Source organism: Podarcis cretensis (assembly GCF_951804945.1).
Source record: "Podarcis cretensis genome assembly, chromosome: 9".
NCBI lineage: Eukaryota > Metazoa > Chordata > Lepidosauria > Squamata > Lacertidae > Podarcis > Podarcis cretensis.
In genome coordinates this window covers 3,732,813-3,793,760 of record NC_137178.1, presented here as the reverse complement: position 1 = coordinate 3,793,760, position 60,948 = coordinate 3,732,813, and the positions used below count along the sequence as shown (strand labels likewise).

Here is a 60,948-nt window from a genome sequence, read left to right as displayed (position 1 = left end):
CATTTTCCTTGGCAGGTCTTTCCCTGCAAACCCTAACAAAAATGCTTGTTTTTTTTTAAACAAATGTTAATTTAAACATTTTCTTCAACTCATTATATATCATTTCCCAATTTTTAAAAATTTCTCTGCAATCCCACCGCCTGTTGTTCTGTTCTTAATGCTTTTCAACAGAGAGCAATTCTGCACATCGTGATGAGCCACCGAAATACAAGATGTCGAGTGATTGTGTGAATACGATCTGTGCGAATGTCCCCTGGAAAGACCACCATCCCACTCTGGTCTTTGGCACAAGTTAACTGTCTTTGATGGCTGGTGACTGCTAGCTATTGAGCATGCCACAGCTTCCATGAAAGGCAGGTGGATGGGAAACGTGGTCGTATTTTATAGGTGCACAGTGGAAGAACTCTTCCATCTTTTTGCAGCTGGGTGGCAAGAAGCATTCGGGGTGCGGGGACAACGCTTCAAGCTGCTGGTCTTGAGGAAACTGGCGTTGCTTTTTAAGAGACTGTACCAGTTTGTGTGGATGCCTGCCTGCTCGCTGTGTGCCTTGTAAATAAATAGATCTTACCAGAAAAATACTCAGCAGCCATGGAGTCTCTATGTTCTTCCAAGGGAAGCGGCCCAATCCAAAAAGGTAGCTCCAGGGATGTCCTGCGACTCTCAGGAAGCAGGAAAAGCCACAAACACCAAGGGCTCTGCAACTCCCTGTACTTGGTACACACACACACACAAACTGCACAATTGCAGTTGCACATGCAATCAAACCCCATCCAGCAGGTTTAAGATATAAAGGACTTCCCTTCTTCTCTTTCCATGGTTCATTTTGCATATCATAAAAGGTAATGGGACCCCTGACCATTAGGTCCAGTCGTGGCCGACTCTGGGGTTGCGGCGCTCATCTCGCTTTGTTGGCCGAGGGAGCCAGCATACAGCTTCCGGGTCATGTGGCCAGCATGACTAAGCCGCTTCTGGCGAACCAGAGCAGCGCACGGAAACGCCGTTTACCTTCCCGCAAGAGTGGTGCCTATTTATCTACTTGCACTTTGACTTGCTTTCGAACTGCTAGGTTGGCAGGAGCAGAGACCGAGCAATGGGAGCTCACCCTGTCACGGGGATTCGAACTGCCGATCTTCTGATTGGCAAGCCCTAGGCTCAGTGGTTTAACTCACAACGCCATCCTCATCCAACTTAGCATATCATAAACCCCTGTATATTTTACAAAAACTATACCATTCAGTATTCCATTATTACATCCATCAAAACTTATTTACACTGTTGAATTTATCTCAACGCTGCCAGCGTTTTCAGCTGTACACAGTTATTTCCCATATATTCAACAAACGTTTCCAGTCTTCTCTAAACGTTAAGTTCTTCTTGCTCCCTTATTCTATACGTTAAGTTTGCAAGCTGCACATATTCTGTCAACTTAAATTGCCATTCTTCTTTTGTTGGGACCTCGCTCATTTTCCATTTTTGGGCTAACAAAACAAGGGCCGCAGTAGTGGCATACATAAATAACCTCTTTTGACACCTGGGAATTTCAGTCTGAATTATCCCCAACAGAAAAGACTCTGGGGTTTTTTGGGGAAAGTACTTCTCACCTGGAGCATCATCCTGTTTTATTTTGCTCTTCCACTCCTGTCCCTCACATTCACCACTTCCCTCTCCCAGCCCTGGATCTCTCCCTCCCACATTCTCAAGATCTCTGTGTGAGTATCAAAGACTCCTTTGCTAAGCAGCTCACAGTTCCAGCCCAGCTACCATGCAGCATAGGGCAAATTTTCACAGAGAGTGCTATCGGATGCAAAATACAGCGCTGGGTTCAGCGCTGCCACTGAAAATCTCAGCTGCCACCGAAGAGTAAAACGTAAAGCAAATCTCTGTCCCCCTTTGGCTGCAAAAGTGTGGTTAACCCTTGCTGAGATCTCAAAAGCCAGAGTGAGATTTGCCCTGGGTGGTTTGTTGATTTTCCCTGTGGGTGGGACCTGAATAAATTATGCAGATGAAAGGAAATCTTGCAAACTTGCAAAAGCCACACAAATCTTAAGAGGGGGGTAACAGAGAGTCTTGCGAAGACCAACAGATTTAGGGCTGCAATCCTAGACCCACTTACCTGGGAGCAAGTACCACTGAATTCAACCGGCGTAACTTCTGATTTCTTCTGGCCGAGGTCTTCGGTTGGGCTAGAGGAACCAGCTTCACTGGACGCATGAAATGACTACCAAACTGGGGAGGCGTTTTTATACCCCAAGTGTGGAAGCGAGTAAGATAAATATTTCTGGTTTACAAAACCAAGGTTAAAAGATTGCTTGCCCTTTTGGTCTTGTGTTACAAAGCAACAGTATTTTTCTTTGTTGCTGTGTATGCAAGAGTTTTAATACAGCTACCCAGACAATAAAGATGTGTTCTCTGCTGTCCTTGGAGGGCAGAACCATCAGTTACAGGAGAGCAGATTGTGGCTAAACATTATCCAAAATGTCTTGACTGAAAGAGCAGTTCAGCAATGGAACTAGCCCAGATTCTGTTATATGTTCCTACTGTTCACCTAGGTCATCCTTTTTTAATGCAACCTCTGGACCACTGCATCAAATCTGTTAGCCTTCCAATGTGCTCTTCTTTCTTGGTCAGTCTTGTTGCAGTCAGTCACCAGGTGAGAAAAATGAGATTTTTCCCCCTGTTCTTGACCTAACCCCTTCAGATCCAAGGCTCCTGATCGTGGATGAGGAACAGCTGAAGGAGCTGGGTATGTTTATTTTATTTTTTTATTTTTTTTAATAATATTTTATTAAGTTTTCTCAAGAATAAAGACCACAAAAATAACAAAAAAGAAACAAACAACAACATCAGAGACAGAAAAAGAAAAATTACAATAATCAAAAATCAAAAATTCCACACAGAAAACAAAAAGATAAGAAAATAAAAATAAAAATCTCTCCTTTCAAATTCTCAACATTCTTTAACCCAGGAGCTGGGTATGTTTAGCCTGGAAAAGAGGAGACTGAGAAGAGATATGATAAAAGGTAAAGGTAAAGGTACCCCTGCCCGTACGGGCTAGTCTTGACAGACTCTGGGGTTGTGCGCCCATCTCACTCAAGAGGCCGGGGGCCAGCGCTGTCCGGAGACACTTCCGGGTCACGTGGCCAGCGTGACATCGCTGCTCTGGCGAGCCAGAGCCGCACACGGAAACGCCGTTTACCTTCCCGCTGGTAAGCGGTCCCTATTTATCTACTTGCACCCGGAGGTGCTTTCGAACTGCTAGGTTGGCAGGCGCTGGGACCGAGCAGCGGGAGCGCACCCCGCCGCAGGGATTCGAACCGCCGACCTTTCGATCGGCAAGTCCTAGGCGCTGAGGCTTTAACCCACAGCGCCACCTGCGTCCCTTAGAGATATGATAGCCATCTTCAAATGTCTCATGGATGATGGAGCAAGCTTGTTTTCTCCTGCTCTGGAGGGAAGGACTCAAACCCATGGCTTCAAGTTGCAAGGAGATTCCAACTTAACATCAGGAAGAACTTTCTGATGCTAAGAGCAGTTTGACAGTGGAATGGGCTCCCCTAGGAGAAGGTGGACCCCCCTTGGAGGTTTTTAAGCAGAGATTGGATGGCCATCTGTCATTGATGCTTTAGTTGAGATTCCTGCATTGCAAGGGGTTGGACTAGATGACCCTCGGGGTCCCTTTTAACTCAACAGTTCTTTGATTCTGTGATTTCAGACATCAGGAAGTCTCCCTGCCTGCAACCTGCTGGGCAGGGAGGAGAGACCAGGGGTGTGAGAGAGAGAAGGTGAGAGAGTGGGGACTTTTCCATTTGGCTCTGACCCCCACCCACTGCCAGATTCGGTCTCACCCACCACCAGTTCACAGCCGGACAGCGTATTACCCATCCCCACGAGAGGAATGTGGGTCACACAGAAAAAAGTCCGCCCCCCACCGCTATGAAACAGAGGCGCTAATTCCCTGTTCATGCACCCAAAGATGGAGGAGCGATTATGTTAAGGGGTGGCCGGGAAGAGTGAGGTCATTGCTGTGATGAGCCAAGCCAAGATGGGAGATAATGGAAACCCCTTTTACTGGGAATGGACTCATTTGGGCATTTTAGCCTAGCGGAAATAACAGCACCTGCATCCCACAAGGCCATTAGCGGATGGGAGAGAAGTCCTTTTGAGTGGACTTAAATGGGGGTGGGCAGGTGCCGCGGGAAACAGCTTCTTCCCCCATGGGATGGGAGCCTCCGGCTTTCGATCTCAGGACCCGTGGAGCACCAAAGCAGTGCCCACTAGGGATCCATCTGCAGAGCACCATTCGTAAGAAGGGCCCTGCAGCCGGTCACGCAAAAAGAGCCTAAGAAGAGGCCGCTGGATCAGGCCAATGGCTCATCAAGTCCAACATCTTGCCACCCAGATTATTATTATTATTATTATTATTATTATTATTATTATTATTAACAGGATTCGAGCACCAGAGCCCCCTCCTCTCCTGCAGTTTCTAGCAACTGGTAGAATAATAGAATCACAGAATTGTAGAGTTGGAAGGGTCCCGAGGGTCATCTAGTCCAACCTGCTGCGATCTCAGGAATCTCAGCTTAAGCATCCCTGACAGATGGCCATTCCACCTCTCCTTAGAAACCTCCAAGGAAGGAGAGTCCATAAGCTCCAGAGGGAGACCTTTTCACTGTCGAACAGCTCTTAACATCAGGAAAAACTTTCTAATGCTGAGTCAGAATCATCTCCTTCCTTGTAACTTGAAGCCACAGGTTCGAGTCCTACCCTCCAGAGCAGGAGAAAACAAAGTTGTTCCCTCTTCCTCGTGACAGCCTTTGAGATCCTCTTTTAAAGCCATCCGAGTTGTAGTCCAACAACATCTGGAGACCCAAAATTGAGAAAGCTTGTTCCAGACTGTTGGGGAGTCCAGCAATTCCAGGAGGACGACGGGTCAAGGGGCTGGTTTTTATTTCCTTTATGGTTTTGGCATTCCATTTTCTTCATTTTGTGCTTAAACTCGGAACACGTTTTTCTACACAAACCACGCAGTACTAGAGTCAGACGTGGAAGAACATAAGCTGGTTGCCCCACCTAGTGGCAAGAAGCTGCAAAGGCATTTAGCGACCCAAATCTCATGCAATATTGCCCTTCTTCCCTAAAATAAAGAAAACAGCGTGCAAAATGGGGCCACCCCCAGATAAGGTTTGGGTCTGCACTGGGAAAAACCTTCAGCTATGCAGAAAAATACAATGCAGGCCTGAGTACTTTTTAGAGAGGAAACCGCCCCCCCCCAACATATGAAATCTACAGTAGCACAGCATCTTATTCTGGGCTCATAGCTGTTCCCAGAATAAGATGTTGTGCTACTGTAGAAGCCAAAGGACAGGACAACAGCCTTCTCCTTAACTAACCAAACCGGAAGAGATGAGTGCAAATTCAGAAGAATGAATCACGTTTTCTTGACATTGCAGAATTCAGGTGTGTTCCTGGCTCTTAGCAGAACACAGATTTTAATTTTAAGGGATGGGGAACGTGTGCCCTTTAAATGCTGTTGGACAAAGTCCCATCAGGCCCAGCCAGCATAGCCAAAGGTCAGGGATGATGGTAGTTGTAGTCCAACAATATTAGATGAAGCTCTCCATCCCTCATGTAAACAGAACTTGCTGAGGTTCCAGAAACCACCTTTGACAACCCCCTTCCCAGCATCTAAAACTTACAACTGTGCTATCAAACCCCTAGAGCTTTGAAAAATTAAGCATGCTTTGGGGCTTGACATTTAATTGAATTCCCTCGGGGCTCTGTGTCTTCCTTAAATAAAACCTTGTGATACAAATGCATCAAAATAATAGAGGCTTTTTTTTTTAGGGGATGAAAGAAACAGCACAAAAATGATCTTGTTGCTACCTATTTGTTTGTGGAGGGGTCGTTCTGCCCTCTTCCCAAAATCCATTTTCTACCAGCAGCTCACAGCTGTCTATGGAGTCACAGATCAATCTGGGGTTCCAGGGCGGCTGTCTACCGGCTCCATCTGGTACGCAGGATGAGACCCTCCCTGCCCGCAGACTGTCTTGCCAGAGTGGTGCATGCTCTGGTTATCTCCCACTTGGACTACTGCAATGCGCTCTACCTGGGGCTACCTTTGAAGGTGACTCAGAGACTACAACTAATCCAGAATGCAGCAGCCAGACTGGTGACTGGGAGCAGCCGCCAGGACCATTTAACACCAGTCTTAAAGGATCTACATTGGCTCCCAGGACATTTCCGAGCACAATTCAAAGTGTTGGTGCTGACCTTTAAAGCCCTAAACGGCCTTGGCCCAGTAGACCTGAAGGAGCGTCTCCACCCCCATCATTCTGCCCAGACACTGAGGTCCAGCTCTGAGGGCCTTCTGGCGGTTCCCTCCCTGCAAGATGTGAGGTTACAGGGAACCAGGCAGAGGGCCTTCTCGGTGGTGGCGCCCACCCTGTGGAACACCCTCCCATCAGATGCCAAGGAAATAAACCACTATCTGACTTTCAGGAGACAGCGCTGTATAGGGAATTTTTTAAATGGCTGATGTTTTACTGTGTTCTAATATCTTCTGGAAGCCGCCCAGAGTGGCTGCGGCAACCCAGCCAGATGGGTGGCATATAAATAATAAAATTATTATTATATTATTAAGGAAGCATCATTTTGCTTCTAAGATTGGGCAGGTATGATGCTGGTATATCAGAGACTGCAAGCACATCTCTGCCCCTGTCCTTCAGCTGCTTCATTCTAAGCCATTTTCCCAAGTCTGGAAATCCAGTTGGTGGTGCAAATAATAACATTATTATTAGCAATTACTCTGTGGCGGTGTGTGTGTGTGTGTGTGTTTCTCGCTGTCCCTCTTTCTTTTGCAGAACTGCACACAACCAGCTCACGACATTTGTTTGATTTGTTTATTTAACTTGCAAGCAAAGGTCTCCCGCTGTCCACAGCTGTTTGATTCACCTGCCCTGCGATGTAATCACCTCTACGCAAAAAATAAAAATAAAACGGTCAATGACGGGACAGGACACCAAAGCCACAAAGGTTTGCTGGTGGCCCAGATCCCCGGAAGGGGCTCCCTGGCTCATCAAATGTTCTAGGCCAACCTGGGGGGGAAACCTGCAAGGACCCGTCGCTTGGGCAGAAGTCCAAACCTTCCCGGTTTCACACACTTGCCAGAGATTATAGGCAGGCAGCGGGTGGGATGCATAGGTAGGGAGGCAGACACGGAGACCCTGCAGTCATTTTGGAACAAGGCTGCCGCCATCTTGGATAACAGCATTCGTCTCCGAATCTGCCATTCTGCCAGGTCATGTCTCCATGTTGCGGCCAGCGCTGAACCTTTAAAGTACGGCAGTGGCCAGTGTTTGGGGCAAGGCCCTTGTGCCAAGGTTAGAAGAATAAGACACATTGCATCGCCTTGCTGGTATAGAAGGTCTAGCCTGCAGCGTGGAAGTCCTTCAGCACTCCTGAGAGGAGAGGTGGGACTTGAGTTTCCCTGGCTCCAGATAAAGCGCTCTTCGCTAGACGCAGTGCAGACTGTGCTAACGCGGCTGTGGCAGCCTGCTTCCCTGAGTGTAGGAGAAGCTGTTTGAGGCATTGGCTTCCCAGGCCATGGAAAAGGGAAACGGCATGTGAAAGCAAAGAGCTAGGGAGGGGAGAAGGCGGTGGAAAGACCAGGACCGAGCTCAGCTTTGCCGTCGAAATGGACCGACGGGCCTAGGCTCTCCCCTCTGGCAACACCTTGCTTTGGGGGTTTCCTGGCTGAGATCTCCACTGTATCCTCTGCTGGCGCAACAGGGGAGGCCACCACTGGGCTTGGGGGCTCCCCCTCCAGGCGACCCTCAGCTGGGATTCCCGGAGCAGCTGAGAGCCGAGGACAGTCGTTTCCCGGTTTGCTGGCTAAGTCAGGCTCTCTTCCCAGAGAGACGCACCCAGGAACATCCTGCTCTGGGGCCATGGGCTCTCCTGAGCTGCCGCACCAGTCCCCTGGCGGCACTTTGGGAATGGGGAGATCCAGCGCTTGGCTGCCATTTCCTGCTGAGGTGGGTACGCCCAGGTCCCTCTGGGGTGCGACATATCCGGGTACGCTCTCCCCCACCTCTCCCGAGCTGTCAAACGTCTGCTGGCCTTCCCCAGCGGGGTGTCCAGAAAGCGTGATTTGTTGTTCTGTCCCACCAGCTTCGCCGGCCTCCGCAGTCCTGTCCCCACCGGGGCGCACCGTGCGGTCGAGAACAGTGGGCTCTGTGCTACCGGAAGCCTCCTCCCTCCCCGCCACGGGCTCCGCTTGTCGTGCGCGATCCTCGAGCCTGACCTGCTGGTGGCAGAGGGGGCATGTGTCCTGCACGAAAAACCACTTGCGCAGGCAGCCGTCGTGGAAGAAGTGGCCGCACGGCACGATGACGGCCAGGGTCATCTCCTGAAATGGGGCAGAATGAGTTGGTTAGTGGGGAAGTGCCTGGAGGGGCAATGGGCAGTGCGGTCCTGAGGCAGAGCACCTGCTGTGCATGCAGAACTTCCCTGGCATCACCTGTTAATATATAGCAAAGACGCCTGCTTCTTGGGAGAAAACCTAGACAGCATCTTAAAAAGCAGAGACATCACCTTGCCGACAAAGGTGGCGCAACAGGGGAGGCCACCACTGGGCTTGGGTGTTGGTTTCTGCTTCCTCACTGAACAGCGAATGGATGTCACAAGACATTGTTTTGCACTCCACAGTCCAAGTTACTGTTGGATTCCCACGGAAATGGGAGACTGGATGTGACGTACACTGGTTTCCTGTTTTTCACTGTTCTCTCGGTTTCTTTGTTAGAGAGACAGTTGCTTCTCTGCTCTCACAGAGGCAAGATGCATGTTTGTATTCTCTCAGCATAGAGTGGAAATAAAGTTAAAGAATGTAGCACATACTGCTTATCCTTCTGCTGTGTGGCCTACTCTGCTTGGGCTCAAGACAAGACAAGCCTGTATCAGCTTCAGAGGGGCCGAAGCTGGTCAAAATCTCACACGTATAGCTAAAGCTATGGTTTTCCCAGTGGTGATGTATGCAAGTGAGAGCAGGACCACAAAGAAGGCTGATTGCTGAAGAATGGATGCTTTTGAATTCTGGTGCTGGAGGAGACTCTGGAGAGCCCCATGGACTGCAAGAAGATCAAACCTATCCATTCTTAAGGAAATCAGCCCTGAGTGCTCACTGGAAGGACAGATCCTGAAGCTGAGGCTTCAAAAGACTCCCTGGAAAAGACCCTGATGTTGGGAAAGATGGAGGGCACAAGGAGAAGGGGACGACAGAGGACGAGATGGTTGGACAGTGTTCTCGAAGCTACCAGCATGAGTTTGACCAAACTGAGGGGGGGAGGAAGACAAAAGTGCCTGGTGTGCTCTGGTCCATGGGGGCACGAAGATTCGACTAAACAACAACACAACTAAACGACTAAACAACAATATGGGAAAACTTGCCTGAGACCTGCCACCAAAGTGGAACAGGTAATCCTCAGCCTAGAGCCCTTCCACCCCCTTCTAAAGCTGGAAAAACTAGGCTGTCAGGGACTGGACTAAGGAGGAATGGTGGGGACCGCCCCCCCCCTTCCTGAACCTTCCTGGGAAGAGGAGTATAGAGACAGTATAGATTTACAACAGTGGTTTGCAGAAGGTCATAGTTCAGAGACTGCAGAAGGGAGGAGCAGCACTCAGGCAGAGGCAGCTGGCTGACTCAGTGTCTCTTGAAAGCATTCCTGCCCCCCCCCCCAGGACCCGGCGTGCATTGAAGGTAGTAGAAAAGAAAGCTCCGAGGCAGAATCTCTGATCAGCCGATGCAGGGATGACGTATACAGTCATACCTCATGTTATGTCCACTTCATGTTACGTTCTTTCACATCCCGTGGCAACCCGGAAGTACTGGAAAGGGTTACTTCTGGGTTTCGCTGCTTGCGCACGTGCAGATGCACAAATGACGTCATGCGCAGAAGCGGCAGATCGCAACCTGTGCGTGCGCAGACGCAGGTTGCGTTTTCATGTTGCGAACGGGCCTCCGGAACGGATCCCGTTCGCAACCAGAGGTGCCACTGTAATAGGAGAGGCGGAGGGGGTGGAACTTTACTCAGAGCAATGCCATTACCCGAAAGAGACGCCATTTCTACGTTCTCTCTGTGTGAGTATTGAATAAAATACTTGGTAAGAACTCTTCTTGTTTATCTGCTTCTTGGCTGCCACCATGGGAGGGACTCGATTCCCTGAAGCCTAATATAGGCTTTGAGAAGGAGGAGGGAAGACTCTGCCAGAGCTTTGTCCCTCCTTCCCAAAACTCAGTGTCTCGTTTACCCAGCTTTGGGAAGGCAGCGCGAGGGTTGGTGGGCATCAAATGTTGTTGAGGGCCACCAAAAAAGGCCTCAAGGGCCACGTTGGACCACCCTGCTATGGAGGAAACCGTGTTGGCTACCCACAAGTTAGTGGGGATAGCCTAACACAAGGCTCCCTAACCTGGTCCAGTATTGACTCCAGATTGAGGAAGGCCTTAACCAAAGCCAGTCCCCCAAACTAAAAATGAACAAGGGCAGGTGGGGACAGACGGTCCAGAGGAGGGAACTGGGGGGAGGGGGGGGGTTGCGGCTCACTGACATTCACCTGGAAGCAAATGGCGCAGACGTCATTGTGGTCCAAGAGTTGCCTGCTGGTGGCCCTTGGCAGCAAGCTGATCTTCTTGGCTGCCTCTCGGCGGAGCAGGAAGCTCTTCCACCCGGAGTGGGCCCTCAGCCAGACGTTGAAGTAGCAGTGGATGATGATGACGGAGGCCCCGAGCCAGCTCCACTCGCCAAAGATGGACTCCCAGGTCCCGTAGGCCACCACGCAGACGGCCACCAGGAACTCCAGGACGCGGCTGATGGCGTTGATGTAGTAGACGATCTCGTCCATCTTCTCCATTGGGGTGTCCTGGAAGAGCTCGATCATGAACAGGGTGTAGATGAATAGGGTCCCCATCACCTGAAAGGAGGAGGAGGAGGAGTACCGTTGGTTTCTCTAGCCAAAGCTGAAGGCCCCAGAGGTCCAGATTGGATCAAGCCCAGAGCCCATTGGCCAGCAACTGATGGCTACTAGCTGCAATGCCTATGCACCATTTTATTATTTCATTTCATTTCATTTTTTTATTTTATTTTGATGAAGTAAAAATAATAAATAAATAAGAATAAAAATGTGCCACCAAGACCATTCCATTGTAACTAACCAACCTCCCAAAATTTCAACACTTCTTGCAATGGTTTGACCCCTTTCCATTTTAACAGTACAACTTCCACAAACACCATCCATATCTCCTCAAAATCATTTCTCCTGCGTATACCCCGTCTTACCTTAATGACACGTGTTAATTTATAACTAATGGCTATATGCCACATCTCTTTATACCATTCTTCCATTTTATATTCTGCTTGCCCCTTCCACTTCCTAGCTACAATAATTCGTGCAGCTGTCAATAAATTTGCAAGCAAGTCCTTCATAGCCTGCAAAACTTCCACCCCATCGTAAATTGATAATAGTGCTACCTCTGGGCTTTCGGTCAGCTTTAACCCAGCGATTTCTGTTATCTCCTTAAATGCCCTTTGACAAAAAAATTGTACATATTTACTCTCTCACCACATGTGAACATAATCCCCAGTTTCCTGGCATCCCCTCCAACATAACACCGAATATTCCTTGTTTATTTGATTTAATCTGACTGGTGCTAAATACCACCTCCAAACTAATTTATAATAATTTCCTTTTATTCTTATACCACTTGGGATGCACTAGCAAGCTCATCGTCAGGGTGCAATGGAGAAAGCCCCCCCCCCCTGATTCTTCCCAGCACCTGGAAAGCAGAGGTATACTGCCTCTATAAAGAGGGATAATGATGGTCGCCTGACACCACCATTATGTGTCTTTAGAGGCCAGGCAAAAACATTCCTCTTCGGCCATTAATTAATCTATGGCCTCAGGGGCCCTGGGTTATGGGTGCCCAATGGCACCCGTGGCATAATGTGACGCTGGCGGCATGTTGGCGCTTCCGAGGCTTCGCAGGGCCTCGGACGTTGTCTGGGAACTCGCATTGGGGTTCCGACACGACTTCCGATAGAAACCGGAAGTCCGGTCGGATCCCCGCGTTGTGGGTTCTGAGCACCCACCCCCAAAATTTGGGGGGGGCCTGGCTGCCCCCACTAAAACTGGCACCTATGTATGGCCTGTTACGTGTGGGGGGACGACGACGACTATATATGGCCTATTAAGTGTTTTTTTTGGGGGGGGGGACTGTTATCATGATTATTTTATTTTTATGCTCTCCATCAACTATCCATCACCCCATGAAAACTTAATCCACAGCAGTGACCAGAGGAGGAATAACTGCTGAAAGCAGCCCAGAGAGAAGAAGTACATTGGCTCCCAGTACGTTTCCGAGCACAATTCAAAGTGTTGGTGCTGACCTTGAAAGCCCTAAACAGCCTCAGTCCAGTATACCTGAAGGAGCATCTCCACCCCCATCGTTCTGCCTGGACACTGAGATCCAGCGCCGAGGGCCTTCTGGCGGTTCCCTCATTGCGAGAAGTGAAGCTACAGGGAACCAGGCAGAGGGCCTTCTCGGTAGTGGCACCCGCCCTGTGGAATGCCGTCCCATCAGATGTCAAGGAAATAAACAACTTTTAGAAGACATCTGAAGGCAGCCCTGTTTAGGGAAGCTTTTAATGTTTAATAGGTTATTGTGTTTTGGTGTTCTGTAGGAAGCCGCCCAGAGTGGCTTATTAATTAATTTATTATTATTATTATTATTATTATTATTATTATTATTATTATTATTATTATGGTGCATCTGCAGCAGCGAAACTGGATGCCTTTATCTGCCCTAGTTGCAATGGAACATGTCTCTCCTGCATCAGTCTCTACAGCCAGAGTAGGCGCTTTAATTCTCCAACACTTTGACTTCACCCCCAAAAGGTGCACTCCTTTGTGGTGTCCCCAGACAGACGGATGCCAGCCGTCGTCACTGTTCTACACAGTATTTGGACACGGTTTTTTTGAAAGGGAAACCGCCGTGAGCACAGGTGCCCTGGTAGGAAAGACGTCCCAGAAATAAACCAGCTCCGGCTACGGGCAAAAAGGGGGGGTCAAGTGTACCTGCAGGGAGGTCAGCATGCAGCTGGAGACGAGGATCAGGAGCCAGAAGTCCATGTGGAAGAAGTGAGCGATCTTGTACGCCATGAAGCCCGGGAAGACCAGGAGGAAGAGGCACATGCTGATTCCCCGGAAGTGCTTCCAGAAACTCCTGAAACAACAACACAGCCGGACAGCTCAGTGGGTGGAGCATGAGGCTGTTAGGGTTGTGGGTTCGAGTCCCATGCTGGGCAACAGATTCCTGTGTTGCAGGGGGTTGGACTAGATGACTCTAGTTGTCGCTTCCAACTCTACGGTTCTGCGATTCTAAGAGATGGAGGGACAGTTTGAGAGGCCCACGAAGGCTGCTGCAAAGTCCAGCCCTTTCAGCCACGGCCTCAGATACGGAGCTTGGGTGGACCAGGGCACAGCTGTCAACGTTTTCCCTTTTTTAAGGGAAATTCCTTTATTCCAAATAGGATTCCTCGCAAGGAAAGGGAAAAGTTGACAGCTATGGATCAGGGGCCTGCTTCCTACTTAAATCTCCCAGATCCAGAACACAGTCGTACCTTGGAAGTCAAACGGAATCCATTCTAGAAGTCCGTTCGACTTCCAAAACGCTCGGAAACCAAAGCGTGGCTTCTGATTGGCTGCAGGAAGTTCCTGCAGCCAATCGGAAGCCCCGTCGGACGTTCGGCTTCCAAAAGTACATTTGAAAACCGGAACACTCACTTCTGGGTTTCGGAAGCCGATTTGTTCTGGAGCCAAGGCGTTCGAGATCCAAGGTACGACTGCAATGAGGAAACAGCATTTTACTTTAGGGCAGGGTTGTAGCTGAGCATCAGAGCATCAGTTTTGGATGCAGAAGGTCCCAGGTTCAACAACAGACAGCATCTCTGAGGTAGTGCTGTAGAAAAACTCATTCCTGAAACCCTGGAGAGCTGTTGCCAGTCAGAACAGGCAGTACTGAGGTAGATGAGCCAATGGTGTGACTCTGCATCAGTTAGCTTCCTATGAAGACTGTGTGAATAGGGCTTGCTTAAGTTTTCAACTTTCAAATTCGCCAAAATGATGAGGGGTGCTAAAAAGTCGTAACATGACTTGGGAATTAGAAAGGTATTTAGGCTAAATTTATATGGTTCAGTTTCGCTTGGTACAGAAAAGGTGTGTAAAGTTGCACAGAAACAATTTTAAAATGATGCCAAGGACATGCATTATTATTCTTGTTATTCTTGTTGTTGTTGTTATTTAGCGTTACCTGACATTTTCAGAAGGCAAAATTAAAATACTTTGGTTTTCTCAAAGCTTTTTATGTGCTTTTTCATCAAACGTAGACTTACCAAGCTAAATCTGCACAGCCAAAAGCGTATTTTTAAGCCCACTCACTGAAGAAATTTGCAAAAACCAAGCTTCACTCTTAAAATGATGCATACTGCTATAGGACGATTAAAAGTACATATATATTCAGGTGTCCCCCTTTATACACACACAGGTTACATGATGTGTAGGAACTGCTATTTGAGAAAGAAAGGGGGATATCCAGCCCCATTGAGAATATGGGCCAGGCTGTACATTCTTCCAGATCTGCCTTCCCCAAATTGGTGCCCCCCAGATCTTTGGGGCTACAGCTGCTGTCAGGCCCAGCCAGCCATTGCAATGTCCTATTCTCGCTCTCTAAGTTGTGGCGGCCACTTTGTGTTAGGCCATGCCTGCCTCTGCCGTGGCCGCCATTTTGTGACTGGCGCCAATGCATCGGCCCCCAAATGTTGGCGCTGGGCTTGCGTGCGGGGAATGTCCACCCCACCCCCTCCAGGCTACGCAGATTTATAACCACGAGGGCATGGATTGTGTCCCTTGTTCCCGTGCGTCCGCACAAAGGAGTGAGCAGTGTCACCTGTTGCGCGTAGCTCCCAGGCCCAACACGATGGGGTCGGCTATTTCGATCATGGACTGCAGGGTGGACGTCACCACAATGAAGAGGATGATGCTGAGAAGGAATGTTCTTTCCAGGAGCTGCAACCCAAGTAGACCGGTCTGGAGGGCAAGCAGCAGCAAGGTCACACCCTCCGTCACACCCCTGAAACAAGGGGAAAGTATGCAGCTGTATATTGGATTTTATTTTATTTTTTGAATATTTTTATTAGTAATTTCAGCATAACATTTTATCAAAAAACATATCACCCTTAAATTCCCACCCCCTATTTTTCCCTCCCTCCTCCCCAAAGTATAGCCTCCCCCTCCTCCCCCGGACTTTTCTCAGCTCCTCTCTCTGGTTTATCAACATATGTTATTTTCTGCATGTTACAAAACTGTACAGATCCTTAATTTATCTGTCTAGATGTTATCAATAAGAAGTTTGTGAATGTTTATTCAAAACTTGCCAAGGAGACTAGTTCATTTTGTTGCTTCTTTAAATACTTTGTAAAAGGTTCCCATTCATCTTTAAAATCAGTTATCCTTGCTATGTAATTTATGTGTCAATTTTGCCAATTCTGCATAGTCCATTAGTTTCTCTTGCCACAGTTCTTTGGTCAGGATTTCCTTGTTCTTCCACCCTTGTGCTATTAAGACTCTTGCCGCCGTTGCTGCATACATAAAGATATTTTTCAGTTTCCTTGGCAGGTCTTTTCCTACAATCCCTAACAAAAATGCTTCAGGTTTTTTGACAAATGTTAGTTGGATTTTTTCCCCCTGTGGGGTGGCTCCAAAAAAAAAAAAAAAAAAGGATGGGGAGAGAAAATCGCCACTGGACAGTGCACCTCTCTAGACTTAGCGGGTGGTTGTGTGTTTTTTAAAAATGCTCTCTTGTTCTTGAAAAATTTGGGGACTTTTAGACTTTTGGTGGCTCCCCAGCGAGGTCCATTACATATTTTTAGGCACCTGGCAAAAACATTCCTCTTTTCTTGGGGATGATCCAGACAGAAATTCCCAGGTGTCAAAAAATGTTATTTATGTATGCCACAACTGCGCCCTGTGTTTCGTTAGCCCTCAAATGGAAAACGAGCAAGGTCCCAACTAAAGGAGAATGGCAGCTTAAGATGACGGAATACACGCCGCTTGCGGACTTAACATATAGAATAAGAGAACAAGAAGAACACAACTTTCATGAAGATAGTAAAATGTTGATTGATTATATGAGAGAAAATTGTGTACACTTGAAATCATGGGCAGCATTAAGATACATTCAACAGTGCAAATAAGTTTTGATGGATGTAATAATGGAATACTGAATGGTTTAGTTTATGTAAAATATGCAGGGATTTATGTTATGCAAAATGAACCATGGAAAGAGAAGAAGGGAAGTCATCGATACTTAAAGGACCCCTGACAGTTAAGTCCAGTCGTAGACGACTCTGGGGTTGCGGCGCTCATCTCGCTTTACTGGTTGAGGGAGTCGACATTCGTCCGCAGACAGTTTTTCTGGGTCATGTGGCCAGCAGGACTAAGCCACTTCTGGCGAAACCAGAGCAGTGTTCAGAAACAGAAACACTGTTTACCTTCCCACTGGAGTGGTACTTATTTATCTACTTGCACAGCGTGCTTTCAAACTGCTAGGTAGGCAGGAGCTGGGACCGAACAACGGGGGCCTCGAACCGCCGACCTTTTGATCGGCAAGTCCAAGCAGCACAGTGGTTTAAACCACAGCACCACCCACATCCTCACTGATACTTAAGGTTGTTTAAATGAATACTCTAAAATGTAAAACAGAAACTTTAATAAAAGCTACAGAAAAAACCAAAACATTCCTCTTTTCCCAGGCCATAGGTTGATTAACATCCAATACCCTTTTAAGTCAGTTGGTCAGTCAGTGAGTCAGTCAGCCCCCCCCCTCTCTCTCTGTGTGTGTGTGTGTGATGGGTTTGTTTTATTCTTGCTTTTATTGTGTATCCTGTGTTTCTATTTTTATGCTGTGAACTTCCCCGAAAGATTTTCAGATAAAGGGTGGTGTGAAAACTTAACAAATAAATCAAAGTGTGTATTGGATGATCTAGGCCAGGGGTCAGCAAACTTTTTCAGCAGGGGGCCAGTCCACTGTCCCTCGGACCTTGTGGGGGGGCCGGACTATATTTTCAGGGGGGAAAGGAACGAATGCCCCACAAATAACCCAGAGATGCATTTTAAATAAAAATACACATTCTACTCATGTAAAAACACGCTGATTCCTGGACCGTCCGCGGGCCGGATTTAGAAGGCGATTGGGCCTGATTCCCCAGGCCTTAAGTTTGCCTACCCATGACCTAGGCAGCTGCTCTTTCAAGCTCTCTCACCTGTGCATCACGTTGCCGTCTTGGAAAGCGCTGTAACCTGCCAGGTAGAACTTGCAGAGTTTGAGGAGGCCCAGGGCCAGGTAGGAGACAGTGAAGGTGAGCCCAATGAGGGAGTATGGGGTGCTGCAACATTCGGCCACACTGCAGAGAGGGAAAACATTAAGAGGTCTCCAGGATCAGACCAAGCAGAGGCCGCCGAGCCCAGTACAGTGGTGCCTCGCAAGACGAAATTAATCCGTTCTGCGAGTCTCTTCATCTAGCGGTTTTTTCGTCTTGCGAAGCAAGCCCATTGACGGCTTAGCGGATTAGTGCTATTAGCGGCTTAGCGGCTTTTAGCGACTTTTAGCGGCCTATCGGCTTATCGGATCAGCTGATAAGTGGCTTAGCGGCTTAGAAAAAGGGGGGGGGAGGAAAAGAAACCCGCAGAAACTCGCAAGACATTTTCATCTTGCGAAGCAAGCCCATAGGGAAATTCGTTTTGCGAAGCGCCTCCAAAACAGAAAACCCTTTCGTCTAGCGGGTTTTCCGTCTTGTGAGGCATTCGTCTTGCGGGGCACCACTGTACCCTGTTTCCTAGAGTGGCCAAACAGGGAGATGGAGGGAAAAGCCCTTTTCCAGACACTGAGACTCAGGAGGCCACTGTGGAAGATTTATCCTTTAAGCATCACACTTGGTTTCAAGCTAGCGGCTGTCGCTCTGCCACAAGGCAGCAAATTCTGCACTGCAGGAAGTTATTAGGATTCTAGGGGCCTATCCAGACTGCGCCAATGGCTCTGCGATCTTAGGGTGAATATAAATTTAATCAACAATGGTAATAATCAAGTTATCTGGTCCAGCATCCTGGTCTCACAGTGAAGAAAAAGAAACACACAGAGTAATAGAACTGTAAGAGCTGGAAGGGCACCCCAAGGGTCATCTAGTCCAACCCCCTGCAATGCAGGGGTCTTTTTGCCCAACGTGGGCAAAATGTTGGCATGCTCCAAGAGCCCTTTCCACTCCTCCTGGCTCAACACAGCAATGGGCATAGCCGAGGGGCCAAGTACGCCAGGGAGCATGCCATGTCAAAGGTTGGAAGCCAACATAATAATAATAATAATAATAATAATAATAATAATAATAATTTATTTATACTCCGCCCTCCCTGGCCAGAGCCGGGCTCAGGGTGGCTAAAACCAGTAAAATTACAATAAAAACATAATTGGGGGGGGGGGGAAGAAAAGAAAGAAAAAAACCCAATTTAAAATATGGGTTAAAATACAAATTTAAAATTCAGCCTCATTTTAATAGTAGCCCATAGATCAAAACCATAAGGGGAGGGAAACACAAGGGTGAGACTGAGTCCAAACCAAAGGTCAGGCGGAACAGCTCTGTCTTGCGGAAAGATGTCAAGCCCAGCAGGGCCCTGGTCTCTTGTGACAGAGCATTCCACCAAGTCGGGGCCAGTACTGAAAAGGCCCTGGCCCTATCAGAAGGGCTTTTCCCATGGGGGACGGAACAAGCTTGTTTTCTGCCGTAGAACCCAAATCAGTGGATTTGAATGACAAGGAAGGAGATTCGCAACAAAGATTAGGAAGAACTTTCTGACGACAAGAGCTGTTGGACAGTGGAATGGACTCCCCTGGAAGGTGGTGGACACTCCTTCTCTGGAGGTTCTCAAGAGGTTGGAGGACCATCTGCCGGGGCTGCCTTGGCTGTGATCCCTCCGTTGCAAGGGGTTGGGCTAGATGACCCTTGGGTATCCCTTCCAACGCTACAATTCGATGATTCTGTGGGAAGTTGCTGCTTGCTTCCCCTCCCCGACGCACCACCTTTCTACCTGCTGAGGAAGATGAAGACCAAGCCTTGCTGGGGCAAAGGGTTGCCAGAGGAAGAAGAAACCAGGGCATAGATCTGCAGAGTGAACAGCGCCAGCCAGAAGACCAGGAACAAGAGCGGGACAGCCAGCTGCCGCCAAAGGGACATCGCCAGCGCCACCAGGCGATACACCTCCAGCACCTGGGGACAAAAAAAGGGAGGCCAAAGAGAACCGCGAATTAGACTTAGAGCAGGGATGTCCAACCAGTCGACTGCAATAACTGGGAGACCCCGGGGATGTTTGAGTCGATTGTGGTCGATCGCGGGCTCTTTTCCCTTTGCGATGGAAAAAGAGGATCTGGCCCTGTCCTCCATTCGCACATGATCGCTAGATCGGAAGACAGATTTTTCGCCGTGAGGCTTGTTTTTTTCCTGATCAATGTTTTGGTGAGCAACTTTTCCCTTTTCCCCCTAAAGAAAGCTCAACATCTTAGACCTGCCCCTCCCATAAAAGGTCAACAACATTGACCAGAACCCCCCAAAAAGTATACCACTTTGATATCCCCCCTAAAAAAAGCTCTACAACTTTGACCTGAACCCCTAAAAAAGGGGTAGATCACTGCCATCTCTTGGGAGTTGGACGTCCCTGATTTAGGGGAATTCTTTGCTGGGGGCCCTTCCTGTCTATGAAGAATTCCGAATCAGGACCTCACACACATTTTTGATAACATTCGAGCCAGATGCTCATGCAGTTCTCCAGGATCCTGGAGCATTGGATTGGGACTCCAAGCAAGAGCTCCCTGGAAGAGTTGGGTAAAGGGACCCCTGACCATTAGGTCCAGTCGTGACCGACTCTGGGGTTGTGGTGCTCATCTCGCTTTATTGGCCGAGGGAGCCGGCGTACAGCTTCCGGGTCATGTGGCCAGCATGAATAAGCCGCTTCTGGCGAACCAGAGCAGCACACAGAAACACCGTTTACCTTCCCGCTGGAGTGGTACCTATTTATCTACTTGTACTTCATGCTTTTGAACTGCTAGGTTGGCAGGAGCAGGGACCGAGCAACGGGAGCTCACCCCGTCGTGGGGATTCGAACCGCCAACCTTCTGATCGGCAAGTCCTAGGCTCTGTGGTTTAACCCACAGCGCCACCCGCGTCCTGAAGAGTTGGGTGCTTGCTTGCAATTCCTTTCTGACACTAAGAGCTGTTTGGTGGTGGAGCAGTCTCCCTTGGGAAGCAGTGGACTCTCCTTCCTTGCAAGTTTTTAAGGTGGCCATCTATCAGGGATGCTTTAGCTGAGGTTCCTGTCAGTTTGCATTTCTTAGTGCAGAAAATATTGATCTGATGTGTAGAAATCTTTCCTATTCTACCGAGTTCAAGAGGGCTCTGGAAGCTTCTGGAAGCTTCTGTGCGTGAAAGAAACAAGCAAAAGGTTCATGATGTTTGAGTTATACCTTCAGAGAAGCTGAGGACAGCTGGCTTCAACTGGTTCTCTTTTTTCTTTCTGTCAAGGTCATGCTAACTATAAAAGTAAGGCTAGAAGGAGCCTGGGTTTCACTCTCTCTATCTCTTTCCTTCTGGTGTGGTGTTTTGTACATAGTGGTAAGGTTTAGACTTATTATAAGTTATTGTAAGTTTAAGTTAAGTCTGCTGCAACTGGATTTCTTATGGGCAGTGCCAATCCTGAATGTATTGGATTTGTGACCATTATGTTCATTTGCCTTCAGTAGCAGGAAAGCTCTGTAGATGAAATGTTGCCTCTGGTCTATTTTTTGGGAATCCTGCAACGTGTTTAAGTTTTTACTCTGACTATACGTTAGAGTTCTGCTCTGGATCAATATTGAGTATTACAGTATTTTTTGCTCTATAGGATGCACTTTTTCCCCCACCAAAAGTTAAGGGGAAATGTGTGTGCGTCCTATAGAGCGAATGCAGGCTCCTTGGCTTCAGCGACAGCAACGCGAAGCCTCCAAAGCGCAGAGGGAGCGCTCCCTCCACGCTCCGGAGGCTTCGCGTTGCTTTTGCTGAAGCCTGGAGAGCGAGAGGGGTCGGTGTGCACCGACCCCTCTCGCTCTCCAGGCTTCAGGGATAGCCGCCAGAAGCCTGCGGAGCGCAGCGCGAGTTCCTGCTGCACTCCGCAGGCTTCAGGTTCCTTTCGCTGAAGCCAGTAGAGCAAGATTCTCCTGGCTTTAGCAGAGAGGGAAAGCTGTGCAGCGCCCCTTCAGCCAAGCGGGAGGAGAAATGGAAGGGGCTCCGTTTCTCCTGCCGCTTTGCTGAAGGGGCGCTGAGAAGAGAGGGGGAGATATTTTTTTTCTTTCTTGTTCTCCCCCTCTAAAACAAGGTGCGTCCTATGGGCCGGTGCGTCCTATAGAGCGAAAAATACGGTATTTCGAAGACAGTTCCTTCACTGCGGGGAGCTGGACCAGATGATTCTCATTCAGCAATTCTATGAGCTAGCTGGACCCAAAGGTCTGGGGTTCTTATGAATTCTAAGCTTCCTTAAGACTGAACTATGGAGGACGGGTATGCACAAGGACAAGTTGGCAGGGAGCAGCTGCCAATCAGAAACCAATCAGAAACTGCTACGATTTGAAGGAGCGATCCCTTTGGACCTCCTTCATCACCTGAGCAACCTCCCGGCAGGCGACCGTTGCCCATTGGAGAGGAACCACCAGGCAGGAGGCCACAACGTAGAGAGCCTGCATCGCGGTGAGAGCTGTGGCGACGCTGTTCACGGCGGGCAAGGCCCGAAGCGGGAGGCAGCACAGGCGGGCGGCCAGAGGGAGGAGTGGAGCCCCGAAGAGCCACACCCGCTTGGTCTTCAGCAGGAGGGCGCAGAGGGTGGCAACGATGACTTGACCTGGGGAGGACGGGAGGAGAAAAGTAGGGGGGTCAGGCGGGTGTCCCAAATGCAGGAAGACAGGGCAAGTAGCAAAGGAGCTGGTAACTCTGATAACGTCCTTGTCTGGATGTAGGACGGAGAAGGGTTTGGAAGTGCGTGTCGAAACCAGACCACAATGATAAAATGCACATCCAATGCTCCGCCCACTTTTGCCCTGGCCCCGCCCACCTGGCCCCTGGAAGGCTGCCCAGTCAGAAACGTGGCCCTCGGGTTAAAAAAAAGTCCCCACCTTTTCTGCATATAAGCAGATCAAAGAGCAGTGGAAGAGAAGGAAAAAGCTGGCAACCTTCCCTTTTTTTGCGGGAAATTCCCTAATCGCAGCATCGTTCCCCGCTGCTATCCCAGATTGTTAGATATCCCGTAGACTGTCCCCGGGACAGGTGAGGCTGCTGATCCCTTGTTTTCAAATCTGAAAATTGACAGCGATGGTTCCTCACCTGTGAGTGCCGTGGCGAAGTGGCTAAGCGCCTCGGGGTCGTTGTACACGGCGCCATGAAAATCCCGCTCCATCTCGTGGCGGATGTAGTCTCTGGAATGGGAGCCGGGAAGACGGTTTGTAATGCCAAGCAGGACGCAAGCCCAAGGAGGAACTAGCTCTCCGTTGCTTAATAAAAGAAACCTTGCTACCTCTTCCTATGACAGTTCCCCTGCCCTCTCTCTCTCCAGCAACTAAGACCCCATTCACACATGCTGTTTCTTCAGTTTTGCAAACTTTGGGCTTGTTTCAACTCCCACCAACAGCAGAGATGGCCGGCCAAGTGTGGAGCTAGGTATCTGAGCTGGATCTGAGCTGCCAGTGGCAAAGGCTGTCATAGTCCAGGCCAGAAATTAGCAACTACGCTGCATTTTGTCGCCAATGTCAGAAGCATTACTCAATTCTTGGCAAGCTGGCAACGAGGCTCCATTTTCCAGCCAGCACCCTGGCTGCATTTTTCTGCTGCTCCCAGTGCCCAGAGCTAAGAGTACCCTGCGATTCTGCAACTGAACTACGTGATTACGGAAACGGGAACCTAGCACAGGACTCAGCTTCTTGAGTCTCCCATTTTTACTTAAAAGCAAGTTTCAAGTCTTTAGGACTGCAGAGTGTCCACTGCTTCGGGCGGGGGCTTCAGAGTCGAGCCTCTTTCTTTGCTTTCCCCGTAAACAACAGAAGCACAATGGTATGCAAAACCAGACCCAAGTGAGGGCTCTCTTTGCGTAATTTAGACAGGTTGCAGAATTCAGCTTCTCTCAATGCGGAATTTTAAACCCTTCCTTTTTGAGCCAGGGATACGTACACTCCTGCAAGGATATTACTCCCAGAGGCCCACCATGATTTTTCCTGACCCAGCCATTCTGGGAGGCTTCCAGCAAAATAAAATAAAAAACACAATAAAACACCAAACATTAAAAATGTCCCTATACAGAGCTGCCTTCAGAAGTCAGATAGTTATTTATTTCCTTGACATCTGATGGGAGAACAGCTGCCACTACCGAGAAGGCCCTCTGCCTGGTTCCCGATAATCTCACTTCCTGCAGTAAGGGAACCGCCAGAAGGCCCTCGGAGCTGGACCTCTGTGTCTGGGCAGAATGATAGGGGTGCAGACACTCCTTCAGGTCTACTGGGCCGAGGCCGTTTAGGGCTTTAATGGTCAGCACCAACACTCTGAACTGTGCTCAGAAACATACAGTGGTACCTCGGGTTAAGAACTTAATTCGTTCTGGAGGTCCGTTCTTAACCTGAAACTGTTCTTAACCTGAGGTACCACCGACCAATTTCTGTTCTCATCCTGAAGCGAAGTTCTTAACCCGAAGTACTATTTCTGGGTTAGCGGAGTCTGTAACCTGAAGGGTCTGTAACCTGAAGGGTCTGTAACCCGAGGTACCACTGTACTTCCAAGATTTGACAAAGGCCTTGGCAGGTGGAAAGCAACACTGGAAATTCTGACCTGCTCCTAGCAGCCCCTCAAAATGTAGCTGCACCTCGCAAAATATGGCAAGGACCCATCCATCAGCTCCTGCAGTTTAGAGGCAAAGGACCAGGAGACTACAGCGCTCCTAGTTCCTTTTGAGAATGCCACTGCCAGGAACTTTTTTTGAGAGCAGAGCCTGCTCCACACCAGCTGCTGCCCCCCATGACCTCAAGCCCTTCCTTTCTAGCAAGTCAACTCTATGATCTGCTGCTTCCAGTTGGCAGAAAGAGGCAACCAAGTCCTTACTGGGCCGTCTGGTGGCTCACATACAGCAGCAACGCTGTCAGGATGTAGAGATACAACTTCACAAGCGTCCGGACTGGGAGCAGCAAAACCACCACACACACCAAGTGACCTAAAAGAATGAGGAAGAGGAGAGAGAAGCCAACATTTTAAACACTCTTATGTCCGCCTGTTTAGTTTTGTGGAAAAGCCCTTAGCTGTCTTCCATCAAATGTTCAAGGGTCAGGCGGTTGTGCCAAACACTTGCCTGAACCCCTCTCCAAACCTGTGAATACTCTGCCTGGCCATGATTGCAACTGAACAACATAGAACATGGCAGCAGGCAAAGAACTCAGCATGCCAATGATGTTGGGGTTCAGAACTTACTGGGTTAATGTTTGTTCTGAGTGTGCCTCCCATTCTGACGTGGGAAAGGAGGGAGGAGTTTGTTGTTCTCTCTGTGTCTCTGAGAGAGACGGACGGAAGCCATGAATGCTAGCAGTCCAGGAGATTTTGGGAAATGCTGAGCTGTAAATATTTGCTACAATAAAGAACTGTTGAATTTGGACATACACAGTGCTTGGTGTTTGTCTGGATCTGAAGCAGACTGCAACGGTTTTGATCCGCTGTGTTTTTACTCTGCTAGACGAAACCGGAGAAGAAAAAGGTCTGCGCAGCTTGGCTGGGAGCGTGCCGGACCACTGGGGCTAATTGGGGCCATAAAGCAATTAGATGGCCAGTGCAATTAAGATCTTATCAGATTTTCACAGGTTATGGGGGACCTAATTACCGCTAATAAAACTGTTGCTAAGAGTCTGCCGGTGAGCTTTGAAGTCTTGAAGTCAGCTTGGCAATAGCTGGAAGACGCTACTGAAGCAGAGCGGAGGTCTGCGTTCTGTGTTTTGCCTGCTGCAGAGAGGCAAGAGTTGCTGAGGCAGAGAGCTGGGAAAGCAGCTGAGGAATCGGGTGCCGGAGGGCTGACTGGTGAAACGTGAGTACAGCAGCTGGGGCCCCGGGAAAGAGGAGAGAATGGCAGACAGCCAGGTCTTTGAGGACGTTCCGCTTGAAAAGCTCACTGTAAGAAGTTGGGCAACCTGGTCCAGAAGAGTAAGGGGTTGGTTCCTGGTTACTGGGCTTTGGGATGTAAGCCAGAGAGAACCACGTCCCCTAAATCCAGGTCCTGAAGGGACAGACATTACAGGCTTTGAGGCTGCGTTGCCTGAAGAAAGCCAGCAGAGAATGCAAAGAGAGCTTGCTATGCTAAAAGCATGCGTACATGCATCACTTTTGCCCAGTTTGGAGGGCGTAAAGTCAGCAAGGGCTGCCTGGGAGGTGCTGAGAAGTTTGTGTGAAACTTCAGCAGGAGGCCAGAGCCCTGGAGGAGTCACGAAGAGCCTGGAAATGGCTGAAGCCCCAGTCCCTGAGGTGCAAGTCGGGGGGGCTGAGAGTTCCAAAGGCAAGTTTCAAAAGTTTTCCACTGTGAGTGCTGAAGTGGAACGCAGTTTCAGCGAGGGCAGGGCTGGCACAGAGTGCTCTTCCGGAAGAAGGGGGGCCAGGCCAGCTGAAAGGAGCCCTGGGCAGTATTTTTCCACTGGGGATCGTCGTCATGCAAAGTCTGGAAGACGGCGGAGAGCTAGGCGTTTCAAGGTCGGCCACCTGGACAAAGTGAAGATAAGGCCTAAAGAGTCGCGTGGGAACGCAGAGGCCAGGCCGGTCTCCAAGGCAACGGAGGAGGCTACTTCTACGGAAGCTGCCAAGGTCCTGAGCAAGGGGGAGTTGGTTGCCAAGACAACCAGACAGAACTGCTGCAAAAGCCCAAAGACAGGGGGCAGCGGGACGTTTGTTGCCAGTATGGCTTTGTTTGAGGACAGCTCTGAGAGACACACTGATTTTCGTTTTGTAATCGACTCAGGAGCTAACTGCAACCTGATCCCAGAGACCCCTGCAGTCGAGATGTGGAATTGCAAGGCAATTCCGGCTGGGAAAACTGTTCAGTTTGCAAGTGGGGAAAAGAAAAATGTGAATAAAATCGCAAATGTATTGTTTTCTGTTTTGCAGGAGCAGATGGAAGTTTGCATTGTGCCAGGAGTGCAACGCTGTATTTTATCTGTGCCTTATTTGTTGAAAAAGGGGTTTAAGGTTTGCTTTGAACACGATGTTTGTACAATCTCCAAAGGAGGGAAGCAACTGGTCAGAGTTGCAAAGGGGCAGAATGATCTCTTCATTCTTAAATCGTCCCTGGAGGGTGAGGGGAAGGTTGAGAAAGCACAAGCCCTGCGTGCTACAGTTCCCACTCATGTTTCATGTTCGTGTGTGTGGCATAAGAAGACAGCCCATGCCTGTCTTGAAGAACTACAGGTGCTACCTGAGGTTTCCAAAGGCTGTAGAATTGCGGAATGTGCAAGAGTCCTAGATTGTCAGGCTTGCAGACAGGCAAAGGTAAGAGGGTGCAGTTACCCCAGGGTGGAGAGGGTAACCACAAAACCTTTTGATCTTGTGCACATAGATCTGTTGGGTCCCATGAAGGAACCAAGTTTGGGAGGGGCCAGGTTTCTGCTGACACTGCAGGATGATTTTTCGCAGAACACCTGGACACATGGTCTCAAATCCAAGGAAGATGCAGCACAGCTGATTAGGCGTTGGATTGAGGAGGTGGAACTAAGGTTCTCCACCAGAGTCAGGGAAATTGCTAGTGACAGAGGTTCACAGTTTACTGGGTCTGCTTTGCAGAAGTTCTTTCACAAGAAAAGGATAAGTCACACAGTGACTTCTCCTCAACAGAGGGGGGTGGCAGAGCTAAGAAGTGAGGCTCTGGTTAAAACTGCACAGGTGATGCTGTCAGATTCTGGGTTACCTCCAAAGTTTTGGATGGAGGCAATTAAATATGTGAGCTTCACCTGGAATAGGTCCTACAATTCAGTGGTAGGAGACACACCGTTTTTCATGCTTCACGGGAGGAAGCCTCAGGTTCACTTCCTCCGTGAGTTCGGATCAACGGCCTCGCTGCTGGTGCCTGAAGCTTTGCGAGGGCCAGGTGAACCCAAGTTCCAGAAAATGATCTTCTGTGGGTATGAGCCAGCGGCTCGTGCATGGAGGTTTGCGTACCCGTCAGGTGATCAGAGTAAGCTGCTGATCAGTAAACACGCTGAGTTCTGTAAGCAGGAGGAAAGGTCCAAGACCCCTGCCAGACGCGATATTCTTTCAGAATGTCTTTCCGATTCAGAGCAGGAAGGTTCTGATGAGGAGGAAGGAGAGCCAGGGGCTGAGTCTGCTGATGACGATCAGCTCGCTGACCAAAGTCAGGAGCAGGATGGGGCATCTCCGCAAGTTGTAAAAAGGGAGCCCAAGAGTGAGCCTAGTTCTCCTGTGAGGGTAGTTCCAAGGGTTCGAAGACGTGTTAAGTCAGAGGGGGAATCCCAGGATGCAAAGGCCACACCTGCTGACCACAGTGAGTCAGAGGAAGTGCCTGAGTTTGTGCCCAGGAGGTCCAGTCGCACAACGAAGGGAATTCCACCTGAGAGGTATCAGGCAACAGGTGCGTGGGTAAGTTTCGCACAGTGCGAATCTGAGAGTTGTGAGGATGTTCCACAGATGCCTGACAGGAACGCCAGGAGAGGGCGCAAGGCATTGGGGAAGGGATTGATCTCACAGAGGTCTGCAAAGGTACATCCACAGGTCTTGTCAGAATGCTCTGCAAGAGGGGGTGTTGGGGTTCAGAACTTACTGGGTTAATGTTTGTTCTGAGTGTGCCTCCCATTCTGACGTGGGAAAGGAGGGAGGAGTTTGTTGTTCTCTCTGTGTCTCTGAGAGAGACGGACGGAAGCCATGAATGCTAGCAGTCCAGGAGATTTTGGGAAATGCTGAGCTGTAAATATTTGCTACAATAAAGAACTGTTGAATTTGGACATACACAGTGCTTGGTGTTTGTCTGGATCTGAAGCAGACTGCAACGGTTTTGATCCGCTGTGTTTTTACTCTGCTAGACGAAACCGGAGAAGAAAAAGGTCTGCGCAGCTTGGCTGGGAGCGTGCCGGACCACTGGGGCTAATTGGGGCCATAAAGCAATTAGATGGCCAGTGCAATTAAGATCTTATCAGATTTTCACAAATGAATCTAATTATTTTCTGATTGAGAAAAAATGTTGAAAACTCAAATATATAATCTAATTGCCAAATGGCACCTTAAAACCTAGGTTACAGTCACCACAATGGAATTTCTAGGCGTCACCCCCCCTCCCAAAGTTTCTTGTTGTTGCTACTGCTGCTGCTTTATATTTATATACCAAAACGGTTTACAACACATTTTAAAAATAAAACAAATTCATGCTCCAAGGGAAATATTTCAGATCCTGTTCCAAGTGACATTCTGCTTTTGCCAGTTGCTAGCCTAGCACCCAGAGATCTCCCAGTGGTCGCAACTGGGTCCCTGCCAGTTGCAAAATGCACCCGGCGCCTGGCTAATTTCTAACTGCTTATGACAGCAGAAAACATGCGGCAACAGGCGGACGGAACTTAAAATACCGGCTGATGGGGACTTAGAAAGGCCAGGGAATTGAGATTGTCTGCAAAGGTCCCACTGGGCAGAAGAGGCAGAAAGAACTGTGTACACATAACTTTGCAATGATTATATAGCGAAAAATGTCAGTCTCAGCAGAACATTAATCCAGTCAAAATTGCAACACACCATTTTTTCCACATCTGCAAACATGTTTTCAAATCCATAGGCCAGCCCTAGATTGTTCCGTAGTATCATAAACCTATATACCATTTATTAAGACGCGTAACAGATTATCATCTTCTCATTGCTTTCTATATAAGTAATGATTTTTTATCACTGCCACATCCCCAATGTTTAATTACTCTTTTTTTTTTTTTTTAAGCTGAAGGTACATTTGTGACTTTCCAAACTTCTGGCAATAAAAACTTACAACAGCTAGCAACGTGAGCTGAATTATCTCTGATCAAATACATTCCAGCAGACAGACCGACCTCTGGAGCAGCCAGAATTCATAACCTGCTACAGGCATCAATGTCTTCAGCAGACATCATTTATTCCAGGATGTATAATTCCACTTTTTGTGTATGTGTGCATGAACATTTGAGCACATACACAGATCCTGGAGCACCCATATGCAAAAATGTCCTCAGTTTACATAATTTATTCCAGGTTTCATAATTTCAAATTGTGTGCGTGAGTGGGAAAATTTTAGTTACTTTGATGCAGAATCCGGAAGCTTGAATTTAAACACAACATGTTGACAGCTTGGGGCAGAAAGCAGCCTGGGATTTACGGGTATATCAATGGATTATTTGCAATAGTTTGGCACGTATTTCTGACATCCAGTTCCTCAGCACTGATATCGGCAAGGCAACTTTTATCCCCCTAAAACCCCTGATCTGCAGTAACTCAGTTGTGTTATTATGAATAATAATAATTGCAATTATAACCCACTCTTTTACTCAAAACAACATAAATTCCCGCAACAACCCTGTGAGGTAGGCTAGGCTGAAAGGCACCCAGGTCACCCAGTGTCAAGTGAGGATTCGAACCCTGGTCACCTAGGTCCTGGTCCGATACCCTGACCACTACACCACACTGCCTCTTAGGCTTGTAGATTCATACTGCAACATGCAGGTCAGCTCACGGTACATAATATAACAGAAAACGACCGGTTCAATAACTCCCTGCCAAAGTAATCTTTTTGGCTCAGGTTGGTGGGCTTTGTTGTGAAAACAATAGCGACTCTGGAAGCCTGAAACCTGCCCACAGCGCCGGGCACTCTGCACATGCTCAGGCAAGGCGGCGTCAAGACCACGAGCGGCGCAATGACCATTGCGGCGACTTCACCCCGTCTCCCACCTGCCTGGCCTGCATCACTCACCTGCGTAATAGGCGTTCCACAGGTGATGTCGCCACAGGTAGGTCCCCTCCGGCCTCCTCGGGTGCAACAGCAGCTCCGCGAAGGCCTGCACATCCCACCGGTAGAGCAGGTCCAGCAGGGCGATGCTGGGCACGCGGAGCGCCACGTTGGCCACCTCTTCCAGCCTGGACATGGCAGCTCCGACTTAAGGACACCTCCCCCCCCCAAAAAAATAAAACACCCCCCAACTCCAGCAGGGACCTGAGGCTCTGCTCTTCCCTTACCGGTCTAGCAGAGCCCAGTGGTGGGGGGTCTCTCTCTCCCCCCAGAAGGATCCCTCCCTCCCCCCCCCACCTCCTTCCAGGTGGGTGGTCTCAGGGGAGGGGCCGAAATCAGAGGGGGCAGCAACCCCAAAAGAGAGGCAGAGGAAGGCAGGAGGGAAGCTGGGATGGGGAGAGGGAGGGGGCCAAATCTCTTTTTTTTTGGGGGGGGGGGTGTTAAGAAGAGGGGCGTTCACAGTTGGAAGGGGGGAGCTCGAGGGGTGGGGAGAAAATGAGATGGGGGAAGGGTGGCAGTGGGTGGGGTGGGGGGGCGTCAGGCTTTGGGGGGAAAGCAGGAGTTTTGGGGGGGCAAGACTCCTCCCCCCCCCCAAGGAAAGTTAAGGGGAGTTAGGTCTGGGTCAAATAATTCTCGGGGGGGGGGAGGCAGGTTGAGAGAAAGGGGGAGGGGGAAGAAAGAGTGAGCACCTGGGGAGGGGGCTGCGAAAGAAGGCGCGAGGGGGGGGTCGGGTTTCCTTCCGGGGGGGGCAGCCCCAGTAATGGGGTGCGGGACCCCTCAAGGCTGGGGACCCTACCCCACCGAGGAGGGGGGGGACAGGAAAATCCTCCTCTCCGGATCAAGCGACGCCCCCCCCCACCTTGCCAGCGCCGTACTTTCACTTTCCCTCAAGCCCCTTGCCCCTTGACCCGCACCTCCCCTGGTGAAGCCTCGGCGGCCATCTTGGCTCCGGGCGCGCCCTTCTTCCCTGCCGCCCCGCGGGAGCCACGTGGCGCTCCAAGGACGCTAGCGCGCCTGAAGGCCGCGCCGCCATCTTTGGTGAGGGCGCCCGCTTTTTTTCCCCCCTCCCCCGTTAGGTACAAAGAAGTGCAACTTCGACCGATCCCGAAGAGGCATCACTTCCGGTTCCGATTCGTCTCTCCATCGTGCCACTCATACCCGCCATGTGCGGGGCAAGGACGGTGGGAATGTAGCACAGGGAACCCTGCGGGGGTATAAATGTGAATTGCAATGGAAGGGGAAATATCTGCACAAGTGTATTAAAGGTAAAGGGACCCCTGACCATTAGGTCCCTCTGGGGTTGCGGCGCTCATCTCACTTTATTGGCCGAGGGAGCCGGCGTACAGCTGCCAGGTCATGTGGCCAGCATGACTAAGCCGCTTCTGGCGAACCAGAGCAGTGCACGGAAACGCCATTTCCCTTCCCGCCGGAGTGGTACCTATTTATCTACTTGCACTTTGACATGCTTTCGAACTGCTAGGTTGGCAGGAGCAGGGACCGAGCAACGGGAGCTCATTCTGTCGCGGGGATTCGAACCGCCGACCTTCTGATCAGCAAGCCCAAGATGGGATTAACCACAGAGCCACCAGGCATCCCAGTGTATTAGGGCAAGGTGAAATCAAGCAGGCAGTGGGCCTGCAATACTAGCAGTGGCCTACACTGCAGGGCTGATGTGAGCCATCCTGTCTCAGCTACATCCTGCTGATCTGCCAAAAACTTAGTTAGTCTCTAAGGTGATACTCGTCTCCCTGCTTATTTAACTTATATGCAGAATTCATCATGCGAAAGGCTGGGCTGGATGAATCCCAAACCGGAATTAAGATCGCCGGAAGAAATATCAACAACCTCAGATATGCAGATGACACAACTTTGATGGCAGAAAGTGAGGAGGAATTAAAGAACCTTTTAATGAGGGTGAAAGAGGAGAGCGCCAAATATGGTCTGAAGCTCAACATCAAAAAAACAAAGATCATGGCCACTGGGCCCATCACCTCCTGGCAAATAGAAGGGGAAGAAATGGAGGCAGTGAGAGATTCGACTTTCTTGGGCTCCATGATCACTGCAGATGGTGAAAGCAGTCACAAAATTAAAAGACGTCTGTTTCTTGGGAGAAAAGCAATGACAAACCTAGACAGCATCCTAAAAAGCAGAGACATCACCTTGCCAACAAAGGTCCGTATAGTTAAAGCTATGGTTTTCCCAGTAGTGATGTATGGAAGTGAGAGCTGGACCATAAAGAAGGCTGATCGCCGAAGAATTGATGCTTTTGAATTATGGTGCTGGAGGAGACTCTTGAGAGTCCCATGGACTGCAAGAAGATCAAACCTCTCCATTCTGAAGGAAATCAGCCCTGAGTGCTCACTGGAAGGACAGATCCTGAAGCTGAGGCTCCAAGACTTTGGCCACCTCATGAGAAGAGAAGACTCCCTGGAAAAGACCCTGATGGTGGGAAAGATGGAGGGCACAAGGAGAAGGGGACGGCAGAGGACGAGATGTTTGGACAGTGTTCTTGAAGCTACAAACATGAGTCTGACCAAACTGCGGGAGGCAGTGGAAGAGAGGAGTGCCTGGCATGCTCTGGTCCAGGGGGTCACGAAGAGTCAGACACGACTAAATGACTAAATAACAACAAAGGTGCTACTGGACATATTTTTTTAATTTATTGCAACCTGCAGGTTAAGGATTGGGTTGGTATTGTGGGGCAGTTTTTCTTCTGCATTCGGTGCTGTCTGTGGGCATCTTTTCTCAAAGCCTGCCAGTTATCAAGTGTTGGTTGCCTTGGTGACCTTTTGGTAAAAATGCAAGGCCCCCCATCCCAGCCAAAGGGGAAAAAATATACCCTGACCCTGGAAGATCTTCAAATCTTAGTTCTGGATGATTTAAAATCAAGCCTCTGTTCTTCTTGCTGAGATGGAGTTATTTTTCCTCTGAGCAGTATGACTTTTAAACAGCCTTTGGGAATAGTCCCAGCAAAGTCTTGGTTCCAAAGTTCCCTTCACATGGATCAATTTAACATCGATGGCAGGAGAATTATTTCCTCCGGGGCCAAAAGTGAACTTTAAAAGCCCAGCAGACAAATGAGAGGTCCCTGCCCCGAGGAGCTTACAGTCTGAAATTTGACATAGAGGAAGGCAGAACAAGGTGGTGGCTGAATGCTAGCAAAGGTGGGATTGTTGATGGGCTTCCATTCTGAAGCCATTCTTGCTTTTAAAACGGTTGCTTCGATTTATAATTTTTTAAGACGAGGAAGAATTCGAGGAGTCAGCAGATCAAATAATCAGCATGGCTTCGTTTAGCCAGCAGGAGGCGCCAAACTGCCAGAAAATTCCCTGTGTGTCAGAAACGAGCGAAGAAGATTCACTTCTCTGTCTGTGAGATGGTGCAAAACTCCAAATCAGACTGTGGGCCAATTTCACAGCTGAACTGACTCAAGAGACTTGCATTTCTACATGCGCAACACATTTTTCTTCCTGTGTTGTCTTCCTTCTCCTCCAATTATTATTAATTTATCATTTAATAATAATAATAATAATAATAAGATATTTTACGGTTATTATTGTTATGGTTTCGCCTTTCCCCTGCAGGGGATTTGCTCCATCTCCTCGATTGTTTTGACTGCCCTTTTCAGAACCTTTTCCACCTCTACGATATCCTTTTGGAGGTGAGGCGTCCAGAACGGTGCACAGATTTCCAAATGAGGCCGCGCCACCAAACCCTCCAACATTCCTCAGGTGAAAATTGGGGCATTTCTCGCTCCTCCTCAGCTGACCCTCCTTGCCCCCCCCCTTTAACTTTGTCCCTCCCTCTACACCAATGGGACTCAGCACACACACTCTCCGCCCTGAGAAAACCCCTTAATCCTGCTTTTATTTTATTTTTTCTGTTTGGTAGATTTACAAAAAGGAAAACCCACACCGATACGTAATTCTTAGGAAGGGGGAAGATGAGATGGGGATGCACAAAGACTCCCCCCCCCCCTTTTTAAATCAAGACTCCTTGCTCTTGGCTCCTCTCCTCCTTCCTGCCTGCCCAGCACTGACAGCCCTGCCCTCTGCCGGCCCCTCAGAGCCAGCGTGTCGTGTCACACGGGGCTGGCCCTCGGTGGCAGCAGCTGCTTCTCCTTCCCCGCTCTCCAGCATCCGCTACAAAGCCAATAAAGACTTTAAACCAGGGGTCAGCAACCTTTTTCAGCTGTGGGCTGGTCCACCGTCCCTCAGGCCTTGTGGAGAACCGGACTATATTTTGGGGAAAAAAAATAATGAACGGATTTCTATGTCCCATAAATAACTCAGAGATGCATTTTAAATAAAAGCACACATTCCACTCATGTAAAAACACGCTGATTCCTGGACCATCCGCGGGCCGGATTGAGAAGGTGATTAGGCCGCATCCGGCCCATGGGCCTTAGGTTGCCTACCCCTGCTTTAAACCTATAAAGCCTTAAATGGTTCAGGGCTGCCATACCTCAAGGACTGTCTCTCTCCGTGTGAACAAACCCAGACAGAGATCTTCTTCTGAGACCCTCCTTCGTGTGCCTGCTCCTCGAGAGGTCCGGAGGCTGGCAACTCGAGAACAGGACCTTCTCTGCAATGGCTCCCTGCTTGTGGGATGCTCTCCGTAGGGATGTTTGCTTGGCGCTTTCATTACACACCTTTAGGCACCAGCCGAAAACATTCCTCTTTAACCTGGCCTCTGGTTGATTTGATTGACATCCTAGGCCTTTTAAAATGTGTTGGGGGGTGTTATTGGGTTGCTGTTGTTGTTATTTTGATTATGTACTTTGTAGTTTTATATTCTGATTTTATCCTGCAAACCGCCCTGGGACTTGTGGGTATAAAGGTAAAGGGATCCCTGACCATTAGGTCCAGTCGTGGACGACTCTGGGGTTGCTGCGCTCATCTCACTTTACTGGCCGAGGGAGCCAGCGTACAGCTTCCGGGTCATGTGGCCAGCATGACTAAGCCGCTTCTGGCGAACCAGAGCAGCGCACGGAAATGCCGTTTACCATCCTGCCGGAGTGGTACCTATTTATCTACTTGCACTTTGACGTGCTTTCGAACTGCTAGGTTCGCAGGAGCAGGGACCGAGCAACGGGAGCTCACCCTGTCGCGGGGATTCGAACTGCCGACCTTCTGATCGGCAAGTCCTAGGCTCTGTGGTTTAACCCACAGCGCCACCCGGGTATAGGGCGGTATATAAATTCTAATAATAATAATAATAATGCCCAAGGGAAGAGACGGATAGTGGCAGCCATGGGAAGGCCATGGGATGCTCTCTTGCAGCTGCCACGGGTGCTCAGGACAATCGCTGGCACATTCTCCTTCCCCTGGTGGGGAAAATAGGCACATTATAGGATCAGATCAAAAGCCAAGATGGCTTTCATAATTACAGTGAGAGCCAGTGTGGTGTAGTGGTTAAGAGCGGTAGTCTCGTAATCTGGGGAACCGGGTTCGCGTCTCCGCTCCTCCACATGCAGCTGCTGGGTGACCTTGGGCCAGTCACACTTCTCTGAAGTCTCTCAGCGCTACTAACCTCATAGAGTGTTTGTTGTGGGGGAGGAAGGGAAAGGAGAATGTTAGCCGCTTTGAGACTCCTTAAAGGGAGTGAAAGGCTGGATATCAAATCCAAACTCCTCTTCTTCTTCTTCTACAGGACTGTCCCTGGAAAACTGGGACACTTGGAGGGCATGCACGACATTATGATGCTGACTGTTTTATTTCCGATTCCTTTCCTAAGGGTCCCTAGCAAACAGTTAACTAGCTGCAACGGTTTCCAAGAGACAGACAGACAGGCGCACCACACGGTTTCTCTCTGCAGGGCTGAGGTCAGAAGTCCAGTTCACTTCCACTCACTGAAAAAGCAGGAGGCAGGAAAAGCAAAACCTAGCAGTGGCGACGTGTGCGCTGGGGTGACCCCCGAGAATTAAACCAGGTCTCCCTTGACTGAGCTTCACTGTTGCAATCCATCAGCTCTGGCATCCTGTGAAAAGAGAGCGCGAAAGCAATTAACAAGCCTGCAAAGCTGGCAGGGGCTGAGAGAAGGGGCTCAGGGCCACGCGGGAGGGTGGGCGCATTGCTTATGACCAACACACTGGCAGCCTGCGAGGGAGCTTGCGCAGCCATGCATCTCGGTCGTCTTTCTTTCTTTTCTTTAATTTAAATTATTTTTTATTATTAAAATAATTCAGCATTAATGCATACATATTGTGAACATACAAACAATCATACATTTCATACAATCCTTAAAAATATTCATAGGTACCCACACTCAATCCCACAGATACGTTCTTTCCCCCCCCATCCCTCCCCCACCCTTGTTTTAGACTTCCAGTCTACTCAACTGCAATTTCTTTCCACTTCTATTCTTTCACATACTTTTAAACCACCTTTTCTACTTCTTTTTCTGTTACACATTGTTGTCCATCTTATTTAGTATTTCAGCATTTATAACAGAACTTGTTTATTCAAATACGAGTTCTGATTTTTCAATATGATTTTGCAAGTATTCTTTAAACACCTTCCAGTCCTTGTTTATCTTCTTTTGAGAGCGTTCCAATTTCTCCCATTGTTTTGGATATATTGTAATACTCCAATAATTTGGCAAGCCACTCTATTTTTGTCGGTACAGTGGTACCTCAGTTTAAGTACTTAATTCGTTCTGGAGGTCCATTCTTAACCTGAAACTGTTCTTAACCTGAAGCACCACTTTAGCTAATGGGGCCTCCTGCTGCTGCCACTGTGCCGCCGGCGCCTGATTTCTGTTCTCATCCTGAAGCAAAGTTCTTAACCTGAAGCACTATTTCTGGGTTAGTGGAGTGTGTAACCTGAAGCGTATGTAACCTGAGGTACCACTGTATTATACAACTTTTCCAATTTTTCGCAATCAATAGCCTTGCGGCTACTGTTGTCTTCTTCCTTTAGACTTCCTGGTACTATTCCCAATAGGAAACCTGTTTTCCTAAATGAATATCTGAACTTTTTTTTCATTTCATGATATATTGTTTCCCAAAATTGTTTGATGTTTAAACAATTCCACCATATAATGCATCTCGGTCGTCTTTCAAACCACTGACTTTTGGGAACTGTTGCCTACCTCGAAGGGCCGTGGCTCAGAGGCAGAGCATCCATTTCGCGTGCAGAAGGTCCTGGGTTCGATTTCCGACAGCATCTCCAGGACCAATGCTCTCGACTCAGGATCCATCAGTTTCCTTTATAGTGATTGTTTTTAACAGTCAATTGGAAGCCGCCCAGAGTGGCTGGGAAAACTCAGCCAGATGGGCGGGGTATAAATAATAAATTATTATAATATTATTATTATAAATTGCAAAGGGGGTGCATTTCCAGGGGGTGGCAGCTGAAGGGAGGGACTCAGGCTGCGCCAAATCGAAATCTGCTCCACAGTCAAAGCTATTTCATTCAATTTTGCTTTATAATAAAAGTAATAAATTTTATTTATACTCCGCCTCCCTGGCCAGAGCCTGGGCTCAGGGCAGCTAACACCAGTAAAATTACAGTAAAAACATAATAGGGGGAAAACCAAAACCAATTTAAAATACAGATTTTAAAATGCAGCCCATAGATCAAAACCATAAGGGGAGGGAAACATAAGGGTCAGACTGAGTCCATACCAAAGGCCAGGCGGAACAGCTCAATTAAAGTTTTAATTGATGCAGGAGGCAGTGTGGTGCAGTGGTTAGAGTGTTGGACTAGCACCTGGGAGGCTGGGGTTCAAATCCCCACTTGGGGCTTTTGAGAAACAGCAGAGGGAACTGGGTATGTCTGGGGAAGAGAAGGGTGAGAGGTAGTATGAGAGGCACCAAATATCTGAAGGCCTGCCCCATGGAAGTTAGAGCAAGGAGATTGCAAATGAGAAAGGGGATTCTGACTAAGCATTCGGAAGAACTTTCTGATGGTAAGAAAAATAGAACCATAGAATTGGAAGCGACCACAAGGGTCATCTAGTCCAACCCCCTGGATTACAGGAATATTTTGCCCAACACAGGGCTTGAATCCATGACCCTGAGATTAAGAGTCTCATGCTTTACCAGCTGAGCTAAAGATAATAATAATAATAATAATAATAATAATAATAATAATAATAAATTTTTATTTATATCCCGCCCTCCCCAGCCAAAGCCGGGCTCAGAGTGGCTAACAACAATAAAAATAACACAGCATTCTAAAATCAAATCAAAATCAAATGAATGGCAACCATTGGGCTAGAGTTCTGTGAGGATTACCAAAGGAGGGCGTCAGACTGTGCCTTGGCTAAAGGCCTGGTGGAACAGCTCTGTCATTCAGGCCCTGCAGAAAGATGTCAAGTCCCGCAGGGCCCTAGTCTCTTGGGACAGAGCGTTCCACCAGATCGGGGCCACGGCCGAAAAAGCCCTGGCTCTGGTTGAGGCCAGCCTAACCTCCCTGTGGCCCGGGACCTCCAAGATGTTTTTCTTTGAAGACCGTAAGTTCCTCTGTGGGACATACCAGGAGAGGCGGTCCCGTAGGTACGAGGGTCCTAGGCCGTGAAGGGCTTTAAAGGTCAAAACCAGCACCTTGAACCTGATCCTGTACTCCACTGGAAGCCAGTGCAGCTGGAAAAGCACTGGGTGAATATGCCCCCATGGCAGAGACCCTGTGAGGAGCCTTGCTGCAGCATTCTGCACCCGCTGGAGTTTCTGGGTCACTCTCAAGGGCAGCCCCATGTAGAGTGAGTTACAATAATCAAGTCTGTTCGCCAGTGGAACACACTCCCTCAGAAGGTGGTAGGCTCCCCTTCTTCAGAGGTTTGTAAGCAGAGGTTGGCTGGCCCACCTATCATGAAGGCTTTAGTTGAGATTCCTGCACTGCTGCGGGTTTGGCTTAAACATTGTATGGTGTACCTTCCACCTCTGAAATTCTGTAATTCTATGAGTGTGGACGATACTTGGTGGGCCAATGTTTTGATTCAGTGTATGGTTTTCCCAGTAGTGATGTATGGAAGTGAGAGCTGGATCATAAAGAAGGCTGATCGCCGAATAAATGATGCTTTTGAATTATGGTGCTGGAGGAGACTCTTGAGTGTCCCATGGACTGCAAGAAGATCAAACCTCTCCATTCTGAAGGAAATCAGCCCTGAGTGCTCACTGGAAGGACAGATCCTGAAGCTGAGGCTCCAAGACTTTGGCCACCTCATGAGAAGAGAAGACTCCCTGGAAAAGACCCTGATGTTGGGAAAGATGGAGGGCACAAGGAGAAGGGGACGACAGAGGACGAGATGGTTGGACGGTGTTCTTGAAGCTACCAGCATGAGTTTGACCAAACTGTGGGAGACAGTGGAAGACAGGAGGCGGACACGACTAAACGACTAAACAACAACAACAAGCCAGCTTCCTGTGTTTCTTTTAGAAGTCGCCATGTACAGGGATGCCCTCTCTCCCCGCTTTTATTCATTATGGTATTGGAAGTGTTAGTGAACAGAATAAGATCGATACCAGAGATCCAAGGGATTAAAGTAGGAATAAAAGAATACAAACTAAAAGCCTACGCAGACGACCTGGTTTTAACCTTGGAAGAGCCGCAAGAAAGTATTAGCAAAGCGCTGGAGACACTAGAGGAATATGGCAAGCTATCCGGCTTTAAATTGAATAAATTAAAGACAAAAATGATGATAAAGAACCTGGGGAATGAAGAAAGAGAAAAATTAGAGAAACAATATGGAATCAAGGTGGCTAAAAAAATAAAATATTTAGGAATTTGGCTCACACCAAAAAATATAAACTTAATTCAAGACAATTACTCGACCACGTGGAAAGAAATTAAAAAAGACTTAGATGTGTGGAATAGAATCAAACTCTCGTGGATGGGTAGGATGGAGGCAATAAAAATGAATGTACTTCCAAAAATGCTGTTCCTGTTCCAAAATATCCCCGTAATCAGAGGGCCCAAATTATTTAAAGATTGGCAGAAAACTCTTTCAAGATTTATATGGCAGGGGAAAAGGCCGAGGATTAAATTCAAATTACTCACGGACCGAAAGGAAAGAGGGGGCTTCGCAGTCCCAAATTTAAAACTATACTATGAGGCCGCCTGCTTATGTTGGGTTAAAGATTGGATAACCCTAGAGAATACTGACCTGCTAGATTTGGAAGGGGCCGACAATAGGTTCGGCTGGCATGCCTACTTGTGGTCAAACAAAGAGAAGGTCCACAAAGGGTTCTCAAGTCACATCATTAGGGGTCCACTGTACGAAGTTTGGGAAAAAAACAGAAAACTGTTAGAATGGAGAACACCCTGGTGGCTGTCCCCAACAGATATCCTAATAACCAAAAAAATAAATATGGAAGAGCAAAGATTGACATATGAAGACCTTTTAATAAGATCTGAAGACAGTTGGAAACTAAGACCGTATGAAGAGCTGAAAGGAAAATTAACAGGCTGGCTACAATATCATCAGATAAACGCAATATGGACAGAAGACAAGGTATTATTGGAGAAGAAATTAGGAAAGAAGACAAAACCTTGTTTCAATATTCGACAGCAGCGGCCAGAATGCTAATTGCACAAAATTGGAAAGGTACAAATATACCAACGGTGAAGGATTGGCAAACAAAATTATTTGAATTTGTTGAGTTGGCAAAAATGACGCAAAGAATTAGAAATAAAAAAAATACAAAGTTAAAGGATGATTGGAATAAATTAATGGTCTATATTGAGGGTAATTATAAAAACCTACCAACTATAGCAGGTCTGTTATAAAACTTACGATGTATGAACTAACAATCCAATACCAGCTGTAAAAAATGAAGTTTTTAATATCAGAAACCCGAATTCAACAGGGAAGGAAGTCAGTCGGTGTATTTTAAACATGCACTCAAATTTGTTATATGTATTAGTTTTTTTGTTCTTTCTTTTTTCTATGTACTCTTTTCTTTTTTATTTTGTTTTTTCGTTGTTGGTGTAGGTTTTTTTTTCCTTTTTTTCTGTTTGTGTTGTAAATGAAACTTAATAAAAAAGAATTAAAATATATATATATAGAAGTCGCCATGTACACCACTGCTTTTCATATCCTTCAACAAACTGCATTTGCCTGTGTGGTAGAAGCCAAGAGACCACCTGTGCTATGGTGCAATCCTGCCACCTTGGGCCTAGTCTGGCTTGCAATCCCATCCCGGTATCTGCTGAGCCCAAGACTCTTTGCAGAGCGAAAGCAAGAGGTGCGCACGTTGCATTCTGCTGGCCGGGCGTTCGAAACGTCACTCCGCTTCCCCTCCGTGCCAATGGCCTTATTGGTTTACGGCTAATTACTCATGGCACCGAGGTGCTAAGCAGAGCAGCCGGTGGGAAAAGAGAGGAACTGACGCAATTGCTGTACCCTTTTGCGTGGGGCTCAATCAGGTATGTGCTACGACAAAACGTATTCCCAAGATCCCCCGCGAATTCAACAGAGGACTAATTGTTGAGCATTCATCTTGACTTATCATGGAATCATAGAATCACAGAACCTCAGAGTTGCAAGGGATCGTAAGGGTCATCTAGTCCAACCCCCTGCAATGCAGAAATCGCAACCAAAGATTCCCTGACTGATGGCCAACCAACCAATGGCTCAGAATTGCAACATCTCAAGGACTGCCTCTCCCCATATGAACAAACCCGGGGCCTGCGATCATCTTCTGAGGCCCTTTTTCGTGTGCCTTCTCCATGAGAGGTCTCTGGAGGGTGGCAACATGAGAACAGGGCCTTTTCTGCACTGGCTCCCCATTTGTGGGATGCTCTCCCTAGAGAGGCTTGCCTGGCGCCTTCATTATACATCTTTAGGCTCCAGGAGAAAACATTACTCTTAGGGCTTTTTTTTAAGAAAAAAAGGTGCCCATACTCTTTGCGAAGTTGTTATAGTAAGCCCCACACTTTTAATATTTGGAAAAAAAGGTGCTAATACTGCGTACCCCTGGTTCTTCTTCAACCAGGCCTTTGGCTGATTAATATTCTGTGGCCTTTTAAATGTCTTGTATGTGCAGTGCGTATTGTTTCATTTCATTTACGTTTTAACTATTCATTTGTGCTTCTACCCTGTATTTTTATTAAAAAGGTAAAAGATAAAGGACCCCATGACACTTACCCGTATTTTTCGCACCATTGGACGCACTTTTTTACTCTTAAAAAGTAAGGGGAAATGCCTGTGCGTCCTATGGAGCGAATGTGTGGTCCCTGGAGCCAAATTGCCGGAGTGCGGCACACTCTTGGACTGGTCTTTGGTAGTGGTGGTGGAGCCGCGCTCCCTTGCCGGCAGCCTCGGCTTCCCCCTGCAGCCCCGGGAAGCTTTGGAGCAAGGGGAGGGCTGTGCGCCCATGCCCCGCACTCCTGGGCTGTTGAATGGGGGCGGGGGGGAGAGCCTCGCTCGTCTGCCGGCAGCCTCGGCTTCCCCCTGCAGCCCCGGGAAGCTTTGGATCAACGGGAAGGCTGTGCGCCCATGCCCCGCGCTTCTGGGCTGTTGAATGGGGTTGGGGGAGTGCTGCTCTGCCAACAGCCTGCCCTTCCCCTCAAGGTTTGGAACAGCGGGCAGGCTGTGCGCCCATGCCCCACACTCCTGGGCTGCTGAATGGGGGTGGGGGGGTGTTGCTCTGCCAACAGCCTGCCCTTCCCCTCAAGGTTTGGAGCAGCGGGCAGGCTGTGCGCCCATGCCCCACACTCCTGGGCTGCTGAATGGGGGTGGGGGGGTGTTGCTCTGCCAACAGCCTGCCCTTCCCCTCAAGGTTTGGATCAACGGGAAGGCTGTGCGCCCATGCCCCACACTCCTGGGCTGCTGAATGGGGGTGGGGGGGTGCTGCTCTGCCAACAGCCTGCCCTTCCCCTCAAGGTTTGGAGCAGCGGGCAGGCTGTGCGCCCATGCCCCACACTCCTGGGCTGCTGAATGGGGGTGGGGGGGTGTTGCTCTGCCAACAGCCTGCCCTTCCCCTCAAGGTTTGGAGCAGCGGGCAGGCTGTGCGCCCATGCCCCACACTCCTGGGCTGCTGAATGGGGGTGGGGGGGGTGCTGCTCTGCCAACAGCCTGCCCTTCCCCTCAAGGTTTGGAGCAGCGGGCAGGCTGTGCGCCCATGCCCCACACTCCTGGGCTGCTGAATGGGGGTGGGGGGGTGCTGCTCTGCCAACAGCCTGCCCTTCCCCTCAAGGTTTGGAGCAGCGGGCAGGCTGTTCACTGAGAGAGGGGAGGAAGAGGATGGAGAGGAGGGGAACCAAGAAGCTGGGTGAAGGGAGATGAGGTACCATAGGTTGCCGTGAGTGGAGAGTCGTGGTAGAGGGCCAAGGAGAGGGAGCAGTGAAGGGGAGAAATTGTAGACGTCACCTGAGGAGTTTGGGTGAAAGGGATGGAGAGGAGGAGGCTGGAAAAGGGGACTGTTCTGCTTGGGGGGGGGGAGAAAAAAGTGGGGAAAAGGAAAGCCTCCCACGCCTGCCACTGAGAAGCTCTGCTTGGCTGTTTCTTGACTGTAATTCAAGTAAAGGGAATGTTTGCGAGCAGCTGGCAGGCTGTTCGCTGAGAGAGGGGAGGAAGAGGACTGAGAGGAAAAAATGTGGCATTAGCAATGCTTTGGATGGATACGAAGATGGTATTTTACATGAAGATAGCGAAGAAAGTGATGTCAGTGACTGTGAGCAACTGAGCTTCATAAATTCTGACTTTAGCAGTGATGAGTTCTTGGGGTTCACAAAAGACTAGAAGAGTACTCAAACCTTAAAGTCTCTCTTCATTTGTTAATGACAGTGATGATGGTTCTTAATGCTATTGTTGACTGCTGTTCACTTTACATGGCTGTAATGTGATTCTGTTATACCGGTTGTTTATTAAATACAGTAGTTTATACAACATTTTATTCAGAATATTTTTTCCTTGTTTTCCTCCTCTAAAACTAGATGTGCCCTATGGTTGGGTGCGTCCAATGGAGCGAAAAATACGGTAAGTCCAATCAAAGGCAACTATGGGGTGTGGTGTTCATCTCATTTTCAGGCCGAGGGAGCCGGCGTTTGTCCACAGACAGCTTTCCTTGTCATGTGGCCAGCATGACTAAACTGCTTCTGGTGCAACGGGACACCATGACGGAAACCAGAGCACACGGAAATGCCGTCTACCTTCTTGTCGCAGCGGTACCTATTTATCTACTTGTACTTTGATGTGCTTTCGAACTGCTAGGTTGGCAGGAGCAGGGACCGAGCAACAGGAGCTCACCCCGTCGTGGGGATTCAAACTGCCGACCTTCTGATCGACAAGCCCAAGAGGCTCAGTGGTTTAGACCACAGCGCATCCATGTCCCTAATATTTTTATTATTAGGCTGGGGGAGGAGAAAGAGTAAAGAGAAAGGATTATGGGGTGGTCTCCAACAATCCTGTTCCACCAGCAGAGATATCTGCTTGTGGACTGGAGCTCCAGCTTCCTCTCCTCTGCACCCCCAAAGCTCAAAATCCACCTTGGAGGGCTGGTGGAGCCACTGGGGCAGATCTGGTGTGTGTGTACAGGGAAGAGGATGAGCAAACCTGTTGCAGAGCATTGAATACAGTGGTACCTGTGGTTACGTACTTAATTCATTCCGGAGGTCCATTCTTAATCTGAAACTGTTCTTAACCTGAAGCACCACTTTAGCTAATGGGGCCTCCAGCTGCTGCCGCGCCGCAAGAGCACGATTTCTGTTCTCATCCTGAAGCAAAGTTCTTAACCTGAGGTACTATTTCTGGGTTAGCGGAGTCTGTAACCTGAAGCGTCTGTAACCCGAGGTACCACTGTACAACCCTTTGCATGTGGTGCTATGGACTTGGAGTTGCGTGTGAACCATCTTTCCAGGAACCCACAGCAAGACCTCAGTGACTCTGGCTGTAAAAGATCCAGGAGGGCTTTCTCGGTGGTGGCACCTGGCCTGTGGAACACCCTCCCACCAGGTGTCAAAGAGAACAACAACTACCAGACTTTTAGAAGACATCTGAAGGCAGTCCTGTTTAGGGAAGCTTTTAATGTTTAATAGACTATTGTATTTTAATATTCTGTTGGAAGCCGCCCAAAGTGGCTGGGGAAACCCAGCCAGATAGGCGGGGTATAAATAATAAATTATTATTATTATTATTATTATTATTATTATCATCATTATTATTTGCAAGAGCATTGGAAGTGGTCTGGCAAGAATTTTGGCCAGCTGCAGTTCTGTGTTAAACTGCTGCTTCTCAGTAAATGATCCACAAAGGTGGGAAGAAACTGATCCTTTCATCCTTTTCCAACCTGCAATCTGCCCCCACAGTTGCTGTGGCCCAGAGAGCCGGTAAACCCTTGCTTACCAGCTGAAGGAGACAAAGGACAGGGCTTGCCATGCCCTCTGTGCAAGATTCCCAGAAGCCTCTGCTTTGCTGCTGTTGGGAAATGGGTGTTGGACCTGACAGAGCTTAGGTCTAATCCAGCCAGGCTCTTCCTCTTAGGTTCTTAATTAGATTGATTGTTCCATGTCAACACAGCTGACACCTTCCCAGCGGGAACCAGCTGAGGCAGAGAAATGGAAAGAAGTTTTTTCGTTTTTTTTTTTTCCTGAAGTGAGAAAGTTAGCCAGGAAATGTTGGGTTGAGCAGGATCAATGGCTCTTGCACCCGCTTTCCCTATCCTTCTGACTTCATACTGACTTTTTCAGACAAGGCATAATGGATTCATTACAGCATTTCTCGTTGTTCATTTCATAGAATTGCAGAAAGATAGAGTTGGAAGGTGTGGGATGAAATCCTCTTGTTATGTACTGAGTTGAATAGGATTCAGAATGCAGCAGTCTGATTGGTCCTAGAACAATAGGATCCAGAATGCAGCAGTCTGATTGGTCCTAGAACAATAGGATTCAGAATGCAGCAGTCTCATTGGTCCTAGAACAATAGGATCCAGAATGCAGCAGTCTGATTGGTCCTAGAACAATAGGATCCAGAATGCAGCAGTCTCATTGGTCCTAGAACAATAGGATCCAGAATGCAGCAGTCTGATTGGTCCTAGAACAAAATGGTCCAGAATGCAGCAGTCTGATTGGTCCTAGAACAATAGGATCCAGAATGCAGCAGTCTCATTGGTCCTAGAACAATAGGATTCAGAATGCAGCAGTCTCATTGGTCCTAGAACAATAGGATTCAGAATGCAGCAGTCTCATTGGTCCTAGAACAATAGGATCAAGAATGCAGCAGTCTGATTGGTCCTAGAACAATAGGATCCAGAATACAGCAGTCTGATTGGTCCTAGAACAAAAGGGTCCAGAATGCAGCAGTCTGATTGGTCCTAGAATAATAGTATCCAGAATGCAGCAGTCTGATTGGTCCTAGAACAATAGGATCCAGAATGCAGCAGTCTGATTGGTCCTAGAACAATAGGATCCAGAATGCAGCAGTCTGATTGGTCCGCAGGAGCCACCCAATCCAACTCTGGGTGGAAGTGAATTCACAACCTGATTGGCCTACAGGAGAATCCCAGAATTAGCCAATCACATGGGGCCCATTGTGTAAATAATGTATATAAAGCAGACATTCTGAGGGAACTTCCATTCCTCACTACTCTGAGCTGAATGAAGAGCATGAAATCCACACTCACCTCTGAGTATATTTCACCTCTGGAGCAGTCAAATACAACATTTCCTGTTTGCCTAGAGTGAACATGCAGGGGAATGTTGGTCCAGCCAGTTGAACTTCCTGTTACACCTGGCTGGAGCATCCTCCCGCTGTGTGTGACCAGGTAGGTGGGCGTGACCCTTCCAGACCTAACAAAAGGTCCAGCCACTCAGCCATCTCCCTCTTTTCTTTTTTAACTCCTTTTGCCCTTTGCCTCCTGGACTGCACTGCTGGCTGAGAGCCAGGGATATACTCATATGGGGTAAATCCACTCCTTCTACTTATTTGTAACTTCAAGCCTAAAGCCTGCTTTCAGGGACCACATTGTGCTCTGATCATGAGTAAACTTCTTATTGTTACTTATGAGCAAGACTGTTGTGTCATTATTCTTTTAGGAGGGAATCAAGGGGTCTTACCCAGAATAATAGAATTTAAGAGATTCAAACAAAACTTCCTGCTGTGTAAAAGGGGGGTATACTCTGCTGTGTGAATAAACTCACTAGTGTGAGTCAGGAAGGATAATATTTAATCAATATATCCTCTCCTGCTACCCACAACTTGAATTTTATTATTACGGTCACAGACCAGCTCCGGCTCACTTACAATATCAGGAAAATCATAAAACACAATAGGAATACATTGAATTGCAATTGGGTATAACAGAGACAATTCAGATATAGTGGCAGTTAAAAATATATATTAAATCTTGATCACTAAAATATAACCTAAAATTGTCATTTAAAACCTTAATCATTTTGGTAGTACAGCTTGTACAGTTTTAGGGCAGTCGCACAAAATTTGGCCACCCTTAGCATGATCTCTAGAGCCTTGTCCTCTACCAGGAGTTTTAGACATTGAAGTTCGGACCCATACCCACAACATTCCCACAGAAGGGAGTCCAGGGGTCACCTGCAATGCAGGGAATTTTTTATTAAAGGGGGTGGGCGTCCAGGGAAAAAGTCTTTGGCCAGCCTGTCTGTCATTGAACCCAGTGTGTTTTGACTACCCACAGTTTTTGCTTTTAGAGCAGCTATCCCTGGGACACGAGAGTCACCTGTATTCAAAAGCTTTGCTTCCTTCCTCCTGCAGAAGCAGAGAATAGCGATCTGGCTAGTATGCAAAAGATGCAGAGTGGCAGTGAGGTGATTGCAGCTGGAATGGTTGTGAATGACTGGTGTGCCTTCTGTGGCCTGGACACAACCAGCACAGAGTTATCTGTTATTGAGAGTGTCTTTAAACTCAATGAATCACAGCCAAGTACCATTGCTACTACTATGAGAGATTCTTTGATTGACAGCTTGACATGATCTGCTGCTTCCTGACCACCACAGAAGCACTGAAGGCCAGATTATGATCTTGATTGCTCACTGAAGTAAATGCTCTGTTTATTACTCTGCAGACCTAGACCAGGAAGGGTATACAACAATCAGCATTGCTAAACTACAATGTTACACACCTGTGCCCCTTTTTGTTACTTCTGCTAATATGGCCTGCTTTCATTAATTCATAATTTTCAAATTGCGAGTGTATGTTTTAGAAAAATATTTAAAGATGTTATTACATGTAATAATGTTTTTTTTTAAAAAAAAAAAAGATGCAGAGGTGAAATCTGCAATTCGTAAAGCTGCCTTCAGAAGCAGCGATGGTTTTGAGGGGTGCGGGCATCTGTAGGAAATTTCCCTTTCCCTTTTCCCTTCTCTCCAGGGGTCTTCTAAATCCCATTATTCCTAGGAAGGGCTATAGGCCCTTCCTGAGCCCAAGATGATACAGCAGCAGCGACAATCCCATCCCAGAGGGAGAGGGGAGGCCCTGCTAATTTGAATTCCCCTCCACGCTCTCCTTCCCCGGGGCAGCTCCTTCTGCTAAACACGGGACAAAAGGTTTTGCCACCGGGCAGCTATTCAATCAGTGCCAACCTCCCGAGTCCTGGGCTCGCAATTAACAATCCTTTCTAAGTGCTAATAGAAATCCACCACTGCCAGGAGTCCCATTGTTCTACTAGTGCAGTCAAAAGCATGAAAAGTGTGTGTGTGGGGGGGGGGGTTTGCAGTAGAAGGGGAAACAAAAGCTGGCAGGTTTCTTTCTGGGTCTTCCTTCGGGCCCAAGGCAAAGGGGGAGAAAAAAGGAGAGCGAGAGAAACGGGGGGGGGGGGGGAGAAATCAGACAGCGCAAGGTGTTTTCTTGTCTGCCTTGGAGCCGGTCCTTCCATTGGGCAGTGTGAGGAGGCAGAAGGTGCTGGCCCAGCAGCAGTGGCAGGAAGGTTAAGGTAAAGGTAAGGTAAAGGTACCCCTGCCCGTACGGGCCAGTCGTGTCCGACTCTGGGGTTGTGTGCCCATCTCACTCTAGAGGCCGGGGGCCAGCGCTGTCCGGAGACACTTCCGGGTCACGTGGCCAGCGTGACGAAGCTGCTCTGGCGAGCCAGCACCAACGCAGCGCACGGAAACGCCGTTTACCTTCCCGCCAGTAAGTGGTCCCTATTTATCTACTTGCACTTAAGAGTGCTTTCGAACTGCTAGGTGGGCAGGAGCTGGGACCGAAAGACGGGAGCTCACCCCACCGCGGGGATTCGAACTGCCGACCATACGATCGGCAAGCCCCAGGCACTGGGGTTTTACCCACAGCGCCACCCACATCCCTTGGCAGGAAGGTTAGCAGCCCTGAAATGCTGGAGGACAGCGCTGTTTGTGTGATGCAACCTTTCCTAATGAAAAAGAACATAAAAATTGCCCTGCTTGGTCAGGCCAGTCCTAGCTCAGCATAGAATCACTGAATTGCAGAGTTGGAAGGGACCCCAATGGTCATCTAGTCCAACCCCCTGCAATACAAGAATCTCATCTACCCCCTCCCCCGTTTTAAATACTTATTGGGTTTTATAACAAATAAAAATACAAATCTCAATCTCATCTAAAGCATCCATGACAATCCAGCGTCTGCTTACAAACTGTGGGAATGTTCAAGGATGCAGGAGAGGATATATTGTTTGGTTATAGCCTTTCCAACTTGTGTTAACAAGTTCACAATTTAGCAGAGTAACATTCCCCCATTTTAAAACTCACAGCGGATGCATTAGCTCAGGCTCGCTAAAGCCTTTATAATAACTGTTCTGGTATTTCCCCCTTACTCCCTCATAAAAGATAAGATACGACACAGTCTTCAATAAAAGTATGAAAAGGTTTACTCACACATCATTCTGTTCACAATCGGATCCCAGAAGGCAGACTTAGCTTAGAAAAGTAACATATACCTGGAAAATATCTCATAAGGAGACAGCCCCTTTGTCCTCTCTTGGCTGGAGGCCAAGAGAGCATCTTTGGCTAAGCAGATGTTGCTTCTTCGATGCATGTAGTCAAAGAGAGAGAGATGGCTGCCCTGCCCTGCCCTGTGCTTTTGTCGTTACCTGCACAGGTGAGGCCACGCCCACCTCTAGTCACATGCAGAGGAAGTCTGTCCCAGCCCAGAGGGAAAGAGGAAGTTTACCTGGTGGCTGGACAAACATTCCTCCCCATGTGTAAACATGTTCACTCTAGGAATGTTGTACTTGACTGCTCTGGTGTTTCACATCCCACACAAACCTCCAGGGGAGAAGAGTCTGCAGCCTCCTGAGGGAGTCTGCTCCACTGGCAAACAGCTCTTACTGTCAGAAAATTCTTCCTGATGTTTAGTCAGAATCTCCCTTCTTGTAACTTGAAGCCATGGGTTCGAGTCCTACCTTCCAGAGCAGGAGAAAACAAGCTTGTTCCCTCTTCCATGTGCCAGCCCTTCACATGGTAAGGGCGGGTTCACATTCCTGTCTCAGTAATGTCTACGCTGTCTTGGTTGTGCCCACAGCATGGAAGACAGCAGGATCCCCAAGGATGTCCTCTATGGGGAGCTAGCTTCAGGCACCTGGCCTGTTGGCAGACCAACTCTGTGTTGCAAAGATGTCTGCAGACATGGCATAGAGGCTGCCAACATCAACCCCGCTATCCCTTGCAGACAACTGCAGTGCCTGAAGACAGACAGTCAGGTTGTGCATCCGTAGCAGTGACCAGAGGAGAAATGACCACTGGAAGAAGCACAGAGAGAAGAAATGCATTGGTGCATCTGCAGCAGCACAACCAGACGCCTTCATCTGCCCCGGCTGCAACAAAACATGTCTCTCCACTATCGGTCTCTGCAGCCACAGCAGGCGCTGCAAGCTTCCAATGGTTTGACTTTACCCCGAAGGCACACTCCTCCATTGTCCCCCGAGACAAGCAGGTGCCAACAACAACAACACTCTCGGGACTGAACTGGGTTGGTGGGCACTGCGAAGCACCCCCTCGCCTAGGAAATAGTTATGGGACAGTGAGAAAAGGGAGTTACTTTCCTAACAAAGCAAACTGACTCTTCTATACTGCACACTTCATTGACTATGCAAAAGCCTTTGACTGTGTCGACCACAGCAAACTATGGCAAACTCTTAAAGAAATGGGAGTGCCCGATCACCTCATCTGTCTCCTGAGAAATCTCTATGTGGGACAAGAAGCTACAGTTAGAACTGGATTTGGAATAACTGATTGGTTCAAAATTGGGAAAGGAGTACGGCAAGGCTGTATATTGTCTCCCTGGTTATTTAACTTATATGCAGAATTCATCATGCGAAAGGCTGGGCTGGATGAATCCAAAGCCGGAATTAAGATCGCCGGAAGAAATATCAACAACCTCAGATATGCAGATGACACAACCTTGATGGCAGAAATTGAGGAGGAATTAAAGAACCTTTTAATGAGGGTGAAAGAGGAGAGCGCAAAATATGGTCTGAAGCTCAACATCAAAAAAACGAAGATCATGGCCACTGGTCCCATCACCTCCTGGCAAAGGGGAAGAAATGGAGGCAGTGAGAGATTTTACTTTCTTGGGCTCCATGATCACTGCAGATGGTGACAGCAGTCACAAAATTAAAAGATGCCTGCTTCTTGGGAGAAAAGCCATGACAAACCTAGACAGCATCTTAAAAAGCAGAGACATCACCTTGCAATGAAGGAACATGTAGTTAAAGCTATGGTTTTCCCAGTAGTGATGTATGGAAGTGAGAGCGGGACCATCAAGAAGGCTGATCGCCGAAGAATTGATGCTTTTGAATTCTGGTGCTGGAGGAGACTCTTGAGAGTCCCATGGACTGCAAGAATATCAAACCTCTCCCTCAGCCCTGAGTGCTCACTGGAAGGACAGATCCTGAAGCTGAGACTCCAGTACTTTGGCCACTTCATGAGAAGAGAAGACTCCCTGGAAAAGACCGTGATGTTGGGAAAGATGGAGGGCACAAGGAGAAGGGGACGACAGAGAACGAGATGGTGGGACAGTGTTCTCGAAGCTACCAGCATGAGTTTGACCTAACTGTGGGAGGCAGTGGAAGACAGGAGTGCCTGGCGTGCTCTGGTCCATGGGGTCACGAAGAGTCGGACACGACTAAACGACTAAACAACAACAAATACTGCACACCAGCCAACTTCTAGACTCTCAAAAGATAGACACTGAAACACCTTCTTCCCATGGCCTGGAAGTCCCCGGAAGCCGTCAGACCTGTCTCCCCACACCCACCCCTGCAAGTTAGTCGTGCGAGAAGGGAGTTAAGCAGCTGCAGTTTGCATGGCTATGAAGGGAGACAGGAGAAAACTGGCATCCTCGGGAACAGAGGAAGGTCCCCAGAGACAGCTTGTCTCAGCTGGAGCCGCCACGCGGAGCTAATTTCTGTCTGCAAGCTGGAATGGGGAGAAAATTAAACACTGACCTATATTGCAGTCTGGCCTCTAGGATGGGGGCAAGCGGTCTGTAGTGAGATGGATTGGGTAGCAAAGACGGCTGTTTAACTGGAGAGAGTGGGGGGGGGGACACACCCAGTAGCATAGGAGCAGAGCATGCAGGAAGTTGGAGTCTAAGTCCATCTCCAGTTAGGGCTGGGAGGTCCTTGTCTGAAACCCTGGACAGCTGCTGCCAGTCAGTGCATGCAGTGCTGAGCTAAATGGCCCAATGGTTTGGCTCAGTATAAGCAGCTATGTTCCCAAGCAAATCCATTCTGAAACAGATCAGAGTGTTGGTTTCTATTTCCCTCACTGAGCAGCAACTGCAGTCACGGGACATTGTTTTGCATCCCACAGTCAGAGTTACTGTTGGATTCCTACGGGAATGGGAGACTGGATGTGACGTTCACTGGTTTCCTGTTTTTCACTGTTCTCTTGGTGTTTGTTTCTGAGAGGGGTTGCTTCTCTGCTCTCACAGAGGCAAGATGCATGTTTGTATTCTCTCAGCATAGAAGTGTAAATAAAGTTGAGAATGTGGCACATACTGCTTATCCTTCTGCTGTGTGACGACGCTCTGCTTGGGCTCAAGATATGACGAGCCTGTATCAGCTTCAGCTTCAGATGGGCCGAAGCTGGTCAAAATCTCACACAGAGATGGTCTTTATTTAAGAGCTGGAGTATTTAAAGATATCACAGCTGGGGGGGAACCTCCATTCCTTGCCCATTTTAAGGACCCCCGCTTTCAGCAGTGAGTGGTCTTCCCCCTGCTCTTCCTTTAGCAGAATTCTTGTTGCTAATTCAAGCAGCAACCCCAGCTCAGCATTAGAGAAACCACCACACAATGCACTCCAAGGCACTTTGTTGCTGTACACTTAGCTCCAATGCATGGAGGGGACCTGTGACTCCAAAAGTGGTGCAAATGACTTCCAGAGAGCACAGGGGGAGCCAAATGCTCTTAACCAGTGTGCAGAGCATACCCCACCCCCCAAAAAAACCTTAATGACTGCAGGAATATGAGGCACAGTGTCTATGCAGGTTTCAGTCGTTGCACCTTTTCCTCTCCTGCTGATCCTCATGGGCAACTTTCGGTTGCACCTGCGCAAGTTGCTCCTGGCTCCTGTTGCCATGGAGATTTTGGCAGGCAGTTCTGAACACAAGACGGGTGCCTTCCTCTCTCCCTGTATATCCAGGGAGACGCTTCACAACATCTGGGCAAGGACTGGAGGAGAAAAGCAGAGGCAAGGCTGTCCAAAGCTTGTGGGCAAAGAACAAAAAGGCAGGTCTTAGCTGCCGCAGGGTTTGTGTCACATGGATGCCACAGGCTGGCAACATTAACCCCAATGTTTATTGGGATCCCTTGCGGACGACCGCAGTGCCAAGAGGCAGGCAGGCAGATCATGCATCCACAGCAGTGACCAGACGAGGAATGACTGCTGGGAGGACTGCAGAGATAAGAAACACCCTGGTGCATCTGCAGCAGCCAAACTGGATGCCTCTATCTGCCCCAGCTGCAGCAAAACATGTCTCTCCCATATCGGTTTCTACAGCCACAGCAGGCGCTGTAACTCTCCAACGTTTGACTTCACCCCCAAAGGTGCACTCCTTTGTTGTCTCCCGAAACAGATGGATGCCAGCAAGTTAATGTAACTTGTTGTTGTTGTTTAGTTGTTTAGTTGTGTCCGGCTCTTCGTGACCCCCTGGACCAGAACACGCCAGGCACTCCTGTCTTCCACTGCCTCCCGCAGTTTGGTCAAACTCATGCTGGTAGCTTCCAGAACACTGTCCAATCATCTCATCCTCCGTCGTCCCCTTCTCCTTGTGCCGCCCATCTTTCCCAACATCAGGGTCTTTTCCAGGGAGTCTTCTCTTCTCATGAGATGGCCAAAGTATTGGAGCCTCAGCTTCAGGATCTGTCCTTCCAGTGAGCACTCAGGGCTGATTTCCTTCAGAATGGAGAGGTTTGATCTTCTTGCAGTCCATGAGACTCTCCAGAGTCTCCTCCAGCACCAGAATTCAAAAGCATCCATTCTTCGGCGATCAGCCTTCTTTATGGTCCAGCTCTCACTTCCATACATCACTACTGGGAAAACCATAGCTTTAACTTTATGGACCTTTGTTGGCAAGGTGATGCAACTTATTAGCTGTCAAATACCTGCCTTTGCAGCAAGTGGAGAAAGCCAGTTTGGGGTGGTGGTAAGGGCACTGAAGTGGGATCTGGGAGACCAGGTGTGTTGAGATTCCTTCATTGCAAGGGGAGGAGTAGATGACGCTCAGGGTCCCAATTCCACAGTTCTTCAAAATCTATGCTTCTGTGAACACCCTTCTCCCAAGCAAGGAGTTTTGTGGTGCTCAAAGGCTTGCAGAAATTAAGTACCCAACAGTTTGTGTATGCATGTGTTTGCGTGTGTGTGCAGATAGAGCTAGGTTAATGAATTTCATCTTTTCTTCTTTGCATTTCCTGGGAATCTTCACCAGATGCTTTTGCTGTGAGCTGAGCGGGGAAGCACATCTCTCTTTGCCTCTAAGAGTGATCCATCTCTCTCTCTCTCTCTCTCTCTCTCTCTCTCTCTCTCTCTCTCTCTCTGTATTCCTCTCCCTTTCAAGGTAAATCAACCCACATATTAAGGTGTCAAGTTCCTACAGATTAATAAAATGAATTTTGATGTTTGAAAAGCTCCTCGCCCCCCCACCCCCCATTTTCCTGCAAATTACTGTTTTCAAGTCATCTGCTCCCAGAGCTTCCCAATAAGGGTAATCAAAGGACTTGATTGAGCTTTGGAATTTGCCTGTCAAAGCCAGATGCCCTGGAACGAGGTGTGTGGCGCTGCCAAAAGGATGCCACAGGGACCTTGCCTTCATGGAAAGAATCTGCATTTTGCAGAGGTGTCAGTGTAATCTAAGTAGGGTGGGTGGAACCGCCCTGATTATTTTTGTGTGTGGCAGTTGTAACTCAGTCTGACAAGTGTCAATTTTGCGTCAGTTATACTTGGTTGTTATTTTTGTTTTTCAGTGAACAGTGAACTTGCGGTCCCACACACCAAACCGGGGGGGATAGCTTCCACTCAGACTGTTTCTGTTGTTTTTAATCAGACATGTCTATTAATTTTTTGATTATGCTCTTTTCCCCCCTTGCCTGCTGCTTTGTGGATTCTCTTGACGTGCTCTATTTTTAATGTGATTTTGTTTTCAGGGACACCTGTGGTTTGAACCCCCCATCCTAATTTTAAATTGGAGTATATCTTTCCATGATCTGTTTATCCTGGGGTGCTGGATATAGAAAGAACCTTAGTTTGGGGCTGTGTGTGCTGGTTTGTTTTATTTATAGCCCATGATACTTTGAGATATTAAGGAGGGCACCTCAGAATATCTGCTTCCAGCTTGTGCTCCTCTAACCAGTTTTTAGAGAGCCAGGGTAATGTAGTATAGTGGTTAGAGTCTTGGAGTAGCACTTGAAAGGCCTGAGGTTTAATCCTCTTCCCCCTGAGCTCACTGGTTGATTGTGGAACGTTCACCACCTCATGTGCTGGGCCTGGGGGTAACCTGAAAACCACAGTCCAGGTTCGGTCCAGAATCTGTAGGTTCTGCTAGGAGTCAGTCCAACAGGGCCAAGGCAGGACACAAGGCAGGAAACCAGGCAAGGGCAGGGTCTGGCATGCAGCAGTGTTGCTCCTGCAACCTGGGGCAGGGTCCAACAGCCTTTTATCTTTGTCAGGGTAGCGGCCGGTCCTGATCTACCGGCGACTCCCCTCCCTGCTTCGCCCAAAGGCGAGCACTCCTCCTGCGAGTACTCAGGTCTCTCCTTCTCTCAGACCTCAGTCTCTGCAGCTCGGGAGATGTTGGTGGGTTACTAGACCCAGGGGCCGCCTCAGCCTCCCCTGACCCAACCGGTAGTGGAGCAGCTGTAAGTGATGGCCCAGCTGAAGGCAACCAGGTCATCCCCGCATCTGGAGCCAGGGCAGGCTCAGGCCCCGGACTCAGCCCAGCTGGTGCTTGCTGGAGGGGAGGGGAACCTGTGCAGACTGGGGCTCTTCAGAATCAGGCCCCAGACTTGGTTCAGATGATGCCTGAGGCAAAGGATCCAGTGCAGACTGAGTCTCCTCTGGTTCCAAGTCCGAGCCTGAGTCCCAGGCCATCACACCTCGCAACTTAATCTACCCCACGGGGTTGTTGTGGGGATAAAAATGGTTTGTTTGGGGTTTTTTTGCAGTTTATTACTCTGAGTTCTTTGATGGAGGGATGGGATACGCATTTCATCAACGCTTTGATGGACAAAATATGATCTATAATGAAATTTTAAAAATGTTTAAGATAACCTTTGTTAAAAGACCAGAAGCATTTTTTATTAGACATTTCAGGTCAAGATTTGCCAAAAGAGAAGAAGAAACTTTTCCTGTATGCTACAACTGCGGCTAGGATACTCCTAGTCTAAAGATGCAAAAGCGACGAAATACAAACCAAAGAAGAATGTCGAGAAAAATTGGTGGAATATGCTGAAATGGCGAAGCTAACAGAAAGATTTTTTTAAAAAATATTGGGAACCATTAATGCTGTATCTACAGAAACAATGTAAAGAAATGGACTCACTAGTAGAGTTTGAGTAAACACTTACAACTAAAAAAACAAACATAGAAATTATAAAGTTGATGTTAAAATTGTGAGAGTATAACAATATTTAATTTAAAGAACTTAAGATCAAGATATAAAGCAAGCAGGAGAAGTTAATATGTTTAAAACCAGGGAATTTGGGGGGGGGAGTTTTGGGAATTGTACTATTTTTTGTTCTATGATATGTTGCTATTATGATAAAAATGTAAAATTCAACAAAATGATTTTTTAAAAAACACTTTGAAGGACAAAGAGTTATGGGACACCGGGGTTGCCCAACTCCAGGAGCTACTGAGGGCTTAAGATTGGGCACTAGTGAATGATACTCAAAAACACAATGCTTGCCAGGTATCAGAATGGCCACCTCCTTCCCTACAAACCCTTCAGGGTGCTGAGATTGGCACAGGGGGATCCCTCTCATAGTTCCACCTGTGGGGAATGATGATGCAGCCAAAATAAAAATTCATGTGTTGCTAGACAAGCAAAGGGTTAGGGAATATGGAGTTCCCTGCTAAATTCCTAAAGAGGGCACTCTGTGAGATCATACCCCCTGTTTGCCCTGGTGGGTAAATTAAGAAAAGCAAAATACGGTAATCCTCACTACACCCTCCCCGTTCAGAACTGGAGAGAGAGGATGCTTGTTTTGTGCTCTCCTGAGCACAGACTCCATTTTGATCTCCACCCTGTATTCTGTAATCTAAAAGTAGATTCTGCCAGAGTTATTTTCCGTGCTGCTTACTCTTTAATCAAGTCCAAAGCTTTATGTAAGTAAAAACTATTTTTATTCTTACACTACAGACTTCTGTGTTCCTCCTTTGTTTAGAGAGATAAAAAGGAGAAGGTCCAGTCTGCTAAAGCATCCAGGGTAATTACTAATAAGGTTAAGTAACCTTGCCTAAGAGGTTTCCACATTTTATACCGGGAAGGGATTGTAATTTTAAACTCTGCTAACTAGACATTATTTTCACACAAGTGAATGAGAGGAAGGGTAAATAATAAACAATATTGTATCCTGCTCTCCAAATCCATCCAACATCTTCACCTTCAGAAGTAGAGGGCCTTCTCTGGGGTGGCCCCTAAGCTTTGGAACTTCCTCCCGAGGTGCACTTGGCACCTTCACTGTAAAACTTTTGCAGGGAGCTGAAAATGCACCTCTTTATCCTGGCTTTTGACACTTGGAATCATAGAATTGTAGCGTCGGGAGCCGAAGTGCCAGCTAGTCCAACCACCTGCTATGCAGGAATCTCAACTGAAGCATCCATGACATCTAACCGTGGTTTAAAAACCTCCAAGGAAGGAGAGTCTTTTCCACCTGCGAAGGGCTCTTATTGTCAGAAAGGCCTCCCTGAAGTTTAATCAGAATCTCCTTTCTCATAACCTGAAGCTGCTGCTTCGAGTTTCAGGGTTGTAGGTTGAGTTAAACTGTTTTTAATGTTGCGTTTTAATGTTGTGACCTTCCGTGGGATCTTAGGGTGGTGGGTGGGCTATAGATAGATAGATAGATAGATAGATAGATAGATAGATAGATGATAGGCAGGTCAACAGGTCTCCTTCTCTCCCTTTGTTCAAACTCGATCCCAGCAGTTTCATAAACTGTTCCACCTCCTTTCTTCAAGACTATCTAATTTCAAGAGGACTCATTTGAGTCAAGAGCCTCTTTCCTCAAAGGAAGTCAGGTGGTTGCATTTAATAATAATAATAATAATAATTTAATAATAATAATAATAATAATTTAATAATAATAATAATAATAATTTAATAATAATAATAATAATAATTTAATAATAATAATAATAATAATAATAATAATAATAATAATAATAGTAATAATAATAATAATAATAATAATAATAATAATAATAATAACAATAACAATAATAATATTTTTTTATTTATACCCCGCCCTCCCCAGCCAAGGCCGGGCTCAGAGCGGCTTACAAGCAATAATAAAAACAAGATGAATGATTACAAACTTAAAAACAAAAATAAAATAAAACAAAATAAAAAAATTCCTTCCAGTAGCACCTTAAAGACCAACTAAGTTAGTTCTTGTTATGAGCTTTCGTGTGCATGCACACTTCTTCAGATACCTGAAGAAGATACTGGAAGGATTTTTTAAATTTTGTTTTGACTATGGCAGACCAGCACGGCTACCTATCTGTAACTAAAAATAAAATACAACATTAAAATAATGGAACATTAAAATATTAAAATGTAGCCTCATCGCAGGAGGAGAAGGAAAAGAAAAGAAGAAAAAAAAAAAGAGGGAGGGAGGGAATCAAATTGGCTCCAAGCCAAAGGCCAGGTGGAACAACTCTGTCTTACAGGCCCTGCGGAAAGAAATCAGATCCTGCAGGGCCCTGGTCTCATGAGGCAGAGCGTTCTACCAGGCCGGAGCCAGAGTTGAAAAGGCCCTGGCTCTGGTTGAAGCCAATCTAACTTCCTTAGGGCCCGGGACCACTAAGGTGTTGCTATTTATGGACCTTGAGGCTCTCCGTGGGGCATATGGGGCGGTCCCGTAGGTACGAGGGTCCTAGGCTGTGAAGGGCTTTAAAGGTCAAAAGCAGCACCTTAAATCTGACCCTGTACTCCACCGGGAGCCAGTGCAGCTTGAAAAGCACTGGGTGAATATGCTCCCATTGTAGCACCCTGCTTGTGGTTAACGCTTAGCTGGAATGAAATATTCAACGCAGCAATAGAGAAATTAAAATAATAATTTATTTGTCAGACAAATAAATGAGAGGCACAGTGGTATATGATTACCAAGCTCTGGCCTGGCCTCCTGCCATTCTGGCCAGCACTTATATTTCCTTAATCCAGCCCCCTTGCTCCTCCTGTGGCTGCCTCTGTCCAATCAGCCTGGTTGAAATTCCTATTGGCTGTTTGCTAGAACCAATCACAAAAGATACACCCATTTCCTTCTGTCCTTTTATGGGAAACAAAAAGCTATATATTCTTCTATCTATAAATGACAAATAAGTAGTAATATATCTTACATGTGTCTCAACAAGGAACCTTAATTACCAGCTCACCTCGCCCTATTGCCCTCCAAAACAGATGGTTTAATCTCAAATTTTTATCTTAAACAGATGTCAAGGATCATCATTGAAAGATCTCCTTCCTTTGGAGGTCTCTAAACAAAAGCTTGACAAATGCTCTAATGATGTTTCCTGCTTGGCAAGGGGGGCTGGGCTGGTGGCTGATGGCCCCTGTGATCTCTTCCAACTATATGAAATAAGAATCTAGCATAAGGATTTAACATTTCTTAGCTTCTAATTCCTTTGCATAATTACATTTAAGCCAATATATTTAATACATAACATAAATAACCTTTTAAAAGGAAAAGAAATCTTAAAAGGATCTCAGTTTAAGAAAGAAACAACTTTAGAAAAAGACTTCCCAAAATATTCTCTTCCTTTCTGCCAGCTAGATGCTTTTCCATTGCTCTTGACCTTTCAACCTTAGGAAAATATGGCTCAAGTTGAATGGAAGGCACATGGTTTTATTTTACTATTTACCCACTCTTAATTATGTTTATCTCTTTTTTTATCTTCTGTAATATGTAGGGTCAGTGTAACCTTGGCTCTCAGCCTGTAATTCCCTTTTTACGACTTTGAGAATTGTTTTCTGCTATAAATCAGGGGGCCCCCTTGTCTAGGAGGAAAAACATTTTGCCAAGGTTCTTAGGCAGCTGCTCTTCTGCCTGGCATGAACATTTGAAAATCTTTAAGCTCATTTTAAGATACAGGCCCTGATCAAGCCTCAATAAAAATGCAGGCTTATGATTAGATGCCTCACCATGGCAGAGACCCCGTGAGGAGCCTCGCTGCAGCCTTCTGCACCCGCT

General features: G+C 47.8%; 1 protein-coding gene across 1 annotated transcript; it reads right to left on the bottom strand.

Annotated features, from left to right (window-relative positions):
• Positions 1-6,877: 6,877 nt before the first annotated feature.
• LOC307224201 (RING finger protein 145-like) lies at positions 6,878-30,390 on the bottom strand. The gene is made up of 10 exons (XM_079990813.1): positions 30,118-30,390; positions 24,261-24,369; positions 22,500-22,591; positions 21,785-22,020; positions 19,186-19,364; positions 17,370-17,510; positions 14,996-15,178; positions 13,126-13,273; positions 10,609-10,965; positions 6,878-8,407 (listed from the first exon to the last, which is right to left on the bottom strand). Exons 1-10 carry the CDS (start codon positions 30,287-30,289, stop codon positions 7,637-7,639), a joined length of 2,388 nt encoding a protein of 795 aa, XP_079846939.1. The 5' UTR covers positions 30,290-30,390; the 3' UTR covers positions 6,878-7,636.
• Between the last annotated feature and the right edge of the window lie 30,558 nt (positions 30,391-60,948).

What these genes read in the sequence shown, in the direction of transcription:
- LOC307224201 (XM_079990813.1), bottom strand. Translation starts at nt 30,289, where the DNA reads ATGTCCAGGCTGGAAGAGGTGGCCAACGTGGCGCTCCGCGTGCCCAGC. An exon ending in CTTCGCCACGGCACTCACAG is followed by an intron (nt 22,021 to 22,499) that starts GTGAGGAACCAT and finishes CGTCCTCCCCAG; the next exon opens with GTCAAGTCATCGTTGCCACC. An exon ending in GCATGCTGACCTCCCTGCAG is followed by an intron (nt 10,966 to 13,125) that starts GTACACTTGACC and finishes TCCTCCTTTCAG; the next exon opens with GTGATGGGGACCCTATTCAT.